General features: G+C 43.7%; 1 protein-coding gene and 1 long non-coding RNA gene across 2 annotated transcripts; both read right to left on the reverse strand.

Moving 5' to 3' along the window:
* Nucleotides 1–19596: 19596 nt before the first annotated feature.
* On the reverse strand, nucleotides 19597–29645 carry LOC125913098 (uncharacterized). Its single transcript, XR_007454925.1, has 3 exons — nucleotides 29402–29645; nucleotides 21467–21531; nucleotides 19597–19704 (listed from the first exon to the last, which is right to left on the reverse strand). It is a non-coding gene; the product is annotated as an uncharacterized LOC125913098 (long non-coding RNA).
* A 1988-nt stretch (nucleotides 29646–31633) lies between these two features.
* AADACL4 (arylacetamide deacetylase like 4) lies at nucleotides 31634–54316 on the reverse strand. The gene is given in 6 exon segments (XM_049618922.1): nucleotides 31634–32928; nucleotides 32931–33205; nucleotides 46460–46523; nucleotides 50418–50561; nucleotides 50564–50633; nucleotides 54158–54316. Coding segments are annotated over 6 exon segments (1209 nt in total). The 3' UTR covers nucleotides 31634–32431.
* Nucleotides 54317–72089: the final 17773 nt, after the last annotated feature.

Consider the following 72089-nt stretch of genomic DNA (forward strand, 5'->3'; position numbering starts at 1 on the left):
GGCACTGGGGGTTAGGCTCAACATATGAATTTAGGGGTGCCTGGCTGCCTCAGTCGAGTAGAGCATGTGACTCTTGATCTCAGGGTCGTGAGTTTGAGCCCCATGTTGGGTGTAAGGATTACTTAAAAAAAAATTTTTTTTTAATTTAAAAACTCACAACATATGAATTTAGAGGGACACAATTCAACCCACAACAGCACCCTTATCAACATCGAATGGTATTCTTTTACGATACGTTTCCTGCCTTGAATTCTGCTTGCCCAAAGGCAGAAGCTAAGAAGTATTTGAGTGTACTTCTCCCCTGGGCCAAGCAATCTCTAGAAAAATAACACTCTATGTTCCCTCTACTTCTGCACTCACTCTTCCCCTTGGAGGAGAAGTGGCTTTTGTGAAATGGAGAAGGAATTGGGCATGCTCAGCTCGCTGTGACATCTGTTTGCCCGCAGAGAAGGGGCATCCTGTTCTCTGTAGCCAGGTGCCTCCAGAGAGAGGTGTATGTATGTTCAATGCTGCCTGGGACCCTGTTCCTAATATCAGGCAGCACCCTTGCCCACACACCTAAGCCACATGCTCTGATAATCAGCTTTATCAGAAAGAAAGGTGACATATCAGGGTCCTAGCAGGAATTGGATGGCTTACTCATGCTATAGACTGAATGTTTGTGTCCCCCTGTAATTCATATGCTGACTCTAATCCCCAGTATGATGATATTTGGAGGTGGGCCCTTTGGGAGGTGATCAGGTCATGAGGGTGGGGCCCACATGAATGGGATTAGTGCCCTAGTAAGAGACCTCCAAGAGTTCCTTTGCCCCTTCTGCCATGTGAGGATACAGAGAAAAGACAGCTGTCAATGAACCAGGAAGTGGGTTCTCACACATGGAATCTGTTAGCACCTTGATCTTGGACTTCCCAGCCTTCTATTGTGTTTAAGCCACCCAGTTTATGGTAATTTTATTACAGCAGCCTGAATGGACTAAGACCCTCATATTAGGGTAATTTGCAAAGAGCCCACAGGATAGCACAGCCAGTAACAGCAGGGCTCCATTCTCCCTCCCAGAGGGGAGGGAATATAGCAGAACCAAGGCTGTGTGGAAAGGGCTCCCTGTGAGCTGAGCTGAGGCACACAGCTTACACATGGCAAACCCACGGGGATAGAGCTGGCCCCACTGTCACTCCCCTTCCTTCCTAGGCTCTCATGCTGTTGTGCTCCTCTGCCCAGGCCCTTCAGGAAAGCAGAGGGCAAAGGATGCTCTTGGCGGGGTCCATGCAGGTCAGTTTCCCAGGCTACAGAGTGGGTGGAGGAAGGTGGGGAGCCTACCTGGGGGACAAAGGGAAAATGTCCAGCACAGGGGTATTTTCGTCTCCAAATCCTTGACTCCTATTCTGTTTTCTGGTTAGTGTTGAGCTCATGGAGGAAGGGAGGAATAATGTATTCATTTTCCACTGCTGCTATAATAAATTACCACCAATTTAGAGCCTTGAAATGATACCGATTTATTCTCACACAGTTCTGGAAGCAGAAGTTCTAACATCAAGGTATCAGCTGGGCTGCATTCCTCTTAGAGGCTCACACCTGTTTCCTCCCTTTTCCCAGCTTCTAGAGGTGCCTGCATTCCTGAGCCAAGGAATCCCAGGATCCCCTCCCAGCACCACTCTGTTCTCTGTTTCTGTCATCCCACCTCCTTCTCTGATGCTGCCTCCTCCTATCTCTCCCTCTTATATGGGCCTTCGTGATTACATTAGGCCCACTTGGATGATCCAGGATAATCTCCCCACCTCAAAATCCTTAATTACAAGTTCAAAGTCCCTTTTGCCATGTAAGGTAACATATTTGCAAGTTCTGGGATTAAGATATGAACATCTCTGGGAGGGGGGTGGGGGGATGTGAAGGGACCAGTGAACCCCCACCACAGTGAAGGGACCAGTGAACCAACCCTTTTCAAACCCCCTTGGCTTTGGGAAATAGGCACATGCAATTTGCTTTTGCAAATGCACTCAGTGTGTATTTTGCTATAGCAGTTACTATCATCAATATAACTCCCACTTGAAACTCTTTTCGGTGCATCATCTAAAGACTTAGTAGAATTCTCTCCTTTCTCAAGATAAGAATTACCTGCCTGGTGTTTGCCAGAAGCAGGGAGTGGGGGCAGGCCAAATGAGTGAAGGTGGTCAAAAGGTACAAATTTCCATTTACAAGGTAAATAAGTCCAAGGGATGCCATGTGCCGTGAGGACTCCAGTTAACAATACTGTATGTTGAAATTGTTAAGAGTAATTGCTAGATTCTTATCACAAGAAAAAAAAATGTCACTCTGTGTGGTGATGAAATTAACTAAACTTTCTTTTAAGGTTGTATTTTTAAGCAATCTCTACACACAACGTGGGGCTCGGACTCATGACCCCAAGATCAAGAGTTGAGCCGCCACCAACTGAGCCAGCCAGGTGCCCCTAACTAAATTTTTTGTGGTGGTCATTTTGCAATGTATGTGCATACATCTATCGAATCATTATGTCACATACCTAAAACCAATACAATGCTGTATGCCAATGATGCTTCAATAAATTAATAATAATAATAATTACCTGCCTGGACTGTGGCATGTTGTTGGCTCCTTTGGGAAACATGCTGCTTTCTTATCTTCCTCCCTTTTATCTTCTATCTTCCGGTTGTGTGTCCACTTCTGTGCATCTTTTACTTTGACTTCATTGCACATGCTTTTGCTGTAAGTTGTCACAAATCCTCTGTGAAAAGAGCCATCAGGAATCTTTGACTTTCTTTTCTATCTTCCAAGTGAATAAAGACAGAAGGTATGAAAAAGTTACTAGACTAATCTTCCTTAGTATAGTTCCTGCCTTAAAAGTGGCTCCATAAATGGATACCAAGGACACCTTTGTCTCTTTCCCCACCTTTCACGTCATGGAGGGGCTCTTAATCCCTTAGGAAAATCCATATGTGCTTTGAAGTAGAGGGGAAGGAAGTGAGGGTGGAGGGGCTGAGGGACTCGGGGTGTGGTACACATTTTAAGGGAAAAATGAGCTAAAAGTAGTTTCCTGAAAACACATTCCTGGGTTTGGAGAAACAGAGGCTGAAACTCCCAGAGGGAAGTCCCTGGAGCCCAACTGAGTCCCTAGCAAAGGGTTTTGGAGAACAGTGTTGGTAGCAGGTGGACACGAGGGTCTGCAGGGCCAGAGAGGCTGTGAAAGCTACATCAGGCCACCTGACCCTTTGGGTCTCTATCTCAGATGCAGACAAATCAAAGGGGTGACAGTCAGGCATGATGGTGCAGAGAGCCAGGTGGAAGTGTTCCACAGAGGGCACGTGAATTTAAACTTGGACCAGATCCCAGCAGTGCCAGCTTCTCCTGCATGCGGCACCAATATGGCGTCAGCTTTGGAAAAACCTGTCTCTGTGTAATTGCCCTTGTTTGCAGCATCAGAGGGTGCCTTCATCCATTCATTCACTCACTCATTCATTTATTCATTCATAAACGTTTAGGATGCTCACTCTCCAAGCAACTCTCTGGGGAGAGCCTTCCAGGCAGAGATGTGATACTTCCTGAGGAAGCCCCTGGGGAGGAAAGGAGGGACCCACCTTGTGTTTCAGGAGCCCCTCCTGCCTCAAGAACAGGCAAACAAGCTTTGACCTAAAGGCTAGGTCAACTTTCCAAAATCTGAAGTAACTAATCCTGGCTGAATCTTCACAATGGCTTTGTTCATCCATGTTAATTTTATGATGGCTTGATGTTGGACATAATGGCAGACAGGTGGAGTGACCCTGCAGACACCCAGGAACCCTTTGGAATGTTCCACTCCTTCCTGATCATTCATTGTTGGGGGCTGATCCTTGAATCTTTTTGTGCTGCAGACTTTTTCTCAGAATATTTTTAGTACTTCTTTCATAAAAACAATGTTCTTAAATAACTGCAAAACAGACATAGACTTACTAAGAAAAATTAATTATATTAACATGGAGTTGTAGAGATTTTTTTTCAGTTTCTAATATAGAAATATAAGTGCTTTTGGGGCTCCTGGGTGGCTCAGTCGGTTAAGCGTCCGACTTCGGCTCAGGTCATGATCTCACGGTCCGTGAGTTCGAGCCCCGCGTCGGGCTCTGTGCTGACAGCTCAGAGCCTGGAGCCTGCTTCAGATTCTGTGTGTCCCTCTCTCTGACCCTCCCCCGTTCATGCTCTGTCTCTCTCTGTCTCAAAAATAAATAAAAGTTAAAAAAAATTTAAAAAAAAAGAAATATAAGTGCTTTAAAAAGACATTAAATAACACTACCTAGTGGCAGATCTAGAAATGCCACATTTTGAAATAATGATGAGCATAAAGGATGTTTTGTAATATTTGTCACAACTGAAATACATGAAAATATTTGTGATCTTATTGGTGATAAAGTCCCATGTACAAGCAATATTACTGTGGCCTGTGGCCCACATTTCTGCCAGAAAAAAAAAAATTAGGGATGCCCGGATGACTCAGTCAGTTAGGCGTTTGGCTCAGGTCATGATCTCATAGTTTATGAGATTGAGCCCTTTATCGAGCTCTGTGCTGATAGTGCAGAGTCTGCTTAGGATCCTCTCTCTCCTTTTCTCTCTGCCCCTCCTGCGTATTCTCTCTCTCTCTCTCTCTCAAAAATAAATATTTTTAAAAATTCTAAATTTCAATTAGAGGTTCATGAAAATAAGTGTGATTTCTTTCCCCATTCAAGTTCATGACTACTTGACTGCTAAGCACTGAGCCCCTGTTTGAAGGTACAGTAGTTTTGTTGAAAACATTTGAGCTGCAAAATAAACTTTTGGCGTTTCCCAAAGATGAGAAGCTATCTTGGTTTCAGGTACTCAGCAAAACGAAGTGTTCCCACTAGAAAATGATACCTGCCCTCTGTTCCCCAAGGGAAATACAATCCCACTCCCTTCTGTAGCCACAGCTGGTTAGTAGCTTGACAGGTCTGGATCCTAATAATTGATTCAGGATTTGAAAGACAATTAAGTGAGGGAGGAGTTAAGGTGGTGGAGAAGTAGGGGTGGGCTTTCCTCTCCTTCAGACACAGCTGTATTGAGGTCAGATCACTTGGAACATCCAAGAAATCAATCTGGGAGTAGCAGAAGGATCTCCACGGTTGGAGAGAGACGGCATGGCAGGTGAGAGGCACGTAGAAGTGAATTGATGGTAGAGGAAAATGGTGGTGCTGCGGAGGGGAGGGAACCCTTTCTGTGGAGAGAGAAAAGAAAGAGAAAGAGAGAGGGGTTGAAAGAGTGCGGCACTGGGTTCACGCAAGAGGACAGCCTCTCTGGACCAGGGGCTGGGGAGGGAGGGGTACTGAGTGTCATGTTTTATGCAAACAGTGTGTAGCTCAAACTCTGAGGTTTTGGAACTGCGTGACTTTCTCCTGAGCAAAGTTGTGGTGCACACTCCTGGGGAGAAGGAGGGTGCTGGCCCCAGGGTGCATAGCATGGTGTAGGGATCTGGGTCTCACTGGGAGAGAACATTCCCCTTACAGCCTTTCATCAGGAGGAGACAGAGGCATGCACAGAGGGCAGATAAGCTGGTTGCTGCTTTCCATGGTGCTACACCATAGGTTCCATGCACCACAAAGGTGTGGGACTGTTTTTCTGGGACAAAGGACATCAGCACAGTGTGAAGAGGCTCTATTCTGGAGGAATGGGTTGGATCAATGTGGTGCTGCACCCTTTAAGATTTCAAGTTTTAAATCCCAGCCCCATGCCAAAAAAAAAAAAAAAAAAAATTGCAGGAGACCTATGATGCAGGGCGCACTGACTGTGCTTGGTATTCTGTGAGGGCTGGCTAAACAGCAGGGGGTGTGAGATCCCTGGTCCAGGGAGGAGAGATTGGATTGGGGTGGCACCATTTCCCCACTAACAGCAACACTGTGGGACTTCGGAGAGCAACACTGCTGCCCCCAGTGGACGCGGGACCTGCTTACACCAAACCCCACCCCCTGTGCCTAGCAACTGCTTATTTACAGGGGCGGGACTCAGAGCCAACACAGAAGTCTTCTCCAGAAGCCCAGCACAGCCAGCACTCCGCATGCAACAAGTGTACTGAAAAACAGAGTGCTTCAAAGTGTCACCTACAATGCTGGTGGAAATAGGACCAGGCTTACTTTTTTTTTTCCCCATCTCTTTTTTTTCTTTGGAGTCAGGCTTATAGTTTTATGTTTGTTTTTTCATTTCCTTTTCTGGTTTTTTGTTTTGTTTTTTTGATCAGCCTTCTTTTTCTTTTCCTTTTGTTTGGAATCAGGCTTACAGTTGTTTGATTGTTTGGGGTTTTTTTTTTTTTCACTCCTTTTCCTTCTCTCTCTCTCTCTCTCTCTCTCTCTCTCTCTCTCTCTCTCTCAGTTTTGGACCAGGCTTTCCCCCACCCCTCACTTTTTTTCCAGGATTACTTTAACAAATCAAACCACATCTAGTTAAAGGTCCAAACACTCCCCAACGCAAGCAAAGAGGAGCTCTGCAGAGAACTGACAGTGGGAAAGAAAAGCCAAAATGCAACAGCAGAGTGCACACAGCAGACACCAGAAACACTTCCTGAAGTGCCAGGCCCTGGACCATGTATGACCCCTTTTGAATATAGTAGTACTCTCAGGTGCAGGAAGTATAACAAGCTTTCAAAATACACATAAGACAGAAACTTAGCCAACACGACAAGACAAAGAGGAATTCTACCCAAAAGAAAGTTCAAGAAGAACTCACAGCCAGGGACTTGCTCAAAACAGATATAAGCAATATATCTGAACAAGAATTTAAAACAATAGTCACAAGATTACTAGCTGGGCTTGAAGAAAGCATAGAAGACACCAGAGAAACCCTTGCTGAAGAGATCAAAGACCTAAAAACTAGCCTGGCTAAAATAAAAAATGCTACAACTGAGATCTAAATACACAGTCACAAGTTAAAATAGAAAAGAAGTTAAAATTATGGAAAATAAGCTGAAAAGAAGAGGGAAAGAAAACTATTAGATCATGAAGGCAGACTTAGGGGACTCAATAATTCCATCAAGTGAAACAATATCCTTACCCCAGGAGTCCCAGAAGAAGAAGAGTGGGAAAAAGGGGAAGAAGGTTTATTTGAACAAATTATAGCTGAGAACTTCCCAAATCTGGGGAAGGAAACAAGCATTCAAGTCCAGGAAGCACAGAGGACTCCCTTCAAAATCAACAAAAACAGGTCAACACTACAACATATCATAGTGAAACTTGCAAAATACAAAGATAAAGAGAGAATTCTGAATGCAGCTAGGGACAAATGGTCCTTAACCCACAGGGATAGCAATATAAGGTTAGCAGAAGACCCATCCACTGAAACATGGCAGGCCAAAAGAGAGTGGCAGGAAATATTCGATATACTGAATGGGAAAAGTATGCAGCCAAAAATTCTTTATCCAGCAAGGCTGTCATTCAGAATAGAAGGAGAGATAAAGAGTTTCCCAGACAAACAAAAACTAAATGACTTCGTGACCACTAAACCAACCCCACAAGAAATTTTAAGGGGGACTTTTTGAGTGGAAAAAAAAAAAAAAAAAAAAAAATACCAAAGCAACAAAGACTAGAAAAGACCAGAGAACATTTTCAAAAACACCAGCTCTGCAAGCAACACAATGGCACTAAATTCATATCTTTCAGTAATCACTCTAAATGTAAATGGACTAAACACTCTAAACAAAAGACATAGGGCATCAGGATGGATGAAAAGAAAATAATATCCATCTATGTTCTGCCTATAAGAGACTCATTTTAGACTAAAGACACCTGCAGATGGAAAGTAAGGGGATGGAGATACCTCTATCATGCTAATGGATTTCAAAATAAAGCCAGAGTAGCTATACTTATATCAGACAAACTAGATTTTAAAACAAAGACTGTAGGGGCACCTGGGTGGCTCAGTCGGTTAAGCAGCCGACTTCGGCTCAGGTCATGATCTCGCAGTTCGTGAGTTCGAGCCCCATGTCGGGCTCTGTGCTGACAGCTCAGAGCCTGAAGCCCGTTTCAGATTCTGTGTCTCCCTCTCTCTCTGACCCTCCCCCGTTCATGTTCTGTCTCTCCCTGTCTCAAAAATAAATAAACGTTAAAAAAATTTTTTTAATTAAAAAAAAAAAAAACAAAGACTGTAACGAGAGATGTAGAATGGCATTATAGCATAATTAAAGGGTCTATCCATCAAGATCTAACAATTGTAAACATTTATGTCCCCAACTTGGAAGAACCCAAATATATAAATCAACTAATAACAAACATAAAGAAACTCATCTATAATAATACAATAATAGTAGGGGACTTTAACACCCCACTTAGAGCAATGGACAGATCATCTAAGCAGAAAATCAACAAGGAAACAATGGTCTTGAGTAACACACCGTACCAGATGGACTTAACAGATATATTCAGAACATTTCATCCTAAAGCAGCAGAAAACACATTTTTCTTGAGTGCACATGGAACATTCTCCAGAATAGATCTCATACTGGGTCACAAATCAGCCCTAAACAGGTACAAAAAGATCAAGATCATACCATGCATATTTTCAGATCACAACACTATGAAACTTGAAGTCAACCACAAGAAAAAAATTGGGAAGTCTTCAAATACATGGAGGTTAAAGAACATCCTGCCAAAGAATGAATGGGTTAACCAGGAAATTTAAGAAGAAATTTAAAAAATACATAGAAGCAAATGAAAATGAAAACACAACAGTCCGAAACTTTTGGGACGCAGCAAAGGCAGTCCTAAGAGGGAAGGAAATACATTGCCATTTAGGCCTATCTCAAGAAGTAAGAAAGGTCCCAAATACACAACCTAACCTTACACCTAAAGGAGCTAGAAAAAGAACAGCAAATAAAGTCTAAAGCCAGCAGAAGAAGGGAAACAATAAAGATTAGAGCATAAATAAATGATATAGAAATTAAAAAAAAAAAACAGAACAGATCAATGAAACTAAATTCTGGTTATTTTTTTTAAGTTTTTATTTATTTATTTTTGAGAGAGAGAGCATGCACACGCAGGAGAGAGGCAGGGAAAAAGAGGGAAACAGAGGATCTGAAGCTTGCTTCATATGTATAGCAGAGAGCCCGATGGAGGGCTCAAACCCATGAACCATAAGATCATGACCTGAGCCAAAGGCAGATGCTTAACCGACTGATCCACCCAGGTGCCCCTAAACACTGGTTCTTTGAAAGAATAAACAAAATTGATAAACCCCCAGCCAGACTTATCAAAAAGAAAAGAGAAAGGACCCAAATAGATAAAATCACAAATGAGAGAGAAGAAATCACAACCAGCACCACAGAAATGCAAATAATTATAAAAGAATACTATGAAAAAATTATATGCCAACAAACTTGGCAATCTGGAAGAAATAGACAAATTTCTAGAAATTCACAAACTAACAAAACTGAAACAGGAAGAAATAGAAAATTTGAACAGACCCATAGCCAGCAAAGAAATTGAATCAGAAATCAAAAATCTCCCAACAAACAAGAGTCCTGGTCCAGATGGCTTCTCAGAGGAATTCTACCAGACATTTAAAGAAGGGTTAATACCTATTCTTCTCAAAGTGTTCCAAAAAATAGAAATGGAAGGAAAACTTCCAAACTCAATCTACGAAGCCAGCATTACCTTGATTCTAAAACCAGAAAAAGACTCCACCAGAAAGGATAATTATAGGTCAATATCCCTGATAAACATGGATGCAAACATTCTCAACAAGATACTAGCAAATCAAATTCAACCGTACATGAAAAGAATTATTCACCATGATCACATGGGATTTATTACTGGCCTGCAGGGCTTGTTCAGTTTTCACAAATCAATCCCTGTGATACACCACATTAATAAAAAAAAAAAAAGAATAAGAAACATATGATCCTGTCATTAGATGCAGGAAAAGCATTTGACAAAATACAGCATCCATACTTGATAAAAACCCTCAACAAAGTAGAGAAAGATGGAACATACCTCAACATCATAAAGGCCATATATGAAAGACCCACAGCTAATATCGTTCTCAATGGGGAAAAACTGAGAGCCTTTCTCCCGAAGGTTAGGAACAAGACAAGAATGTCCACTCTCACCATTACTATTTGACATAGTACTGGTGCATCAGCAATCAGACAACAAAAAGAAATAAAGTGCATACAAACCAGCAAGGAAGAAGTCAAACTTTCACTACTTGCAGATGACATGATAGTCTATGTCGAAAACCTGAAAGACTTCACCAAAAAAATTGCTAGAATACATGAATTCAGCAAAGTCATAGGATATAAAACCGACGTGCAGAAATCGGTTGCATCTCTACACACCATTAATGAGGCAGCAGACAAAGTAATCAACAAATCAGTCCCATTTGCAATTGCACCAAAAATAAGGTACCTAGGAATAAACCTAACTAAAGAGGTAAAAGATCTGTACTCTGAAAACTATAGAACATATATGAAAGAGATTTAAGAGGACACAAAGAAATGGAAAAGCATTCCATACTCATGGATTGGAAGAACAAACATTGTTAAAATGTATATACTACCCAAAGCAATCTACACATTTAATACAATCCCTGTCAAAATACCAACAGCATTTTTCACAGAGCTAGAACCAACAATCCTAAAATTTGTATGGAACTACAAAACACCCTGAATAGCCAAAGCAATCCTGAAAAGGAAAAACAAAACTGGAGGCATCATGATTATGAATTTCAAGCCATATTACAAAGCTGTAATCATCAAGACAATATGGTATTGGCACAAAACAGAGAGACAGATCAATGGAACAGAATAGAGAACCCAGAAATGGACCCACAAAGGTATGGCCAACTAATCTTCGACAAAGCAGGAAAGAATATCCAATGGAAAAAAGTCTCTTCAACAAATGGTGTTGGGAAAATTGGTCTGCAACATGTGGAAGAATGAAACTAGACCACTTGCTTACACCATACACAAAAATAAATTCAAAATTGATGAAAGACCTAAATGTGAGACAGGAAACCACTAAAATCCTAGAAGAGAACACAGGCAGCAACCTCTTTGACTTTGGCCGTAGCAACTTCTTACTAGACATATTTCTGGAGGCAAAGGAAACAAAAGCAAACATGAACTACTGGGACTTGATCAAGACAAAAATCTTCTGCACAGCAAAGGAAACAATCAACAAAACTAAAAGGGAGAATATATTTGCAAATAACCTCTCTGATAAAGGATTAGTACCCAAAATCTAAAAAGAACTTATATCAAACTCAACACCCAAAAAACAACAAACCAGTTAAGAAATGGGCAGAAGACATGAATAGATATTTTTCCAAAGAAGACATGCAGATGGCTAACAGACACATGAAAAAATGCTCAACATCGCTAATCATCAGGGAAATACAAATAAAAACCACAATGAGATACCACGTCACACCTGTCAGAATGGCTAAAATTAACAACACAAGAAACAAGAGGTGTTGGTGAGGATATGGAGAAAGGGGAACACTCTTGCACTGTTGGTGGGAATGCAAACAGGTGCAGCCATTCTGGAGAACAGTATGAAGGCTCCTCAAGAAAACTAAAAGTAGAAATACCCTATGTTCCAGCAGTTGCCCTATTAGGTATTTACCCAAAGGATACAAAAATACAGATTTGAATGCAACCTGATGTTTATAGCAGCATTATCAACAATAGCCAAACTATGGAGAGAACCCAAATGTCCATCAACTGATGAATGGATAAAGAAGATGTAGTATACATATACAATGGAATATGACTTGTCCATCAAAAAGAATGAATCGTACCATTTGCAATGACATGGATGGAGCTAGAGTGTATTATGCTAAGTGAAATAAGTCAATCAGAGAAAAACAAATACCATATGGTGTCACTCATATGTGTAATTTAAAAAATGAAACAGATAAACATATGGGGGGGAGGAGAGAAGGAAACAAACCACAAGAGACTCTTAATGATAGAGAACAAACTGAGGGTTGATAGAGCGGGTTGGGTGGGGGATGGGCTACATGGGTATTAAGGAGGGCACTTGTGATGAGCACTGGGTGTTGAATGTAAGTGATGAATCACTGAATTCCACTCTTGAAACCAAAAAAAAAAAAAAAAGGAATAAGAAAGAAAGAAAAGAAAAAAAGAAATACTTCTAACTTAAAGAAAGGCAATAAAATAAAAAGCCATATTGAAAAACACAATTACTGGATTCTCTGTTGCTATTTCATATCATAGAGTAGCTGTATACATCCAGAACGGATGAGACCTTTTCAACAGATCACTTCTAATACTCTCCAGTAGAACTGGATATCAAGAAGGGCGGGAAGCAATACAGAGCACCCCAAACTCTCATGCAACGCTGGTAACTTGGCACAGTTGTTCTGGAAAGCTGTTTGGAAGCATCTACTAATTCTGAACACATGTGTACCCTCTGATCCAACAATTCTACTCTGAGGTATGGAGCCAACAGAAGTTGGACATGTGTGCGAAAAGATATGGACAGAAATGTTTATGGCAGCACTATTCATGATAGCTAAAAACTGGAAACAACCCAGATGCCCATCAAGAGTCAAAGGGATGAATAAGTGGTCCTTTGTTCACATAACGAGGAGCTATAGCACAAGGACATAAAACAATGTAGATAAATCTCACCAATGTTGAGCAAGAGGCACCAGATATGAAAGTGTACAGTTATGATTCCATTTTATAAATTTCAACAGCAGGCAAAACATGGTAGCAGAAAGAGGGCAGGAAGGCGGCTTTCAGGACACTGAAATGCTGTTTTTTTAAATCTGGGTAGTGATTACCTGGGTTAGTTGGTGCGAAAATGCATTGAACAGTACACTTAGGATTTGTGCACTTTTCTCTAGATTTATTCTCCTCTGGTAACATTTTTTTTTCTTTTTAAAGACCAGGTTGAAAAAAGCCAGAAGTATAAGGCTATATATTGTATGATTCCATTTATATGAAATAACCAGAGCGAGCAAGTTCATAGGAACAGAAAGAAAATTAACAGAGGCTGGAGGGAGGACAGAATGGAAATGATAGCTTAATGTACAGGGTGTCCTTTTGGGGATGATGAAAGTGTTCTGGAATGAAACAGTGGTGAATGTTACCCAACGTGTGAATGCATGGAATGCCACCTAATTGCACAGTTTAGAGAGGTGGCTTTTTTAAATGTTTGTTTGTTTGTTTGTTTATTAGAGATTGGGGGTGGGGCACAGAGAGAAAGGGAGAGAGAATCCCAAGAAGGCTCCATACTGTCAGTGCAGAGCCCGACTCAGGGCTCAATTTCACAAGCCATGAGATCCTGACTGGAACCAAAATCAAGAGTCAAACGCCTAACTGACCGAGCCACCCAGGTGCCCCAGGTGGTGACTTTTTATGTTATGTATATTTTACCACAATAAAAAAGACTGATATTAAGGGTGGTTTTTTTTAATTTTAGTTAATAAACAGTGCAATATTGGTTTTAAAAGTAGAGTTCAGTGATTCATCATACAACCGCCAGTGCTCATCATAACAAGTGCCCTCCTTAATACCCACCACTCATCTAGCCCAACCCCCCACCCACCTCCCTCCACCAGCCCTCAGTTTGTTCTCTGTCTTTAAAAAAAAATATATTGATCTGAGAAAAGCATGTTATTTCCCCCTTTTAGAGATAAGCCGAGGCCAGGAGCAGATAAATAACTTGCTCAAAGTTGACCAATGAATCTACAGAGTCAGAGCTCACCAAGGCCTGTCTGATTTCAGTGCCTTTCTCTATCCCCAGGGGTAATGTGGCTCAAACTGTCATGAGTACATGAATCACCTGGGAATCTGGTTAAAAATGCAGATTCTGATTCAGTAGATCTGCAAGGGGCCTGAGATTTTGCATTTCTAACAAGCTCCCAGGCAATGATGGTGCTCCTGGCCCAGGGGCCACTATTTGAGAAGCAGGGCTCTAACCCAGCTGTTAACAGTGACAGTTTCTCCTTTATCTTTGCAATTGTTGTCCACAGAGGGTTAGAGAAGGTGGGACCCATTGGCATTGTGTTCTATCACCAGCAACTCTCTGTGTAGAGAGCACAGACATCTTCCAATCAGAGCAGGAGAAAAGGACCTGCCATCATAGATGGAGAGCTCCTATTCTTGGCTTTGGTGAAGGGGAGAAACATTCACAGATTTATTATGACACTGGCAGCAACATTCATAATCTCCTCAGCACAAGGGAAAGAAGCCCACTTAATGCCACAGTATTGATGGCTCCATGAAAGCCACCCTCAACGTGGCACCAAGCCACTGGTACCCCTTGGTCTCCCATCCTCTTCTTATACGTTAGAGTGTCATCTCAAAGGACATCATGCTCAGGGCTCACAAGACAAGTTCTGGGGGAGAGATGGATGATGTCATCACCAGCAACAAGAGGTGAATGTTTTAAGTTAAGGATCTCTGTGCTCACCAGATGGGCTTCCTCCCTAAACATTCCAGACTCCTTGAAGATAGCTTCTTTCCTTGAAGCTCTCAAGGTATGTCATTAGAGTCTGGCCACCTCCCTCATCTTGTCCTCATTTCCTCTTGTCCACAAATGAATGCCATTCAAAATACCATCTCTCCCAGACAGGAACTTTCAGGGACTTCCTGGAATCTGGGGTGGAATCAAAGACTAATGATCAACATCACCATCTCTCTTCTTACTAATACTTCCAACCACCAGGAGCCATCTTTTATCCTGCATTGGAAGAGGGAAAACTCATGTCCCTGTTGACCTCCATCAACAGGCCAGCCAAGCACTGTACCAGGTACTTTGCTGATTTGTTCTATCCTCATAGCATCATACATCGTGAGCATTGCTTGTTGAGAAACATAAAGAGGACTCATTAGGGAGCTAGCATTGGAATGCCTCGTGCTGGTTGCCTAGCTTGAAGAGGAAAGATTTGGAGGGAAGACCTAAATTCATTTCCTCCCCTAGTCACTGGGGTTGGATTTTTCTCTAGCCAAAAGTAAAAGAGTCTGAGTTTGCTCTTTGTCCTAGACCATTTGTTTTCAACTATCTTTGCCCAAATTTTGCACTTTATGGCTTTCTTAAGAGAAACTCATGTTATTTTCATATGGTATGTAGATCCTACCTATTTATTTATTTGTTTGTTTGTTTGTTTATTTATTTAATTTCTTCCTCTTTCTTTCTTTCTTTCTTTCTTTCTTCCTTCCTTTCTTCCTTTCTTCCTTTCTTCCTTTCCTTTGGGCTCACGGGTCTCAGGGCCTCAGGTGAGGTCTGCCAGTTTGGTGAGCTTCACAGTGTCAAGAAGGTTTTACTGACAGTGACCATCAGCTGGGCCTCCAGACACACTCAGACTATGGGTGGCCTACATGGCACCGGGCAGTGGGTCTCATTCGGCCAGTGGAGCTGGGGGTAGCAAAGCTCCATGCCTCCCTGGAGCAGAAAGCAGATAAAAAGCCTGTAGCTCAGCCTCCTGCTGCCTGTAGTCACTCTCACTGGTAACTCTATGCAGTCTTGGTTTCTACATATGGCTTGTACTGAGGATTCTAGCCAAGACTTACCTGTTGATCTTGTAAACCATGGACTGTGAAAGGGTAGGCTCCTTCTCTCCTCTCCCTCCTCCTCCACTTCCTTCCCAACATTGGGCTTAGGGATCAGTCCTAGAACTCCTTTTCTCTTCCTCAACAATCTGCACTCCCACGGCTGTAAGGACCACCGTGGACATTCATACCTTTAGCCCCTAACTCTCTCCAGAGTTTCTGCCCTCTTGACATGTGCTTCTCTGTTCCATTTCATTCCTGTCTCATTGCTTCTGCTAGAATCCCCAGAGTTCTCCATGGTGCTGTGCGTTCCTGCCACCCTCACACCCAAGCCATCCCTGGGCCATTAGATCCTAGATCTCAAACACGTCTATATCAATTTCTATTCAACATTTTCAATAATGGCTCCCTACACCTTCCCTTCCAGTCATGCTAGAATTTGGAATTACATGTGTTTGCTTTTCTGCTTATTTTCTGTCTCCACAAGGAAATTACAGTTCCAGCAAGCACCCATGCCTTTTTCACTCCCTGTGGTATCCCTAGTATCTAATGCACAGAGTAGATGCTCAATAAATAATCACTGAATGGATGAATGAATGATGATACGTGACAGGGATACCAGGGAAAATGCATCCTCTGGCTGCTTTGGTTGTTTATTGTAGGATAATATTGTCAAGTAGAAATTGCTGGTGGAAATGAAAGGTGATGAAATTGGGAAAAGTCTAGAGACAATACACAGGAGATCTGTGGGAATTTTATTTCTTTGAAACCATCTTGGACTCAAATCTCTTCAGATTCTGCAGCTTTTGTCTCCTTTATGTTGCCTCAGGCCCCAATGAGCTTTTGACCGCTGGGGGCGGGGTGGGGGTGGGGAGAGCTCCAGAACTAGAAACACTATTCATTCTTTTTTCATGGATGAGGAAAGAAAAGCTGCATTTAATTAAGCACTTGGTCCACATTCAGAGGCAGAAATAACTGGGATTCAAATCCAATTCAATATGAATCCAATTTGATCTAAATCCAATTCAATCCAAATCTAACTCCAAGGCCAAGTTCATCGCTTTCCAAAAAACCACTACAGCCCACATATCACAAAGCTTATAGCAGCCACTGAATGCCCTCCCTTCGCTTCTCTTGACCCACTCACATTTTAATGATTTCCCATCATATGATTTTTGAAAATACCTGAAAATGCATTCCTGCAGGACAGACTGGGCAAAAATTCTTACTTATTGTAAAGATTGGAAAGAGGAACTTGGGGTAATGGGTGTTTGCTTTATCATTTAGGAATATTCAATTCTGCACCAGAGAGAGAGAGAGAGAGAGAGAGAGAGAGAGAGAGAGAGAGAAACAGGATGTATGAAACCCATAAGAAGGGTGAAGCATAGATGGAAAGTAAGCTGGTAACTTTAGACATGGATAAAACACATCGGGACTGTTAAATAGAGATCACGAATAAAGGAGGAGGTTGGAGACGTAGGAAGAATTCGTATCACACATTCAAGATAGAAGTAAGACAGTAACTGTATAATATATTAACAATAGAGTGGATAAACAAAATATTTGATGGAACAAACAAAATTTCACTTATAAAAAGAAGGGGATGGAAAGATTAAATCATAAGTCATGAGCATGCTGTGTCTGGATTGACAGCCACATCATCCTATATTGGTCTCCCATTGGTAACACCAAACATGGCCCCATTCTGGCTGTACCTGTCCTCTCCCAAAGAATGCAGATAAAATTCACAGCTACTCAGCAAGCTAATGGATGAACTACTGCTGGGGCCAGGTTTAACTGTTCCCATTTCTCCCCCATGACATATGTATCTTGGTTCTAAGCACCCTCCATCTGCTGGAACCCCCCTGGTCTTTTTAACCACACCAGCAGAGGGGAAGACACATGTAGCATACAGATAGGATATATGGATATTGAATGACCCAGGGTAGAGTAGGTATAAAGTTTCTACCTTCTGGCACCTTATTCTATGTGGGTTAACTTTCCCCTTGCTTCTTGCTGTGTTTTAAATGGATTTAAACCATGTGACTACACCATCTTAATTTGGTCTGTGAGCCTTTCTGTTCAGTGACCTTCAGAATTCCCTGCCTGCTAGTATTTGGAGCTACATTGCATCAGGGTAATTTTCCACAGCACACATGGCTGACCTTGAACAAACCTGTGGGTTAGAAGTTTTCCTATGACCTTTTGCTTTCTTTGTTATGCCTGCATGCTGCCTCATAGTCACCTGGATTCTCTCCCTCAAAATCTGCTCCTTACTCAGGTGATGAAACTTTCTTACCTCCATACACTGTCTTACTTAACAAAATTTGTCATCTTGTGTATCATTCTGTCATCTTACTGCTATTATTTCTAATTTGAGGTTGCAGAATCAACCTTCAAAACATATTCTCCTTAGAAATTTAAACCTGTAGGGGCACCTCGGTAGCTCAGTCGGTTAAGTGTCTGACTTCGGTTCAGGTCATGATCTCATGGTTCCTGAGTTCGAGCCCTGTGTCAGGCTCTGTGCTGACATCCTGGAGCCTGGAACCTACTTCGGATTTTTTGTTTCCTTCTCTATCTGCCCCTCCCCCACTCACACTCTGTCTCTCTGTCTCTCTCTGTCTCTCTCAAAAATAAATAAACATTTTTAAAATTTTTTAAAGGAATTTAAACCTATAATTAGGTTTAATTTACAAATTAAATAAATTTATAAATTATTTTAGAGTACACTGCCACCAAGTGGTAGGGGAGCCCCAGGCACAGCTATTTCTATCCTTTGCATTCATGAAGGAGTAAAAAGAGGGAAATGACAAGGTTCCTAAGGGTACATACAGCACAGAAGCCCCTTGGCCAGTTAGTGACTGAGATGGTTGTGGAGAAAGCCATTGCAATGAAAAGCCAAAGGCAAGAACCTAAGACTTAGAAAAGAAACTTGATGTTCCATAAACAGAAATGGAGATGAGTTTTGCTAACTCTGTCTTGTCTCAGTCGGTCATTTTTGGTGATTATAAACCATGCTTCAAGGGGCTCTGGGGCTGGTCTGGGTTCAAGAGAGAGGCTGACTAGGCAGACCTCCTATCTAGACTTCAGCCAGACAACTCTGCTTTTCTCTGTTTTATACATCAGGGTGCCGTGTTCACTTTCATTTGATAAAAAGGTTCTATAACTAAAAAGGGGGCTGTTGCTATATTTCAAATCCCTCTTAGAAGTTGTCATTCCATATATGACATTATTATAATTTTTAACATTCTGAACACCAGCTTATTTCTATTGACCCAACTGTATGGAGGGTGGTCTGCTGGACAAGGAAGAGGGGAAGACAAGCATTTGGAGACAGAGAAGCCTTCCCAGTGAAGGAGGAGACATAGAAGACCCCCACCAACAATAGAAAATTGCTAGAACAAGGAGTTAAGTGCTGGGACCACAGGAGGTCCTGCCCACCTTCATTTGAACAAACAGAGAAAGAGAAAGAGACTCTTGCATGACTAAAACCTCCTTGGCACAGGTTTGGTTTCACTAGCATAACCATGATAAGGATCCTAGTAAACTCAAGGGCAAGTTCAAGTTTTATGAAGACATCATGATGACGATGATATTGGTAATGACTCTGAAGCTTAACTGAGCACATACGATGCGGTAAGTGCTATCATTACCTCCATTTTGAAGATGACAAAACTGAGCCCCAGAGAGGTTAAATAACTTGCCCAAGGTCACAAGGAAATAACAATGGAGCCAAGACTGCAAAACCAGGCAGTTTTTCTCCAGAGTTCCAGCTGGCCTCCTCAACTGATAGGGGCTTGCCTAAGACCACCACATGTAAACCAGCTCTCCACCTCACCCTGCCTCCCGCATCCCCACTTCTAGCCAATCAGTGCTCGCCCATCCTCCCAGTCATCTGCCTGGGGCCTGACCAGATGGAATAGTCTTTGACCAGAGTCAGGAAGGAAAGCCACCGCCCAGAAACACAGGCATGGGGTTGAGGTCCCTCCCTTGTTGCTGGAGCCATGTGTCTGTTCCTGTTCACCATCATTGTCCCCCCCTGAATCACTCTCCGAAGCCCTGGGGGAGGTTTGTGGTTTACCTGCACCCCAGATGCTCTCTCTGTTCTGCCTTCCAAAGGCTCAGTCCCTTTGGTTTCCTTTGGCGGACCCAGCTTCCAACCCCCAGCTTCTCTGTCCTTGGCACTTGCCTGCTTCCTTCCCTGTAGGGAGACAAGTGACAGAAGCTGACATCCTGCAGGTGGAAGTGACAGGTGGTGGATGGGTGGGTGCATGTGGCTGCCACATAAACACATCAGGAAGCAGCTTCCACCTCTGGATTCATGAACTCCCATATCAAGTGCCTGGTCCAACTGGGTCCCTGATCCCTGCCTCAACTGGGTTTTCTAGACTTGTCCACTTGTCTGCTCAGCCACATGTGCACACTTCCTACCCTTCGCTGACCCAGCTGACTTCCCAGAACTGATCCCTGTCCATGTGACTGGTCATCTACTCCCTGTCTGGTTTTGCCTTCATCTGTAACACCTTCCCTGGAAATCAGCCACCTGTTACCTCAGCTTGTTTTCTGTCTGGCTGAATTCTGAGTCCCAGCCTTCTCTGCCTTCATCTGGACCTGTGCTGGCTGGGTTCCCCTGTGAAATCCCATAGGTCATAATATAATGTTGGAGGGAAAGGAAACAGAGTCCTTGGTATTTGTTTTCTTATTTAATACTCACCATGGCCCTATAAGATGTTGACCCAAAAAAAGACCCAATGACAAAAAAAGTAAGTGAGACTCAGGGAGAGTCTCAGGGAGACCCAACATCACGTAGCAACAGGCTACTCTGACTTTACTCCCTTATAAATTTTCTCAGCCTAAATTAGATTCCCAGAACCAGCCATCCACTCCCATGAGGGAGGTCTAGTGACTAGTGTCAACAGATTGCACCTTTCTGGCTCAGATAACAATTTAACAAAGGAGTCTTTCTTCAAAGCTTGAGAAAATGTCCCCAACTTGTGATGGCTTCATCCACAACAACTATCCAGGAACCTTCTGGGAGGGGAGTCCCCACGGGCCAGGAAGTTTGTCTGCTTCATACCTCACCATCGGACAGTACCTGGCACGTATATATTCAACAATGTATATGGTTGAACCAAGTAGGTCATTGCCCAGGGCCACCTGTGTTTTAGAGCAGAACCAGGACTTGAACTCTTCCCTGCACAGGTGGTGTAGCCAGATGTTTTCCACTGCACCATGTCTCATTCAGGATTAGTCAGCAAAGATGGTCTACCTCTGTGTTATGTTATTTCAACGGCGATTATTGGTTACTTTGCATATTGTCCTTAGAGAACTAGCTCGTCTTACCACTACCAGCCACCCCTTTCAGCGGTCTTGTGGTTATCCATATGCTTATCAGTCTGGCTAGTCATCTATCATCCTTAAAAATACGGACACCCCATGGAAACACTTCGCATGGCAAAAGAGACAAAGCACAGAAGGAAAATCCCTCTGGATTCTAGGAATCAGGAAACATGGCTTCTAGTCTTGTCTTTGCCACTGGTGGCTCTGAGGACAAGACCCTTCACTCGCCCCCCAATCCCAGAAGCCTTCCTGGAAAACGAGGGAGTTGGACCCAAAGGTTTCTGAGGGCCCCTGATGAATCCCTCATCATCCTGACGCAATCCCGTTCATGGGGCCCAGTCTCCTGTCCTAGTCTGGTCGTCCTGCTCAGAGTCCTGTGCTGCTGACTGACTTCAGCTTCCTTCAGCCTCCTGTAGGGGAAATCCCTCCTCTTTACTCTTCCTTTTCTGAACTGACCTAACCATACCTTTCCCTGATGATTTGGTCTGCTGCTGTTGACTGCAGGGTGTAGGAAGCCAAATCAACCCTGCCTGGGGCCCAAACAAGAAGACCTGAGCTCCTTCCTCCCTCCCCAGCCCTCCTTGCCCATCAGCACCTCACCTGGTGCATGCTTTTTCACTCACCCAAGTGACAGAGGTGCGTAGTCTCATCCCTTTGGATAAATGAACACATGGCTCATGGTAAACATCTGAAAAACAAAGGATAACCAATAGACCCAGTTTGGTTTTACCTGGTCCTATATCCTGGAGACAGGACAGTGCCTGGCACAGGACATGCCACAGACACTTCATAAGTATTTGTTGTAAGGTTGAAAATGGGGCAAAAATCAATGGTTTCCTTGTCAGGCTAAAGCTTACATCTGTCTTCTGTCTATGAGCTCCTTGCATAAGCATCTGAATAGAACCTGGTCAAAGCTTTCTCTTATAGAGGATGCTTCCTAACTTCAATGGGCTCCGTTGTGTCCATTAATGAGGGAGGGGGATTTACATCAGATCCACGATGGTTATGACAAGGACTGATGGGGAACCAACAAATGGTAAAGGAAAAAGGTGCTACTCAAAAGACACAGCTCTTCCTTTGCTGGAGTTGCTTGGAACTTGGTTATTAAAATAAAGGTTAAAAAGCTCATGAGAATTTAAAAGAAACAATGTTCATTGCTGATGGAGACCAAAAAAGAAAGATGCAAAAGCCAAGATCATCAAATGCTGACTCTCTGTTCAGCAAGTTCAGGTTGTTACAGCTATACGTTTTGGCTTTGTATTTTTTTTAAGCCCTCTAATGCTGGGTATTCCAGAAAGGCTGTACCGTGCTACATTTCCACGAACAACGAAATGAGTGATCCAGTGTCTCTGCATCCTTGTCAACTTTTGAGGTTATCGCTATTTTTTATTTTAGCCAACCTGGTAGGAGCAGAGTGATGGCTCATTGTGATTTCTTATGTGTGTCTGATGATCTAATATTTATAACAAGATGACATAAACAGTGCATAAACTGTATAGTATATATCATCCCAGTGGAACACAGGAAAATAATTCCATTATTACACACATCAGTATTTCTGCAGCAAATCTATGAGCATTCACCTAAGTGGAATAAGTAAGGGCAACAAGTATCCTCATCCCAATTTAAATCTAAATAAGCCAACAAATGAGCTCAGGTCAAATTTGGCTACCAAGCATGTAATGAAAAAAATTCTGTTTTCCCAGCTGTCTTGATATTGGAATTGCAGATAAAAAAATTTGGAGCCTATTGATAAATTATTCTGAATGGCCTAATTCTATTAAGGCACTACTGGCATTGACTCAATGAATGGTAGAGAGGATAGGCTGGTAAAAGATACTCTTCATTCATTCACTTATTCATCCATCTGACAAATACTTGTTTCTTTTTTAAGTTTATTTATTTATTTTGAGAGAGAGGGAGAAAGAGAGAGAGAGTGAGCAGGGGAGGGGCAGAGAGAGAGAGATAGGGAGGCACAGAGAGAATCCCAAGCAGACTCCTCTCTGTCAGCTCAGAGCCTGATGCAAGTCTCGATGTCATGAATCATGAGATCATGACCTAAGCCAAAATCAAGAGTTAGACGCTTAACCAACTGAGCCACCCAGGCATCGCCAATACTTGTTGAGTAGCTACTATGTGCTAGCAAATGAGGACTTTTCTCTATGAAGCTGGGTGAGGAAGCACCTTACATGGGCTCCTGAATACCCTGCCCCCTCTAGGCTAGAAGATGGCGCTTTGGTGGGGCTGGGGGACACCACCTTGGGCTGGAACTGACTCATGGGTATGGTTTGGGGTCCTTTTTTGATTTTCATGTTATCATGTACAAAACAGACAAATATGGGCGTTGAGCAAATTCCCAGCTTCTCAAAAATATGCTCCTATATGAGAGGGGGAAGGAGAGAGATCTCTTGATTGGTTTCAGGATGAAGCTATTTTTTTCATTCAACTGGTACTGCCCAGACTGCTGCCCTGTTTCAGGTGAGTTTTCTTTCAAAGACAAAACCACTATTTTGGATGTACTCTGAGTTGTCTCTCCCCTCTGGAGGATGGATTAACAAATTTGCTTATATAGCTCTAAGAAGTGGGGTGGATGTGAACAAGAAAGAAGAGGGAATGGGGTGCCTAGGTGGCTCAGTCTCCCGGTTAAGCCTCCAACTCCTGGTTTCAGGTCAGATCATGATCTCACAGTTCATGGGTTTGGGCCCCACATTGGGCTTTGTGCTGACAGTAGAGGGCCTGCTTGAGATTCTCTCTCTCTCTCTCTCTCTCTCTCTCTCTCTCTTTCTCTCTCTCTCTGCCCTTCTCCCAGTTACGTGCTCTCTCTCTCTCTCTCTCTCAAAATAAATAAATAAATAAATAAATAAATAAATAAATAAATACTTTTTTTGAAAAAGAAGAGGGAGTGATTCCTTCTTATTGGACTCCCCTTGGCCTCTGTACAAAATTTCCCCTTGGCCTCTGTACAAAACCCCCTTGGTCCAGTTAGTCTTGATTCTGTGTGGGCTCTTAACTCATTTCTGATCACCCAACACCTCACTTCCAAAGCACTTTGGTGTCTTCATTTTTCCTTTTCCATTCAGTCAATAAACATTTGTGGAAGCTGCTATTTTCTAGGCCTGGGGACACCGTGATGACTTTCATGGACCATAAGCACGTTTGCCTTCATGGGCTGCTTCCTCCATTCATGGTCTATAGCAAAGCCAAAGGGCTGACCCAGAATTTGCCCTTGACTTACGCTCTTTGCAGCACAGACTTTGCAAGCTGGAAGATCTGTATTTAACTCCCACTTCTTCCCAACCTAAACCGACTGCATTTTCCTCTCAGTTATTCTACCAACAAAGGAAGTAATTAAATGTACCTCGAAGGGTGTCTGAGCAGATTAACTAAATTTATTTCTGTAACTTGCCATACAATGCACTCTGCAAAGGCTAGTTACCTTTCCTGTGATTTCTTGACCATCTCCCATGTGCCTGGAGGGAACTCAGCATGACACTTCTGAATGGGATAGAGGCAATGTTCAAGGGTACAAGGCCAAAGGTAAGCCCTCAGTAAGGTTAACTTTTGATTTGTGAAGATGGAAAAGGTGTGTTGGCCACTGATGTTCCACAAAAACTAGCTGATCAGCCATGGCTGGGACTGAATTAAGGAGCTGAATCAGTTATTCTGCAAACAGGGTCATGGCTCAAAGCTGATGCAAAGCACGGGGAGCTGACCGTCGTTGGTGTATATCTACCTGTGGCCCCTCCACGTGGTTTCCCATCTCACTCAAGAAAACACCAAAGACTTTTGAGCATCCTCAGACCCTACCCAATTCCCCACCCCAGCCCTCCCTGCCCCTTCCTCACTCTGTCTTAACCACGCTGGCCTTGCCATCCCCCAAATGAACATGTTCCTGGACCACTCTTCCTCTAAGAGACTCATGTGGGTGACTCCCTCACCTCCTTGGCCAATTGCTCAAAGTGCCCCCTCTAACCAAAGCCCTCCCAAGCCAGGTATTTCCATCCTCCTGTCGGTCTTTTCTTCTCCATTGTATCCTGCCCACCCAGCACTGTCTAGTTTAGTGGGCAGCTGAGTGCATTCATTGGTTACCCACATACCCACTAGCAAGTAAGCTCCATGTGAGATTTTTTTGTCCTTTTTTTCTCCACCATGTTCCCAGAACATCAAGCAGAGCCTGGCCCAGAGCATGGGCTCAATACATACTTGTTGAATGATATATAATTCTACTATTCTATACTCCCACAGTGGAATCCTTGCAAGGCCCTCGACTCAGGGACCTACACCTTTACATTTATTTAAGAATGCTGGAAGATGGCTCATTTTTTGTTTGTTTGTTTCCTTTCTCAGTTTGTCCTGGGAACAGAGGGTTTCCTGGGCCTTGTCCTGGGACTGGGCCGGCAAGGCCAGTGGCAAGGCCTTGGCACTTCTGCTACTCATTTCCAGATGACCCTTCCCATGCCCTTCATTCAGCATAATGCCCTGCATAGGGCAGGTGCCCGGTCAGTGTTCACTGAGTAGAAGACTGGTTAGCTGAGTCCAAACAAAAGAGAGGATAAATATGGATGTGCAACAGATCCCAAAAGGGACCCTTCCCCCAGCCAGAAAGTGAGCAGCAAAATGAAATCAGCTCCAGCTTTGGTTCTTCCATCAAAGGCAGAAAGTTCAAAATCAAAAAGGTGAGAACACCATGTTCCAGAGTGGTTAAGAAACTTGTTCTGAGTCACCCAGCTAGCAGCTAGCACATTTAGAGTTCAGCTGGCTAATTCAGCCATCTCTCCATTGTCCATAGATGCCTCAACTTTTAAGTCAGGCTTTGAGCATGAGAACTAACAAATATTAGAATGTGTCTTTACTTTCCATAGCTGGCCTGCCATCCCTCCTTCCTTCTTACTAAATTTTTTTGATGTTTATTTATTTTTGACAGAGAGAGAGACAGAGCATGAGTAGGGGAGGGGCAGAAAGAGAGGGAGACACAGAATCAGAATCAGGCTCCAGGCTCTGAGCTGTCAGCACAGAGCCCAACATGGGGCTCAAACTCACAGACCGTGAGATCATGACCTGAGCCGAAGTAGGACGCTCAACCAACTGAGCCACCCAGGTTGCCCCCCTCCTTCCATCTTATATGGAACATCTTTGCTCCTTTGTCCCTCACAACCTTCCTGAGTCACCTCACTGTCCAGGCCAGGAAGTAAGGCCATGTCACCCACCTGCACAGTGGCGGTGTGCAGGCCATTTACATTATTTCCTTTCCTTTCAACAATGAACTTTCCAGGTGGGCATTTTCTGTTGAGGAAGCTGTGACTCAGTAGAGCTCAAGGGTGTCCAGTAGAAAGGGATGTGAACCCAACTAGTCTCTCCAACCTCAAAACAAGATCCATATGACCTCTTTTTATTACTTAGGGTTTCTCAACCTGGGTGGTCTTGGCATTTGGGACAAAACAACTCTTGTGGGGGTCGTCCTGCACACTGTTGGGATGTTTAGCAACCTCCTGGCCTCTAGCCTCTACTTACCAGATGCCGGTAGGGTCTCTCAGGGGTGACAACCAAAACCATCACCAGATATTGCCAAATGTCCCCTGGGGGCTTAACACCCTTGCCCCTGTTGAGAATTGCCACTCTGACCCCATCACACAGGATGCTACTCAACACAGATCCACCTCGTGCACCCCCTTGAAGAACACAGAACCTACTTCGCCTTCAGGTTGGTATAAAAAGAACTGCTTAATGTTCCTCAGCTGGAACACCGGAGTTCAAGTCCTAGCTCTACGCCCAAATAGCTGTTGACTTTGGATGAGTTGCTTACTCTGACAAAGAAGAATGATAATACTATCAGACTCAGGAAATTAAGTCAAAATAAATATACAAAGACTACTGTAGGGGATCAGAAGATGCCACCCCAAAATGGGCCACTTTGGCATAAGGGCTTCTGTGAGCTGAAGACAACTGAAAGGCAGTGACCCCAAAACAGCTCTCTGCTCTTCCCCCATTTGCCTCAATGTAGGACACAAATTCTCCTTTGTGTAGATCTCTCTCCTCCTCTCTCTCACACCAGGAAGGAGAGCAGGAGATAACCATAGACCCTCATCAGCCCAGAGGCACTGCCAGATGATAACAAATCTCAGTAAAACACTGGACTCTCTTGTTCATTAGCTCCCCCCATACATTTGCTTTCCAATTGTCTGCTGCCCCTAAAAGCCTGACCCCCCTTCCTTTGTCTTGTCACTTCTCTGCAATGTATTGTTCCTTGTCAAACAATAGTACATAAGCTTTCTGGCCTAACCATTTCTTTAGGGTTTTCCCTTCTTTCTAAAAAGACCCCCCCATGCCATGTAAAAATATTAATATCAAACAAAACATGTATGCCTTTTCTCCTGGAACCTGTCTTTTGTTAGTTTAACTTCCAGGATCCAGGTGCAGAAGCTAAGGCGTACAGCAAGAATGTTTTTCCTCTCCTATGCCATGAAAAACAAACTCCACTGGCGGTAATGCTTGCCAGGGAGACACTAAAATCCAGCACCTAGTTTCATGACTGTGGCTCTAACCATCCAAAACTGAGGAACAGCCATGAACTCTGAGCTGTCCCAGCATCTTGGACTCTCATCTCCCACACCAAAGGCTCTTTCCTAACCAACGAACAATACATTTGCTCACATGAGCAATGCCTGGGTCTGGAATTGCAGACTCATTCTGCCCTACCCAGGCAGGACCACCATACACGCCCCCTTCTCAGTTTCTAGTATATACAAATTCCTAATTCTTTCCCATAGTTAAATTCTCCATGAATTTCTTCACTGTCGATGGCTCCCTTGCCTGACAAATAAGTGAATTCAGAGCTCATTTTGATGGTCACTGTATAGGCCATTGTCTTTCCTTTAACAAGCCCTCAGTACAGTGCCTGGCACATAATAAATGCTCAATAAACATTAGCCAGCACTGTTATCCTATGTAGCCCTATGCATTGCCCTCCCTAAGCCCCTCTTATCTGACCTCAGGTTCTCATCCCCTTAGCAGGATGTGGGCCTTAAGCAAAACTTTAACCATTTCATTGTCAATAGGAAAATGCAGGGCAGAAGCCAAAACTTCACCAGGTGGCTGATGGGAGGAGGGATGTGCCTACCAAGAACCCACACACACCGACTCTCAGGCCCAAGATCCACCAAGTGGTGAGAAGGGTCTGCAGCAAAGCAACCCCGATGCTCTTTTTCCTGGACTGTGAGCTGAGGAAAAACTCTCACCTGGAGAAGACCTAGTGAAACCCTCTCACCTGTAGACCTTGTAATTCATAGGGTGGCTCCAGGGCCTGTCTCTCCCTCACAGGAAGAGGCTTTGGCAAATTCAAGATGTCTCCATGTAAAGGGTCAGATTTCCACCTGGGAAGACTTTGTCCCTGAGGGAGTGGAGATCTGGCACCTTGTCCACAGGGGAAGGTGTGCTTAACCACAACCATCTGGTCGGGAGATGGGCTGCCAGAGTGGGGGGTAGGGGGAGCCTTCGGGGTGATGAGCCCAAACCCCGGCTTGGTTCCTAGGAGACTGGGAACCTTGCAAAAGTCACATCAGGTGCTCTGTGGCCCTCAGTTGTAAAATCAGAGATAAGAGAGCTGGCCGATGTGCCACATTCAGCCTGGGTGAGAAAGAACAAATCCCAGGCTGTGAGGTAGTCACCCACCCCATTCTCACCTCTCCTCTTATTCACTGGCCCGATCTTCTCAAGTTAAGGACTCAGCTTCATCACGATTCCTTTTATTAAACATGTTTTTTAACTTTCTGTATTCCGATGCTTTGGCATCTAGGGCCCAACTGACCTAGAAGCGACTGTCCCTCCCAAGGTTAGTCAAATCCTAAAGATAGTAAATAACCCACTTGGGACTGCAATTTTCAAATATAAACCAGCTGATTCAGAGCCACCACCCCCCAACTACCTTCTGTCCCCAGCTGTCACACTCTGGGCCACTCTTCCCCTCCCCCAGTCATGACCAAGGTCAGGTGCCAGACAACTAGGCGAGACATCAGATAACTAGGGACAGCCCTTGGGCCCCAGAACCCACTGAAGTTACTCGAAACAACCAATCTTTAACCTGCTTACCCTTTCTTTCCTGCTCCTCCCCATGGAAACCACAATAAAGGCTCTTGCTTGCTGTTCCCTATCTCCTTCTGTCTCCTGACTGACCATGGTGCCTCTCCATGTGGACCCACAACACTATTGCGACTCCCGGGTCAAAGTGGGGGCTTCCTGTACTCAGGAGATAGGCAAGGTCTTCCTCAAGTCCAACTCACAGTGCATCCGTTGGTCCACAGACTCACGTTTGTTATACCCCTACTTCCTGAATGCATAATTGGAGTAGATATCCTTGGAAACTGGCTGAGTCCCCACATTGGCTCTGTGATCAAAGTCTGGGGTAGGAAGGGCTAAATGGAAGGCAGTGGATCTTCACCATCGCCCCCCCCCCCCACCAAGATAGTAAACCAGAAGCAGTGCTGAATCTCACAGGGACCGCAAAGGCTGCTGTCATCCTAAAACACTTGAAAAAACACTTGTCACACCCCAGTGTAACTCACCAGCTTGGATTGTGCAGAAGTCAGGTGGATCTTGGAGGATGACTATGAATGATTCTAAACTTATTCATGCAGTGACTCCAACCGCAGCTGCTCCCCCCGCTGTCATTCTTTCTTGGAGCCCACAAACACAGCTCCTGGCACTTGGTATGGAGCCATGGCCCCAGCCAACGCCCTTTTGTCCATACCATCTTGTAAGGAATATAGGTTTCATTTGCCTCTATCTGACAGATCCAACAGTATACCTTTATGGTCTCTCATCAGGGCTTTGTCAATTCTCCTGCTTGCAAGAAAGTCTATAGTGTGATACCTATAGAGAACATTTGTGACAGCATACAGTGTGCAGAGGTCACAATCATGGCACCAAACATCACAGTGGTCCCCTGCATTGGTGACATTGTGCTGATTGGATCATCTGAACACAGAGTGGAAGGCACTTTAGATTCTGTATTAGTCAGGGTCCAGCCAAGAGACAGAAAAGGGGAGTCACAGATATAGTGAACAACCAATATCCCTAGGGCAAGATCCAGATTTTATTTTAGAGGACATGGCCATGGCTAACTGGAAAGGGTGTCAAGGAAGCCACGCATGGGTAAATGCCTTATTGGTGGCATTCTGCTGTACAAGTGCCCAGGAAAGCTGCTGACCACTTGAGTGTGATGGCCGTCATGTACTGTAGGAGCCAGGCACCAAAGAAACCATCCACCGCAGGACCCATATGCTGGAAAAAACTGAATACTGCAGGAGCCCAGTGCCAGAAAAGTCATTTTAAAAAAATTTAATGTTTATTTATTTTTGAGAGAGAGAGAGAGAGAGAGAGAGCGAGCATGAGCAGGGAAGGGGCAGAAAGAGAGGGAGACACAGAATCTAAAGTGAGCTCCAGGCTCTGAGCTGTTAGCACAGAGCCCGATGTGGGGCTTAAACCCATGAACCATGAGATCATGACCTGAGCTGGAGTCGGATGTTTAACCGAGCCACCCAGGTGTCCCTAGAGAAACCATTCTTTGGCAGCAGAAGTCTGGCCAAGGGAGTGCACCAGAACCAGGAAGAGTCTCCATCTATTTTCAGTATTCCTCCAGCATCCTCTACTGACAAAGCTGGTGGCAAAGGGGAAATATGTAAAGGGCATATCAAGAACTGTGAAATAGGTATGAGATTTTATTCTACTTGCAGACGACCCAGCTAGCCTGCCCCAGTGTCATGGACACTGTCAGGAAACATATGATACCTTGTGCAGATTCAAAGACTTGTATGACTTACGGCACAACAACCAAAACATACTGTATCTTAGCTTCTACTCACCTTGGCTCTGAAGTCCCAGAGCTTCTGACTTTTGATCTCAGGGTCATGAGTTCAAGCTCCCTATTGAGTGTGAAGCCTACTTTAAAAATAATAGTAATAAATTTTAAAAATTAGTAAAGCAAACTAGAGAAAAGAGAATGTGATTAAGAGAATCAAAAGAGAGAGAATACATTTACAGTACTGGGCTGTAAAAAGTCCACATATAAGCAGACTGGAGCAGTTCAAACCAATGTTGTTCAAGGATCAACTGCATAAGAAAGAATGCCTGACTCATCTTTTCCCATTAATTTTTAAATTTTTTTTAAACATTAAATTTGAGGGCGTCTGGGTGGCTCAGTTGGTTAAGTGTTCAACTTCAGCTCAGGTCATGATCCCACAGTTCATGAGTTTAAGCCCCCCGTCAGGCTCTGTGCTGTCAGCTCAGAGCCTGGAGCCTGCTTCAGATTCTGTGTGTATGTCTCTCTCTCTCTGCCACTCCCCTGCTCCCACTCTGTGTCTGCCTGTGTCCTGAGAATCCCAGTCCAAACTGCCTGTTTGGTAAAATGAAATACCTTTTGGAAAAAGATATTTGCCTTCTTTGCAAGGATCCAAGACACCTGTAAGACTCCCTCCTCCACTGACCATTGGCAGGGTCCTTGGTACCAAGGGAGGCTATGGTTGAACAGAAGGGAGCCTCCAACTCCAGTGCTTGGGTGGGTCTAGACAGCAGTGAGGCCCAGTGTTATTACAGATGTATCTAGCAAACATGAGCCCAGTGGAAAAAGTAATGTGGACTATACCAGCATGCAGTACCAAGATTCTCTTTCCTTACCCCATGAGCAGAGAAAGTGGTATGAACTAAGCAAGGCCAAGGTTCTTTTTTGTAAGATTTTATTTCTTTATTTTCAAGTAATTTCTACACCCAATGTGGGGCTTGAACTCACAACCTCAAGATCAAGGATTGTACTCTACTGATGGAGACGTCCAGGCGCCCCTAAGGCAAGGTTCTTTGTAAAAGTGGAAACAATACATAAGCTCACCAAAGAAAGAATGTATAGTAAGTTGTCTGTCTTGGAGAATGCAGTTTTCATATTCCAGATAGCATCTGGAGGTTCCCAGGACAGACTTAGCTCTGAGAACCTGCCTCTTGGTAGCCAGGAATCTGATTTTGGAATTCGGATTAAAGACTTGAGCCCAGACCACATTCACAGCCCCCCAGAGCCCACTCTTTCCCTCACTGCTTCTCCCTTCCCTCTTCCCCATCTCCTTTTCCCACCACCTCCCCTGAAACCTGCCTTTAGTCCTGTCCAAGGATGGCTAAAGTGAGGCAAGAGTTTCATTGCAACAGCATTTCTCCTGCTGGAGACTGATCTATAACTGGTGTGTTGGAATTTGGCTGGTGACCTATGATCCCAAGAACAATTAGGTGCCCCCTCGTCCAACAGGCACCATGGCCCCAAGCCCTGCGTTGGCATCATGAGCATAGATGCACCATGATTAGAGACACACGGACAGAATAACCAGTTGTTAGCATTTATTCTTCACAGACCTTGTGTGTTAGGGCTTTGAGAAGTTTTTAAAGGCATTTGTCTCTCCCTTTGATATTTATTTCACCTGAGTGAGAATGTTAGCAAGTGTTGCTCACAATTCGGATTTTCTGAAATACTAAGCAAAACCATTCTAAGCTAACTTATCCTTTTCATGTGACCAGAGCATTGACTCAGCATCTCCTTAATCAGCACCCCAGGGTTGCTATATGCTCTTTATATAATTGGCTATAGCATTCACAATTTTCAGGGAGCACAGGAACAAGAAAATTTCCTTGTCAAAAAGCAGTAGGGACCCATGAAAGCCATCCTCTACATGATACCACATCACAGGGACCCTCTGGTCCTCCAAGCGCTTCATATAGAGCAAGGTGTCATCACGGAGGATGTCATGCTCACAGCTCACCAGGAAGGCCTTGGGAAGCTGAGCAATGGTCTCATCATCTCTTATCAGAGGGGCATTGTCTACATCCAAAAGATGTTTGTTTTCCAGATAGGCAGCCCCATTAAAAGGGCTGGGAAACACAGGTTGGTGGCGCATCTTCCTGAATCTCCTGGGTATGTTGTCAGAGCTGAGCCACTGCTTGTACTTCCTCCAGAAGTCTGGGGGCATGAAGGCACCATCCAAGATGGCTTCCCACCAGTGAAAGCCGATAACCATATATTTAAGCATACATGTCATCATGAACTTCTGGGGCAGGATGGGACATTTCTGCTCTGCCAGTAAGATGGCAGCTGCAAAGTGATGATCTGAACAAGTGGATAAATCAGGACCTGGGCCCGGATCTGGGGAACATCTGATCTGCCCACCAGGGCCTGGGTGACACAGACCACATACACTCCCCCAGTGCTGTCTCCACAGATCACAACCCGGGAGGGGTCCAGGCTGTAGGTTTCCAGGGCCTTCAGGAAGTGAATGGAGGCATTCAGGCAATCTCAGAAAATGCTGGGGTAATGGTGATCGGGAAGCTTGCGGTACCTGAAGAGCAAGCAGGGAACAAAAGTGTCGCAGTGTGGACAGGTGTCACTGGGAACCATTTTAACCATGTCCTCAAGTCCCCCTTGCAAGACTGTCTCTGACTAAATCCCCAGAATGGCCCGGTGAGGTGGGGATTTTTTATCTTTTCTTTTCTTTTTTTCTTTTGCATATGAGGACATGAAGGACCTCCCCTTAGTCCTACAGGCAGGGGTTCCGGACTCCAACACTAGGCTCTGCCTGTTGTCCATAGGTGTAGACATTCCACACAAGATTATGCAACTTGAAAGCTATCTGAGCCATCTGAAGTGGGAGCAAAACAACTGGTGATGCTGGGAGATACAAAGGAACCTCCTGGCTGTCCCACTGGCTGCCCAAAGAGAACAGGCTAAGCAAAGTAAAGCTCAAATAAAGCAGAAGTTTCTTTCAGGATGAATTTTTGGTTTTTTTAATCAAAATCTAATGACCAAGGGGCTCCTGGAGGGCTCAGTCAGTTAAGCATCTGACTTCAGCTCACGTCATGATCTCCCATTTCACAAGTTCAAGCCCCACGTCAGGCTCTGTGCTGACAGCTCTGACCCTGGACCCTGCTTCAGATTCTGTGTCTTCCTCTCTCTCTGTCCCTCCCCTGCTCATGCTTTGTCTCTCTCAAAAATAAATAAACATTAAAAAAAAATTTTTTTAATCTAATGACCAAGATTTGTTCTTTCCCAGTGACTTAAAGAGTTGCCTTTGGCACAAGAACAGACACTCAGATCAATGGAATAGAATAGAGAACCCAGAAATGGACCCACAAACGTATGGGCAACTAATCTTTGACAAAGCAGGAAAGAATATCCAATGGAATAAAGACAGTCTCTTCAGCAAGTGGTGCTGGGAAAACTGGACAGCGACATGCAGAAGAATGAACCTGGACCGCTTTCTTACACCAGACACAAAAATAAACTCAAAATGGATGAAAGACCTCAATGTAAGACAGGAAGCCATCAAAATCCTCAAGGAGAAAGCAGGCAAAAACCTCTTTGATCTTGCCCACAGCAATTTCTTACTCAACACGTCTCCAGAGGCAAGAGAAACAAAAGCAAAATGAACTATGGGGACCTCATCAAATAAAAAGCTTCTGCACAGGGAAGGAAACAATCATCAAAACTAAAAGGCAATCGACAGAATGGGAGAAGATATTTGCAAATAACATATCAGATAAAGGGTTACTGTCCAAAATCTACAAAGAACTTATCAAACTCAACACCCAAAAAACAAATAATCCAGTGAAGAAATGGGCAAAAGACGTGAATAGACACTTCTCCAAAGAAGACATCCAGATGGCCAACCGACACATGAAAAAACGTTCAACATCACTCATCATCAGGGAAATACAAAGCAAAACCACAATGAGATACCACCTTACACCTGCCAGAATGGCTAACATGAACAACTCAGGCAACAACAGATGTTGGCGAGGATGTGGAGAAAGAGGATCTCTTTTGCATTGTTGGTGGAAATGCAAGCTGGTGCAGCCACTCTGGAAAACAGTATGGAGGTTCCTCAAAAAACTAAAAATAGAACTACCCTATGACACAGCAATGGCACTACTAGGCATTTATCCAAGGGATACAGGTGTGCTGTTTCGAAGGGACACGTGCACCCCCATGTTTATAGCAGCACTATCAGCAACAGCCAAAGTTGATGGAAAGGGCCCAAATGTCCATCGATGGATGACTGGATAAAGAAAATGTGCTATGTATATATAATGGAGTATTACTCAGCAATCGAAAAGAATGAAATCTTGGCATTTGAACTACATGAATGGAACTGGAGGGTATTATGCTAAGTGAAATTAGTCAGTCAGAGAAAGACAAAAATCCTATGACTTCACTCATATGAGGACTTTAAGAGACAAAACAGATGAACATAAGGGAAGGGAAACAAAAATAATATAAAAACAGGGAGGGGGACAAAACAAAAGAGACTCATAAATATGGAGAACAAACTGAGGGTTACTGGAGGGGTTGTGGGAGGGGGATGGGCTAAATGGGTAAGGGGCATTAAGGAACCTACTGAAATCACTGCTTCACTATATACTAATTTAGATGTAAATTTTAAAAAATAAAAAATAAATTAAATAAATAAATAAATGTCACTATCTTAAATTCTTAAAAAAAAGAGCTGTCTTCTTTCTGGGGGTTGGGGAAAGAGGGAGAGGTTTGGGAGATGCCCTGAGGGTGAAGGTGGAGGAAAGGTAAACAGGCAGGAAACAGATTCTGCTCTGGCTGTGAAAAGCATCCTGAAGGCTGCTCTAAGCCCTCAAAGTGTGTCTCCTCATAGGAATTCAAGGGCAAAGAGAAAGGACTTTAAAATGAACTTCTAGGGGCATCTGAGTGGCTCAGTCCGTTGAGTGGCCAGCACTTGATTTTGCCTCAGGTCATGATCTCATGGTTCACGAGTTCAAGCCCCTCACAGGGCTAGGCACTAACAGTGCAGTCTGCTTGGGATTCTCTCCTTCCCTCTCTCTCTAACCCTAAATATAAATATAAATATATAAATATATATATGTGCTATAAATATATATATGCGCTAAGGGAGTAGATCTTAAATGTTCTCACCACAAAAAAGAAACAATAATTACATGATAGAATGGAGATGTTTCCTAATGCTATCATGGTAATCATTTTGCAATATATAAGTGTTTCAAACTGACACGTTATACACCTTAAACTTATGCAATGTTATATGTCAATTATATTTCAATAAAGCTGGGGGTGGTGCTGAACTTACAGAAATAGTAAAACACAAGCTAACTAATGCACAAATCAAGATTGAGATAATAGAAAGAAATCAATTTAAAAAATAGAAACCCTTTGGCTAAACTGCTTTGATTAGAAATTTTATGAAAAACATGGCTGTTATCCCAAATTTTTGTTTGAAGTTGTTGCTAAATGTGTTTTCTCTTCTTACAACCTATCATTTAAAAGCATTGTAAAAGAAAGTGCATTCTACTTGTAAGATTAAATTTGGAAGGCACGCATAAAGAAAACTGACACTTTAGACTAGTGGCTTTCAAACTTCGTTAGAACAGCAACATTGCTTTTCTTCAAAAAAATTTTTTTTACATTGATTTATTTTTGAAAGACAGAGCGAGACAGAGCACAAGCAGGGGAGAGGCAGAGAAAGAAGGAGACACAGAATCCGAAGCAGGCTCCAGGCTCTGAGCTGTCAGCACAGAGTCCGACACAAAGCTTGCTTGAACCCACTAATTGTGAGATCATGACCTGAGCTGAAGTTGGACGCTCAACCGCTGAGCCACCCAGACCCTCTAATTTTTTCTTATTAAAATGATACAAGGACCCCCACTGTATAAAATAAGTGAGTAGTGGTCAGTCATTCTAGCTTTGCCCAGGGGCAGGGATCTGAACACCTCACTCATTCTTCTTCCTCTTTGACCTCCCTGGCCACCCCTAAAAAAACGAAGGGAATCCCAGTGTCCTAAGCAACCCAGTCTGGAAGCCACCACTTCCTATTAGATCTTGATTTTTGTTTCCATTAAAAGTTGCTCTAAGGCATCATCTTTAAGGATAGGGTTTGATTGACTGCAACCCTGCAACATTGCCTCAATGAGCAAATATGTTGATAAATAAATCAATGTTATCAACATAGCTTTCCATTTAAACTTAGCAAAACATATACTATTTAGTAGGGTCCTTGTATTGAGATGTGATCAGCACCTAGAAGCAGCAAACACAAACTTCAGCCTCCATTTTTCTATTTCTAGAAGGATACACATCCTACTAAATGTTAAATATACAAATATGGCAGTATAAAAGAAATAACAAATATTACATGCTTTCCATTAGCAGAATCCCGACCTGCTAGAAAGAGGCAGAAATGCCCACCCTTGCCCACTCAGGGTAGGGGTGAAAGTCAAAAGATTCTCCAGGAGCTTAGGTAGGGAGTCTCATTATGTCTTGATGAGAAACCAGGGAGCATTTCAGACACTGGACATCTTTTCCGACCTGCAGTCACCCTGGCAGATTGAAGAACCTTACCTGTCTTCCAACCTCCACCATCCTCTCTATCAAAACCCATGTCCTAAGTCTTTTCAACTATAACTATATCAAACAACAATATCCTAAGCAATCTCCTACAAATATTCATGCAGGTCTTTATTAACATTTCCGTGTGTTCAAGGGGCATTTTCATTATCATAAAGGGCTTCTCAGATGTAGAGTGTGACAGAGCCTCTATCAGTCAGACACTGTCTTCCTCAAATTTGAGAACACCAGAGATGCTAAGTAAGTTGCTTTAAGCTGCACAGATGCCTGGGGGCAGCCAGGGTTTGAGGGGCCTTGTGGTAGAGGTTGAATCTAAAAGGACAGCTTTTAGTTTCTCTAACTTCTTGAAACTGTTGCCCACTGTCTTCTTCTGTCTCGAGACACTCCCAGCATTGGACCCCAAAGTTAAGTAGGTAGGTAGTTGTTTTAACAAAATAAGCACCTGAAGAACCATCAGACCCAAACAACAGCCAGGACCTTGACCATAACCTTTGGCCAACCCTATCATACCCCCACCACCATCCCACCTCGCTGCCTTCGCCATCTGAGGGAACAGTGACCTTGACCTTCAATCCTGTATCCACCATTCCCTTTCTTTCCTTTTCATGTACTTTTATAATGTCTATGCATATTCCTTACAAATACTCTTCTGATTTTGTTTTTAACTTGATAAAAAGAGTACCAGGCTTACGTAATTATTTGAATGTTTTTCACTTAATTTTATACTGCCAAGACTCATTCACATTCTGGTGTGCCCTTCCAGTTCATTTATTTAAATGGCTATGTAATCATCCATAATACCTTAATGGCTGTGTAACATAATATTCACTGTGCCATGGTTTAGTTTAGTTTAGCTTAGTTTTTGTTTGTTTAGGAGAATTTTTACTCATGTTGAAAAGGGTTTAGAATATGATACATTAGTAATTACTCAAATTTCTGGTTTCAGAAAGAAGATGACATGGATTTATTTTTCCCTGTTCCTCTCCCAAAGGTCATTTAAAACACGGTAGGGGAGAGAGGCCAAGATGGCAGGCAGCATGGAAGCTCTCTGCTTCACTCGTCCCTGAAATGTAGCCAGATCAGCACCAAACCATTTTGCACACCTAGAAAATTGATCTGAGGACAAACACAACAATCTGCATAACTTGAGCCACAGAACTTGGCAGGCACATGGTGCAGAGAGGTGAGGTGGGGGAGAGAGAAGCTGCAGAGGGTAGGGAACTGTTTTTATTTGCAGAGAGAGAACAGAGATTTGGGGGGAGATTACAGGAAAAGCACTCCCTCCAAAAGCAGCTGGAGACAAAGAGAAAGAGTGGAAACACCTGCAAGGAAACATCTTCATAAGAAAGGGAGAAAGGAGAAAGGAGAGGGTTTCAATACCATTACGACTCTATAAATAGGGGAGCACAGAGCCAGAAACTTCGCAGCTCGATACCTGGTGCTGCTCTGGTGGGAAGGGCGAATCTTCAGGAGCAGAGAGCAAGGTCCAAGGGGTCATCAGGCCACATGGGAAGAGGCAGTTCCCCTGCAGAGAGGACATTTGGTAGAGGCCATGCAGTCTCCCCACAGGCAAAGGTCCCAGTGGACCCCAGATTACAGCCATGTTGCTGGTGTTGGAACAAGGACATTAGGGTGTGGTGAAGACTGGCGCCAGGTGTGTGTTGTGATTTACCATAGCCTCTGAACCACTGCTGCCACACAATCATGTGAACTTTTTCTAGGGAGGCTGGCACCTGGCCACAGTCTCTGGGCCTCTGCAGCAGCATGGGCCAGCACCTGGCCATTGCTCAGTAAGACCCTCCCTACGAGGGTCAGAGTGGGTTCAAGCCGCAGGGCCCTCAGAAGTGAGGGGTTTGGAAACACAGTCCCATCTGAGAAAAAATTTGGGAAGGAGGTGCTGCCTGGCAGGCTGATGGCTTGATTGTGGACAGTGTAGAAGCAGGAAGTGGATGGAAGTCCAAGACAAAGAAGAGGTGTTTGATTGCCAGTTGGGGAGAGCACAGAGTTCTGATGCTAGAGACTGGGAAGCAGGGTGATGCCATTTTCACATCTCCCGGGCATACATGCATGCCCACACGCCACAACAATCCACCCCAGTAAGCTAAGCAGTGCCACCTAGTGGAGAATGGAGCCATTACACCAAGCCTTGTCCATCTCCACCAACCAAGCACTAGAGGATGACCAAAAGTCTCTCTGCCTGCTTAGTTTACAGACTATAAAGTGCTCATAGTTTGACTTCTAGGGAAAACTGGATGTAATTTCACTCAGATTTCATTCTGTTTGCTGGTCCAGCTATTCATTTTTTTTTTCTTTTCTTATTCTTGGATACAGAAAGAGAAAAAAATTATTTTTTATTTTCTGTTTTTATAAAAAAAAGATTTCTCTTTAATTTTTTTCTACTATATTTTTTATTATTTTTTTGTAAATTTTTTAGTCTATTTTACTTTCTTAATTTCATTTTATTCTATTTTATTGTATACATTTTTTAAATTTTTAAACATTTTCTTAATTTTTCCCTCTTTTCTACATTTTTTCCTTTCCCTTTTTTCTCTATTCTATCAAGCTTCTTTCAACAACCAGACCAAAACACACCTAGCTTCCTTCATTTGATTTTTGTGTGTTGTTTTTAATTTTTTAATTTTATTTTTATTTTATTAAATTAATTCTTTTTCTTCCTCCAAAATGATGAAACAAAGTAATTCAGCCAAAAAGAAAGAACAGAAAGAAATGACAGCCAGGGACTTAATCTACACAGATGTAAGCAAGATGTCTGAACTAGAATTTAGAATCACAATAGTAAGAATACTAGCTGTAATTGAAAAAAGGATAGGGGTGCCTGGGTGGCTCAGTTGGTTAAGCGTCTGACTTCAGTTCAGGTCATGATCTCATGGTCTGTGAGTTCAAGCCCCGCATCGAGCTCTGTGCTAACAGCTTGGAGCCTGGAGCCTGCTTTGGATTCTGTGTGTGTGTGTGTGTGTGTGTGTGTGTGCGCGCGCGCGCACCTCTCTCTCTGCCCCTCCCCCACTCGTGCACTGTCTCTGTCTCAAAAATAAATGAACATTAAAAAAAAGAAAAAAGAAAAAAGCATACAATCCCTTTCTGCAGAGATAAAATAAGTAAAATCTAGTTAGGACTAAATTAAAATGCTATAACTCGAATGGATGCCATGGTGGCAAGGGTGGATGAAGCAGAGCAATGAATCAGTGATACAGAGGACAAACTTATGGAGAATAATGAAGCAGAAAAAAAAAGAGGGAAACTAAGGCAAAAGAATACGATATAAGAATTAGAGAAATCAGTGATTCATTAAAAAGGAACATCAGAATCATAGGGGTCCCAGAAGATGAAGAGAGAGAGAAATGAGTAGAAGGGTTATGTGAGCAAATCATAGCAGAAAACTTTCCTAACCTGGGGATAGACACAACATCAAAATCCAGGAATCACAGAGAACTTCTATTAGAGTCAACAAAAACCAACCATCAACAAAGCATATAACAGTCAAATTCACAAAATACACAGACAAGGAAAGAATTATGAACACAGCAAGGAAAAAAAGTCCTTAACCTTTAAGAGAAGACAGATCAGGTTCTCAGCAGACCTATCCACAGAAACTTGGCAGGACAGAAAGCAGTGGCAGGATATATTCTGCATGCTGAATCAGAAAAATATGCAGCTAAGAATTCTTTATCCAGCAAGGCTGTCATTCAAAACAGAGGGAGAGATAAAAAGTTTCCCAGACAAAGAAAAACTAGAGGAGTTCATGATCACTAAACCAGCCCTGAAAGAAAAAGTTAAGGGGACTCACTGAGAGGAGAAAAGACAAAAGGAAACAAAAAAGACCAAAACCAACAAAGACTAGAAAGGACCAGAGAATACCCCCAGAAACTCCAACTCTACAGGCAACACAATGGCAATAATTTCCTATCTTTCAGTACTCACTCTAAATGTCAATGGACTAAATTATCCCATGAAAAGACATAAGATAACAGAATGGATAAGAAAACAAGATCCATATATATGCTGTTTACAAAAGACACATTTTAGACCTAAAGACACCTTCAGATTGAAAGTAAGGGGATGGAGAACCATCTATTGTGCTAATGGTTGCCAAAAGAAAGCTGGAGTAGCCATACTTATATCAGACAATCTAGATTTTAAAATAAAGACCATAACAAGAGATGAAAGGGGGCATTATATCATAATTAAGGGGTCTGTCCACCAAGAAGAGCTAACGATTGTAAACATTTGTGCCCCCAACATGAGAGAACCCAAATATATAAATCAGTTAATCACATATATAAAGAAACTCATTGATAATCATACCATAATAGCAGGGGACTTCAACACCCCCACTTACAGCAATGGACAGATCATCTAAGTAGAAAATCAACAAGAAAACAATGGCTTTGAATGACACACTGTACCAGATGGACTTAACAGATGCATTCAGAACATTTCACCCTAAAGCAGTGGAATACACATTCTTCTTAAGTGCACATGGAACATTCTTCAGTATAGATCACGTACCAGGACACAAATCAGCCCTCAACAAATACAAAAAGATCGAGATCATACCATGCATATTTTCAGATCACAATGCTATGAAACTCAAAAGCAACCACAAGAAAAAATATGGAAAGACAACGAATACTTGGAGACTGAAGAACATCCTACTAAAGAATGAATGGGTTAACCAAGAAGTTAAAGAGGAAATTAAAAAGTACATGGAAGCCAATGAAAATGATAATACCACAACCCAAAACCTCTGGGATATAGCAAAGACAGTCATAAGAGGAAAGTATATAACAATCCAGGCTTTCCTAAAGAAGAGAAAAGGTCTCAGATACACAACTTAAGCTTACACCTTAAAGAGCTGGAAAAAGAACAGGAAAAAAAAAAACCCCAAAACCATCAGAATATGGGAAATGATAAAGATTAGAATGTAAATCAATGCTATCAGAATCAAAAAAACAATAGAACAGATCAATGAAACCAGAAGCTGGTTCTTTGAAAGAATTAACAAAACTGATAAACCCCTAGCCAGTTTGATCAAAAAGAAAGAGGAAAGGACTGAAATAAATAAAACCAAGAATGAAAGAGGAGAGATAACAACCCACACTGCAGAAATACAAACAATACTAAGAGAATATTATAAACAATTATATGCCAATAAATTGGGCAATCTAGAAGAAATGGACAAATTCCTAGAAAAATATAAACTACCAAAACTGAAACAAGAATAGAAAATTTTAAGAGACCCATTAATAGAAAATTTTAACAGGCCCATAACCAGTAAAGAAATTGAATCAGTAATCAAAAATCTCCCCCCAAAAACAATAGTCCAGGGGCGGATGGCTTTCCAGGGGAATTCCAGCAAACATTAAAGAAGAGTTAACACCTATTCTTTTGAAGCTGTCCCAAAAAATAGAAATGGAAGGAAAACTTCCAAACTCATTCTGTGAGGCCAGCATTACCCTAATTCAAAAACCAGACAAAGACCACACAAAAAAGGAGAACTAAAGACCAATTTCCCTGCTGAACATGGATGCAAAAATCCTCAACAAGATACTAGCCAACCAGATCAAACAATACATTAAAAGAATTATTCATCACAATCAAGTGGAATTTATACCTAGGATGCAGGGCTAGTTCAATATCCACAAATCAATGTGATGTGTCATTTTAATAAAAGAAAGGACAAGAACTACATGATCCTCTCAATAGATGCAGAGAAAGCATTTGACAAAATACAGCATCCTTTCTTGATAAAAACCCTCAAGAAAGTAGGGATAGAAGAATCATACCTCAAGATTAAAAACCATATACAAGATACACTCTGCTAATATTATCCTCAATGGGTAAAAACTGAGAACTTTCCCCCTAAGGTCAGGAACACGACAGGGATGTCCACTCTCACCACTGTTATTCAACATAGCATTGGAAGTCCTGGCCTCAGCAATTAGACAACACAAAGGAATAAAAGGCATCCAAATCAGCAAGGAGTAAGTCAAACTTTCACTCTTCGCAGATGACATGATGTGGAAAACCTGAAAGATTCCATGAAAAAACTGCTAGAATTGATCCATGAATTCAGCAAAGTCACAGGATATAAAATTATAGAAAGCATAGAAATTGGTTGCATTTCTATACACCAATAATGATGCAGCAGAAAGAAAAATCAAGGAATAAATCCTATTTACAATTGTACCAAAAACCATAAAATACTTAGGAATAAATCTAACCAAAAGATCTATACACTGAAAATTATAGAAAGCTTATGAAATAAAATTGAAGACACAAAACAATGGAAAAAGATTCCATGCTCCTTGATAGGAAGAACAAATATTTTTAAAATGTCAATACTACCCAAAGCAATCTACATATTCAATGCAATCCCTATCAAAATAACACCAGCATTCTTCACAGAGCTAGAACAAACAATCCTAAAATTTGTATGGAACCAAAAACAGACCATGAATAGCCAAAGCAATCCTGAAAAAGAAAACCAAACCTGGAGGTATTACAATCCTGGACTTCAAGATGTATTACAAAGCTGTAATCATCAAGACAGTACGGTACTGGCACAAAAACAGACACATAGATCAGTGGAACAGAATAGAGAACCCAGAAATGGACCCACAAACGTATGACCAACTAATCTTTGACAAAGCAGGAAAGAATATCCAATGGAATAAAGACAGCCTCTTCAGCAAATGGTGTTGGTAAGACTGGACAGCTACATGCAGAAGAATGAGCCTGGACCACTTTCTTACACCAGACACAAAAATAAATCCAAAATGGATGAAAGACCTCAATGTAAGACAGGAAGCCATCAAAATCCTCGAGGAGAAAGCAGGCAAAAACCTCTTTGACCTCAGCTGCAGTAACTTCTTACTCAACATGTCTCTGGGGGCAAGGGAAACAAAAATAAAAAGTAACTATTGGGACCTCATCAAGATAAAACCTTCTGCACATAGAAGGAAACAATCAGCAAAACTAAAAGGCAACCAACAGAATGGGAGAAGATATTTGCAAATGACATATCAGATAAAGGGTTAGTATCCAAAATCTACAAAGAACTTATCAAAACCCCCCAAAAAAACAAATAATCCAGTGAAAAAAATGGGCAAAAGATATGAATAGACACTTTTCCAAAGACATCCAGATGGCTAACAGACACATGAAAAAATGCTCAACACCACTCATCATCAGGGAAATAAAAATCAAAACCACAATGAGATACCAACTAACACCAGTCAGAATGGCTAAAATTAACAACTCAGGCAACAACAACTGTTGGCGAGGATACGGAGAAAGGGGAACCCTCCTGCACTGCTGGTGGGAATGCAATCTGGTGCAGTCACTCCGGACAGAAAACAGTATGGAGGTTCCTCAAGAAACTAAAAATAGAACTACCCTATGACCCAGCAATTGCACTACTAGGCATTTATCCAAGGGATACAGGTGTGCTGTTTCGAAGGGACACATGCACCCCAATGTATATAGCAGCACTATCAACAATAGCCAAAATATGGAAAGAGACCAAGTGTCCATTGACAGATGAATGGATAAAGAAGATATGGTGTGTGTGTGTGTGTGTGTGTGTGTATATATATATATATATATATATATATATATATATATATGGTGGAGTAGTGTATATATATATATATATATGTATACACATATATATATACTTGTATATACTTGTATATATATATACATATACTTGGCAATGAAACAGAATGAAATCTTGCCATTTGCAACAACATGGATGGAACTAGAGGATATTATGCTAAGCGAAATTAGTCAGAGAAAGACAAAAATCCTATGACTTCACTCACATGAGGACTTTAAGAGACAAAACAGATGAACATAAGGGAAGGGAAACAAAAATAATATAAAACAGGGAGGGGGACAAAACATAAGAGACTCTTACATATAGAGAACAAACTGAGGGTTGCTGAAGGGGTTTGGGGAGTGGGGTGGCTAAATGGGCAAGGGGAATTAAGGAAGACACTAAGTACTGGGTGTTATACGTGGGGGGTGAATCGCTGGGTTCTACTCTTGAAATCATATTGCACTATGTGCTAGCTAAGTTGGATGTAAATTTTTTAAAAAGTAGAAAAAAACATGGCAGATGCTTATACTAAAAAGCATTTGTTGCTTAGCAACAGTAGCTAAACTATGGGGAGAGTCCAAATGTCCATCAACTGATGAATGGATAAAGATGTGATGTGGATGTACAATGGACTATTACCCAGTGATCAAAAAGAACAAAAACTTGCCATTTGCAACGACATAGATGGAGCTGGAATGTATTATGCTAAACGAAATAAGTCAGTCAGAGAAAGACAAATATCATATGATTTCACTCATACGTGGAAGTTAAGAAACAAATTAGATGATCATAAGGGAAGGCAAAATAAAAAAGAGAGAGGCAGAGAAGCAAATCGTAAGAGGCTCAGAGAACAAACTGAGGGTTGATGGAGGGAGGTGGGTGGGGGATGGGCTAAATGGGTTATGGGTACTAAGGAGGGCACTTGTTCTGATGAGCATGAGGTGTTATATGTAAGTGCTGAATCACTTGTGTGTACATTTAATATAGTGTCACGTAGTGTTTTGCTTAGCATAATACCCTCTAGCTCCAACCACATCATTGCAAATGGCAAGATTTCATTCTTTTTTGTGGCTGGAAAACACTCCGTTGTATATACACCACATCTTTATCCATTCATCTGCCGGTGGACACTTGGGCTACTTCCATAATTTGACCATTGAAAAAAATGTTGCAGTAATCACAGGGGTGCATCTATCCTTTTTAATTGTAAGTATCCAGTGGTGCAATTATTAGATCATAGGGTAGTTCTATTTTTAACTTTTTGAGGAACCTCCATACTGTTTTCTACAGTGGCTGCACCACTTTGCATTCCCACCAACAGCGCGTGAGGGTTCCCCTTTCTCCACCTCCTCACCAGCACTCGCTGTCTCATGCCCCAGTTTGTTCGTGCACACCCCTGCTGTGGGCATTTGACCTCTTTCTGGGTTTTTGCTCTCTTGAACGGCGCTGTGCCTGTGTCTGTGCATGTACGTGCGAGAGTGCCTCTTGGGGGCTAGGGCCCCTCTCTCTCTTCTACAAATCATCCACGTGCTCCTCCCTACCTTCTTCCACCCAAGTGACACTCACTGACTTTCTCCAGCAGCTCACCCAATCGACAGCAGCACAGAATCAGTCTCCAGGGCCAGAAAATTGCACAGGTGGTGGTACAAGTCTGCAAGACAGAATCGGTCACAGCAGCCGCCCTGAGTGGCCTGCAGGGATGTCAACACCCCCATGCAGGGCCCAGCACTGTTCACCCTAGTCCCCGAGGAGAACCTGCCAGCAGTGTCCACTTTGGGTGTGATATTGTTTTTCTGTTCCTTTCCCTACTTCCTCTGCAGTGACTCCAGCTGGCTCTGCCTGGGCAAAACCAAAAAGCCAGGCCATGTAAGACACCTGACATCTGCCGTGGTCTCCTGAATGTCGGGACTCCAATGCGCCTCAGGGTTCACCAGCTGCAACATTTTCTTCCACAGTGGGAGGGAAACTGAGGACCAGGAAGGCTTGGCGATTTGAAACGGACAAAACCAAGGCCAGGGAGGGTAGGCATGCCTGCTCTAAACTATTGATGGTAATTACGTACGCATGCACACAAATGTATGTTATAAGAAATATGGGATGGTTGGATGGACCATTTTTATTATTTTTAATTTTTTTAACATTTTATTCATTTTTGAGAGACAGAGACAGATAGAGCATGAGCAGGGGAGGGGCAGAGAGAGAGACACACACACAAAGAATCCGAACCAGGCTCCAGGCTCTGAGCTGTCAGCACAGAGCCGGATGTGGGGCTCAAACCCACGAACTATGAGATCACGACCTAAGCTGAAGTCGGACGTTTAAGCAACTGAGCCACCCAGGAGCTCCATGGGCCATTTCTATTAGCCGAGGGGTACCTCTGAGGTTCTCAGACAAGTCCATTATCAACAGTCCATTGGCCATCCTGGTACAGCACCAGACACAGTATCTGTGCCAAATAAGCCTCTAATTCCGTGGTTTCTAACCTTGGCTGTGCTGTAGATAGAAGTACCAGGGAGGTTTTCCAAGTCCTGGTGCCCAGACTGAGCCCCAAATAATTGAACCAGTGTCTCTGGGGTGGGGAGCACGGGCAGCAGGAGTTCCCAAATTCCAGCCTCGGGGCCGGTGGTGAATGACTGAGCAGACCGGGAAAAGTGCCCCAGCTTCCTCATCACCCTTTGAGGGACATGACGGAGGAGGGGACAAAACTGAGTGGGACAGGCAGCTCCCAAGGAGGCCTTAGCTTGCAGATTAGCGCCATCTGGGAGCTTTTTTAAAATGCTGATGCCTGGGCCCCACCCCTGAGACTGACAGTGGCTGGGCAGGACCTTGGTGTGGGTATGACTCAAAGCCCCCCCAGGGGGGTTCAAAGCACAGCCAGGGTGGAGACTACTGCTGGCCTTTCCCACATCATCCCCCTGCCTCCCTGCTCTGCTGCCCTGACATTTTTTCTCTCCCTCGAGCCCCTGTTTTGGAGCTCTGCACTTGCTGTTTCTTCTGCTTAGACTTAACTGGGCTGGGACAGAGTGAGGCAGGCACTTGCCTTGGGCACAAAACTAAGGGGCCACCAAGACACTCTGCAGCTGAGAAATATAATACTTTGGTGCAATCTTTTAAGGAATCAAAGCAAATGCCACGAGTATCTGTGATGAAGGACGTATGAAAATCTTACATAGACAAGAGCCTACTTTGCATTTGTACAATTCGCCTGGCCCTGTTGGATCCCACCTTTAGATAAACGTTGTTATTTTGTTCACCATATATTTTTTGCATTAATATTGAATTTTTCAAAATAGTGCATAAAAAGGGGGCACCTGGGTGTCTCAGTCGGTTGGGCATCTGACTTTGGCTCAGGTCATGATCTCCCAACTTGGAGCCTGGAGCCTGCTTCGGATTTTGTGTCCCCCTCTCTCTCTGTCCTTCCCCCACTCGCTCTCGTTCTCTCTCTCAAAAAATAAATTAACGTTAAAAAGGTGAAAATAGTGCATAAAATTATCTTGAAGACTGAGTTTCTTGGTGCCCCTTTAAATATCGAGCCCCAGGCAGGGGCCCCATTTGCCTGCCCCTATCCCTATAGGCTTAGAATGCTGCTCCCCAGCCTCTATGGGGCTTATTCCTCCTCATCAGTTGCTTGGACCTGAGTTCAAATTCTACCTTTTTGGAGAAGCTTCCTCTGGAAAAACTAAAGATCCACATGAATCACTTTCTATTCCATCATCTTGTGCCATAACTCTGTGGAATTACCCTATTTATTGGCTTTCTCTTTCATTGCCCAGCCTCTTCGTTTGAGTAGGCTCCATGAGTTTTTCGTGTTCTCCACTCGGTCCCCTGTACCTGGAACAGGATATGACACAAGATAAATACCTGGTGAATATTTCCCAAATGAAGCCTCGCTTCACTTTTAAAATAGCATCATGCCCCACAGAGGAGGGCTAACAGTCCTAGCCAACTAATGGGGTGCTTCTGGGGGATCTCTGAAAGGGAAGCATGACCTCGGGGGCTGGTAGATGGGAGATATCCATTGTTAACTTCTGAAAAAAAGGAGAGCATCCCGGCAGCAAATGCGGCTATTGCTATTTCCACCACCAGGTGGCAGCACACCCTAATCTCAGGGAAGTTCTGGGCAACTTTGGGCAGCCATCCGTCCACCCATTTGTTCGTCCATGAACACATCCTTTCACCCAGTTATTCACCCATCCATTCATCCATCTTTGTGTTCATGAACTCATACAGTCATTCAAAAATTAAAATCCACAGGCAAGGAAGGCGCTGGAGATAAGGCAGCAAACAAAACACAAGTCTTCCTGGCACTCTGGGAGATTCCATTTTTAGTTGGGGAAGACAGACAGAAAATGAGGAAATACACGAAGGAACAAGATAAATTCAGACCATGACAAGTGTCATGAGGGAAATTTAAAGGGATGATGTCAGGGATGGAGACGGGCATGGAACTCTAAGGGACCGTGCCTTAGGTAAGATGTTCAGGGAGGCCGCTCTGGAGAGGATATTTGAGGTCAGCCTGAATGAACAAATAAGGGTCCACCAGTCATGCAAAGTCAGGAGGGGAGAGACATCGTCTGAAGCTGCCAGAACAGCAGGTGCCAAAGATTCAGAGAGAGAGGGGAGGAGCCTGGAGTGTCTGAGAGGCAGGCAGTGTGGCTAGAGCGCAGTGAACTGCTTTGGGAGGAGGGAGACACCATGCACCTGGTTGGAAAGGTGGGCAGGACCTCCAAAGCTGTCAGGGCTCGAGGGCTCGGTTCCATCTAAAGGCACCGGAGAGCCACAAGAAGGGTTTAGCCCAGGACCGACAAGCTCTGACTTGTAGTTTTACAAGCTCTTTCTGGCTGCCAGGGAAGGAATGGATTGAGGGGCGACAGAAGTGTGTGTGTGTGTGGGGGGGGGTGGTTGTGGGGTGTGAGGGTCAAGGGGGCCGAGGCAAGAGAGAACATGGGGTCTTGGATCATGGTAGTGTAGCAGAGCCAGGGAGAGATGCATGGGTTTGGGATGTACTGTGGGTGGAAAACGGATAAGACGGGCCAAAGCTGTGGGTGGCGAGGGAAGAGAGCAGTCAACACCCCAGCATCGTGAAAGCCCCACTGAGACACCGCACTAGCCTCACCTTGACCAAGACCATTACAGTACAGAAAAGAACGTTTCTCGCATAGATTGAGTGTCATCTGCTTACTTGAGCCCAAAGCACTCAGCCTGGGATTCCTATAAAAAATCTCCAACCGCTGGGGCACCTGGGTGGCTCAGTCAGTTAAGCGTCCTGACTCTTGATTTCGGCTCAGGTCATGACCTCACAGTTCATGTGTTCAAGCCCCGTGTCAGGCTCTGTGCTAACAGTGCGGAGCCTGCTTGGGACTCTGTCTCCCTCTCTCTCTCTGCCCCTCCCCTGCGCTCTCTCTCTCTAAATAATTTTTTTTTTTAAAGCCTCCAACCGCTGATTCCTCTGAGTTACTCTTAAAAAGGTTCTCAGTGAAGAGTGAGCCAAGTTGTACACACAGATGAAGCTCTTCCTTTACAAAGCTGCAGGGAAGCACCTCACCCAAGTTCCCCATGAACCCGCCTCCTCCATGGAAGAAGATGATGCCTCACCAGGGGCTGGAGGACTCTGCCTTGGATTGGAACAGCCTCACAGGTATGGTCCCAAAATACAGGTCAGTCACTACAAGTCTAGCATCCTTTTTGTTCTCACAAAACCATGCAATAACTGGGTAAATCTGGGCCTGGAGCAGATTCCCAGCCTCTCAAATATATTCCCCTGTCAGGCGTAAGAGAAAGAAAGGGAGACATTAGGAGAGGTCAGGACCCATCTGGATCGTAGAGGACTCCTGTCACCTGTAATTGCTAGGATGTTTTTGCAGTTTCTTATGTGTCTCATCTGGGTAAGGCTCATCAGGAAGGACAGGCTCTGGATTGTGTCCCCATAGAGGGTTTGGGTTTCAGAACTTCCTCCCAAACGATCTTGATTGAATAACGGTATGAATTGGCCAAAGATCTTGACCATGTTTAGGCTGACTGGTTGGGCACTGAATTGAACAAAGTCAATTGTTCAAGGCAACTAGCAGGCAACCTTCCTCTTTGGCTCTCCAGCCTCAGATGGCAAAAAGGGTCATCACTTGGGTCAACACCCAACATTGCCCGCCCGGAGCCTGCGCCATGACAGATTCTTAAGCCATGTTTGTGTTCAACAAAAGAAAGTGATGGGATTAGGGATGCCTGCTGTTGACTCAGAAGAAGGGTGCAATGGCACATGGCCATTTATTTGCCAAATGTGTATAAATTTCCATTGTTTTTAAACTAATATAGTCACTCTAGCTATAAACAAACAAATGTCTGAATAAATCATGAAATATAGTTACAAGTTATCATGTTGCATGTACTCACTGCCTTTCAACCACTGGAATCATCTCTTCCAAGGACCGCACATTAAGTGTGTCCGTGTCCCAAGGGAAGTGCATCATTTATGAGTCACCTATAGCATGCCAGTAGTGGTCCGAGTGGTTATAAACTGGATGAAACTTTTCAGTGATGCTTCTAAGTCAAGCAGAGTTATCAGCTCTATTTTGTAGATGGGGGAGCTGAGGCAAACCAAGGTCAAGTGCCCTGCCTGCCAAGGAGTAACATGCAGAACATGTGTTCTCAACCACTAAACCAGAAAGAGCTTGGATTCTGGAGTCAGGAAGATCTGAACTCAAGTTTTAGCTTATCGCCAAACTAACCATCTCTGAGCTCCGATCTCCCTCCTTTACAAAACAGAATGGTGTCCACAGCCCAAGGAGGAGGCTTGGGGATTAGACGTGACCGGTCACGATGAGTGTCTCACTGGTGGGTCCTGGCAAGCGTGATCCCCAGTCCTTCTCCTGCTCACACCCACTGGGTCTTGTCCCAGGTCCCCTGGGATGCCCCAGTGCCTTCCTTCCGTGGAGACATCCAAGGCTTTGATTTCTCCAAAGAGAACTCCAAACAAAACCTTCATTTCCCTGCTTGAGCTGGAGGAGAGTGAGGTGAGGAACTGGTTGGAGATGGCCTGCTTGGCCCACATCTGAGGACGCCAGGCCTCTGTACTCAGCCAGCTCGGACCTTCACTGGCCAGCTCAGCTCCGAGCACCCTGACGTCAAGATGCCTCCTGTCGGCTCAGATGGGCTCCAGCTCTCACCTCCTCCACTGCAGTTCCCCCATGCTCCATGTGCTCACCCTCGGCTCACCTTGTTTCCTGGAAGCCTTTCTACCTGCCTAGCAGGTGGAGAAACACCAAACGGACTTTGATATCCAAGCTCAAGTCCGTGTTCTCACTGACTGATGCCATCCCTGAGCTGTATCCTCCTGTTCACAGCAATGGCTGCTGCCTCCTTGGAGGCCCTAAGTACCCTGCCCAGATTTCTTCAGAACCCCTCAAGGCTTTAGTACGTGGATGTGGTCACCCGTGTGTCTCCCTCCACCGAACATCATTATCTTCATCATGGACACCCCGTGATGGGCAGTGCGTGCTGGGGGCACCCAGCCAGCGCTGGAGGGATCAGGATGAGACATCCCAAGCGAAGCTCCCGCTTCGGGGCCGTGAAGCTGGACAAGGAAACCCCCTGGGAAGAAGAGGGGGAGCCCTCGCGTGGTGCCGCTTATCGCGATTGGAGACCAGCGAGAAGGCTTGCATCACCTTGTGGGCGGAAGAAGCCTGCTTGCCTCCTCCAACAGGAGGAAGGAAGGAACTTCTTGCCCAGCAACAAGCTCAGCCAATAAGAAGATACCACAACTCAGCCAATGAGAAACTGCCCCTCCCTGACCTCACACTTTCCTCCAATGGACTTTCATTCAAAGCAGCCCCTCCCACCTCCCTCCACTTCTCTGTAAAGAAGCTTCTCTCCTTTGATCTCTGGACTCGCAGGTGGTTTGCCATAACTTGCAGGTCCCCAATTGCAATTCCTCTACTCTTCCTGAATAAGCCCACCTTGCTGGCAAAATAATGGGCTGTGTTGCTTCTAAGGTCCGTCTGCGAGCCTCCTGTGAGTGCCCCAGAGCCACGGTCATCAGCAGGTGCTTGCAGCTTGTGGGCTACTCTTTAGGAGAAAACAAGGTCGGAAAGGCCTTGGTTTTTTCTGGGTCTCAAACTGGCCCATAATTCCGTGCAATGGCAGCCACTGGTTTGAGACAGGCCGACTTCCAGTGAAGTGCTTGGCCAGGAAAAATAACAGAGATGAGAGTTTTGCCCGCAGCCTGTCTCCTTGAGTCAGTAACATTTCTGAAATTATAAACTAGAGGTGTTCATGTCTCTAAGAGTCATCCACATCCATGGTGGAACATTCCAGAAGCACATAGACATATTTTATTTCTTTACCGAACATAGGAAGCCCTTATCACGTGTCATTTAATTCTTTTGCCATCCTGATGAGATGGACACCATTGTTTCCTTTCGCAGATGGGAAAATAGACACAGAGAGGTCAAGTGCATTGCCCAAGATTGCACAGCCAGAGCTGGGATGCACATGCTGGCAGGCTGCCTACCATCTGGGCTCCTTACCTTTCACTCTGCTATCAGCTAAGTGAGGCCTTCTGTCTTCCTCCTTCTACAGTTGCCCTCCATCCCCACAAGTAAGCAGTGTGAACTGTTGGGCTGATAACACCCAGGGGTTGGAACACTGGGTTAAAACCAGTGGTCTGCCTCCTACGACATGCCAAGCCTTTGTTTCCAAACCTGTTGCAGCTCTAAATATGTGCCGTCCTATCCCCAACCCTAGTCCCTGCTCAGAGCCTGGCCAGCATGACCCCTCTGACATGCTGGATAGATTCACCTATGTCTTGATCAGCAAATGGAAAGCACCTACCAGGTGGCAGGTCTGTGCCTGTGGCCAATGTCACAAAGGTAGTTAAAGCAGTCCCTGCCTTCCATGTGCCTACACTGTATTCAGAGGAGACAGCCTACAGGCAGCTGAGTGCGCAGAGGGCAAAAGAGGCTGTGGTTTAAGGCGGTTCGGTTCCCTGTCAGGCTGAAAACCCTGTAGAAGAAGGGGCTGGGTCTGCAATCCTTTTAGAATCCTCAGAAAGCAGCCAGGTGACGGGTGCTCAGTAAGTGTTTGAAGGAAGAAAAGGAGGGAGGGGCAGAGAGAGGAAGGGAAGGGAGAGCTGGAAGGGAGAGAGGAAGGGAAGGAAGGGAAACAGAGCTGCAGACACAAAAGAGAGTGTAACAAAATATGTCTTGGGGAGAGTCTGAAGAGGAAAGGAGGGGCAAGTTATAGGGAGAGAGGAAAGGAGACCCAACCCACTACAGAGCCCGAGAGCAAACTCACCAAAGTTAAAGCATACAGGAACAGGCAATGCAGAAATCTGAACTTGGCAGGATGTTGCAAGGTAGAGGGGACATCTACGGTGAGGAAATGCTGGAGGACAGTCCAGACGAAGACTCCCACAAAAAAGGTGCACAGGAGCACCAGGCACAAGACGAGCATGCTCCCAAGGTTGCTAGCAGCTGCCTCTCCAGAGAAAGGAGCTTGGACACTTGTGTTAGGAGAATGTGGACCCGCTATACCAGCTCTCTCTCTGCTCCCACTGGTTTTGGACTTAGCCGTGATTCAGTGGGCTAACGTGGCATCTTACAGGGCCAATGGGAGCTGGAGGGACTATTTCTCTGAGCAATGAAAGCTCCAAGAAAACCAGTCTTGCCCAAGACCCCTAAGGGAAAGGCCTCACATAGTTGTGCAGGCCTCTGTGGCCTCACCTTCCCATGCAGAATCGGCCAGCTTTCCTCACCATGGCATGGTTGGGCTGGCCAAAGCACATCTCATGCCAGGTTGCCGCCCTGGCCGCATTCAAGTCCAGGCTGCGGGGAGAGGCAGCATGGCCGAGAGTCAAGAGGACTTACTCAGATGCCAGCCTGCCTGGGTTTGAATCCCGCCTTTTCAGCTTACTGGCTCGGTGGCCTTGGATAAGTTCTCTCTATTCTCTGCATCTCGGTGCCCTCCTCTGAAAGGAGATAGACTGCTGAGGAATTGGCAATAGCGCGGCAAAGAACAGGAGCATGCAAATATCCTTTTCAAGCAAATCTTACTTACCTATTATAAATAAACGTATGCACACAAATGCCTGTGGAAGACTGCATAAATCGTGCAATATACCGCTCGAAGAATTTTCACAGTGAACGCACCCAAACACCGGCACCCAAACCAGGATACGGTACATCTCTAGCAACTAGGGGTCCCTTCTCCCCATCACCACCGCCCCCTGCCCATGACTAAACCCACCAAAGGCAACCACTCTCCTTCCTTTAACAGCCCACACTCATGTGGCTGATTTCTGACTTTTATATAAATAGAATCACGCAGAGGGGACTCCTTTATGTCTGGGTTCTTTCACTCAGCGTTGTGCTGGATGTCTCTTCCACGTCGTGTATATGGGTTCGCCCATGCTCCTTCCTGGATAGCATGCCACTGTATGAATACACCACAACTTTTTATTCTTTCTGCTGCTGCTGGACATCTGAGTTTTTGCCAGGCATCAATTGATTGCCTCTCAGCTCCAAACTTGCCGTTTTAAAGCCATTCTTCCGCAGGGTGGTGTCTTGCTGGGAGCACTCTGAAATGAAACTACCCCGGGGGGCTGCAAAGGGAAAGCTACCGCAGGAGCCGGGGTTAGAGCAGCTGTCTACACCACGGGAGCTTAGAGCTACGCAACCACATGCACTACGGGATTAAAGGACTGGAAGAGCCACCCCCAGTACGGAAGCTGAGCCTGCAGAACCCTGTGAGGCAATTTGTGCCCCAGGGTGCTGTTGAGAGCAGTAGTCACTAGCCTGCAATTAACAGAGGCAGGTAGCTTAACAGAGAGATCTGCGAAGGTCAAAAAGAGCTCTAATGCAAACAGTGTCATCCCAGGCTGATGGTACACGGCCCGAGGCTGTACCCCCTGAGGAGTGACATCAGAAGCTGCACACTTGAGGGGCGCCTGGGTGGCTCAGGGGGTTAAGCGTCCGACTTCCGCTCAGGTCATGATCTCATGGTTTGTGAGTTTGAGGCCCGCATCCGGCTCCATGCTGATGGTGCAGAGCCTGCTTGGGATTCTCTCTCTCTCCCTCGCTCTCTGCCCTTCCCCCCCCCCAACACACACAAAAATAAATAAACTTAAAAAAGAAGAAGCTGGGGCACCTGGGTGGCTCAGTCAGTTGAGCATCCCGACTTCGGCTCAGGTTATGATCTCATGGTCCGTGAATCCAAGCCCTGCGTCGGGCTCTGTGCTGACAGCTCGGAGCCTGGAACCTGCTTCGGATTCTGTGTGTGTGTGTCTCATTCTCTTTCTCTCTCTCTCTGCCCCTCCCCAACTCATGTTCTGTCTCTCTCTCTGTGTCAAAAATAAATAAACATTAAAAAAATTAAAAAAAAAAAAAAGGAACTGCACACTGAGGGAAACACATGTAACTGAAATAGTCCATCCAAGTCACTAAACAAACAAGCAGACAATATGGGCAAAAAGCTCTGAGAAGGGGTAGGGGAATCTATCGTTGCTACATTGTAATATCTTAGTTTTCTTTTTTTATTTTTTAAAAAAATTTTTTTAACGTTTATTTATTTTTGAGACAGAGAGAGATAGAGCATGAACGGGGGGAGGGTCAGAGAGAGAGGGAGACACAGAATCTGAAACAGGCTCCAGGCTCTGAGCTGTCAGCACAGAGCCCGACGCGGGGCTCGAACCCACAAACTGTGAGATCGTGACCTGAGCTGAAGTTGGACGCTTAGCCGACTGAGCCACCCAGGCACCCCTATAATATCTTAGTTTTCAACATCACCAAAAAATGAGACATTTTAAGAAACAGGGAAATATGATCCATACAGAAGAAAAAGCAAAAACACAGGCAACAGAAACTTCCTTTGAGAGCACCCAGATGTCTTAACAAAGACTTCAAAGCAGCTATCATACGTACGTTCAAAGAGCTAAAGAATATCACACTTACAGAAATAAAAGAAGGTATGGTGGCAATATTTTCTATACCATATACCAACAAAGAGATACACATTACATTTTTTTAAAAGACCAAACTAAGATTATAGAATTGGAAAGAATAATAACCAAAATGAAATATTCACTAGAGGGGCTTAACAGTAGACCTGAGATGGAAGAAGAAATAATCTGCAAACTTGAAGGTAGATTGATAGAGATTACATAATCTGAAGAACAGACGGAAAACAAATAAAGAAAAATGAAAAGAGCCTTCGAGAAAAGTGGGACATCGTTAGGCACACCGATGTACATATCATGGGGGTACAAAGGAGAGAAGAGAGGACAAGGAACAGGAAAATATTCAAAGAAATAATGGCTGAAAACCTTCTAAAGTTGATGAGAAAGGTTATACACATCCAAGAAGCCCAGTGAACTCCAAGTGTGATCGATAGAAAGAGAGAACTTCACTGGGAAATTCTACCAAACACTTAAAGAAGAATTAATTCCCATTCTTTACAAACTCTTCTACTGGAAGAGGAGAGAACACTTCCCAAATCATTCTGTGAATCCAGTTTTACTCTGATGTCAAAGACAAAGACAACTAGAGAAAAGAAACCCACAGGCCGATATCCCCGATGAATATATGTACACAAATCCTCAACAAAATGCTACCACATCGAATCCAGCAACATAGAAAAAGGATGAATTACCAAGTGGGATTTATTCCAGTAAAGCAAAGTTGATTAACTCAATTGGTGAAACTCAACTAATATAATACACCATATCAAGAAAATACAGAACAAAAGCCACGTGATCATCTCAGTAGATGCTGAAAAAGCACTTAACAAAATCCAAAACCCTTTCAAGATAAAAACACTCAAAAAAAAAAAAAATCCAAGATAGAAAGGAACTTCCTGGTTAAGGACATTGATGAAAAAGCCATACCTAACCTTACACTTCATGGTGCGTATTCGTTTCCATTGAATCTGTAACAAATTATCACAAATTTAGTGGCTTAACCAATACAAGCTTATTATACAGTTCTGGAGGTCAAACGTCCAACATGGATCTCGTTGGGCTAAAATCAATGTGTCAGGAGGGCTATATTCCTTCTGGATGCTCTAGGGTAGTATCTGTTTTCTTGCCTTTTCCAGCTTCTAGAGACCACCCACATCCCTTGGCTCACAACCTTCTTCTTCCATCTTCAAAGCCAAAAAAACACTGGGCAAGGTCCATCTCACACTGCCTTCTCTCTGGTTCCCCCTCCTCTGCTTCTCCTTCTACTTTTAAGGACTTTGCAATTACATTTGACTCACCCAGATAATCTAGGATAATCTCCCTGTTCTATACTTATTAGCAATCTGTAACCTTAATTCTCCTTTGCCATGCAAGGTATACATTTGCAGGTTCTAGGATTAGGATATGAACATCTTTGGGGAGGGAAGGGGCTATTATTCTCCCTGCCATGATGAAAGACTTTTGCTTTAAGACCAGGCACAGGACAAGGAAGTCCATTTTCACCATTTCAATTCAATATCGTACTGGAGGTTCTAGCCAGGGCAATTAGGTAAAAACAAACAAAAACAAATAATTAGAGAGACAGAGACAGAGAAATAGAGATAAACAGATAGATACATGACATCCAGGTTGAAAAGGAAGAAGCAAAACTAATTCTATTTGCTGATGACATCATCTATCTATATCTATCTATATATCTATATCTATATCTTTATCTATATCTATATCTATATCTATATCTATTAAAAAAAAGACCCACAGCATCCACGACAAAGACTATCAGAGCTAATAAAGGAATTCAGCAAGCTGGCAATGAAATTAAGAAAACAATCCCATTCACAATAGCATCAAAAAGAATAAAATATTTAGGAAGAAATTTAACAAAAGGTTGCAAAACAGGTAGTCTAAAAACCCCAACACACTGTTGGAAGAAATTACAAAACACTTAAATGAATTTAACCCCTTGTTCATGATACTGAAGACAATATTGTCAACTTGGTCTGAAGACTCCATGCATCCCCCCAGCAAAATCCCAACTGTGTTGTTGGTTTTTTTACAGAAATTGACGAGCTGCTCCTAAACTTCCTGTAGAAAACAAGCAGATCCAGAATACCAAAAACAGTCTTGAAAAAAAGAACACAGTTGGAAAAAAGAATTCACATTTTCCTATTTCAAAACTTTGTAAAAAGCTATAGTAATCAGGACTGTGTGGTCCTGGCATAATAAGGGTAAATATATGAATCAATGGAATAGAACTGAAGAGTCCAGAGCTAAACCGTCTCATTTATGGTCAACTGATTTTTGGCAAGCATGCCAAAATAATTCAATGGGAGAAAAAATAACCAGTCTCCCAGAAATGGTGCCAGGACAATTGGATGTCCACATGCAAAAGAATGAATTTATATCCTTTCCTTACATCATACATGAATCTACAATAAGAACGTTAAAATACTACTTAGGAACAAAGAAGGCTACATAGTATGTTCTTGGGTGGGAAGACTCAATAGCATAAAGTTGCCAATTTCCTCTGGTATAATTGTAAAATTTAATGACATCCCAACAAAAATGCTAATAGATCTTACCCCCCACCCCACCCCCTGCCTGAAATTTACAAAAGCTACTTCAGAATCTCAAATGGAAAATAAGCAAATTCATCCAGGAAAATCTGAAGAACAATAGAAGGAAAATGGCCAGGCTAGATATTAAAACATATCTCAAAGCCTTAACAATTTGAGTAAATAAGGGCTTTTTAACAAACGATGTACGATCGTTGGGTAGCCAGATGAAAAATATAAATGAAATTGAACCCATGTCATAGGCTGTACCCCATGATAAACTCCAAATGGGGCAAATATAAACTTTTTTAAATGAAAACTGTAAAAGCACCAGAAAAAGACACAGAAGAACTCTTACAACTTTGGAGAGGAAAAGAACTTTCTAACTATGTTTAAAAATACATGGGGTGCCTGGGTGGCTCAGTCGGTTGAGCGTCCAACTTCGGCTCAAGTCATGATCTCACAGTTCATGAGTTCGAGCCCCACGTCGGGCTCTGTGCTGACAGCTCAGAGCCTGAAGCCTGCTTTGGATTCCGTGTCTCTCTCTCTCTCTCTCTCTCTCTCTCTCTCAAAAATAAAATAAACATTTAAAAAAATTTTAATATAGAAATCACAGAGGAAATGAATGATAATCTCAACTACATAACAGCGTTTATTTATATGGAAATAACCAATTATATCTTCCCGGTGACTCTCTGGGTGGAGTTATCAATACATCCTTAATGATGATGTACTATTTATGTGACTTAAGAGACAAAATTCTTCAGGGGAGCCTGGGTGGCTCAGTGGGTTAAGCGTCCAACTTCAGCTCATGTCATGATCTCACAGTTGTGAGTTTGAGTCCCACGTCAGGCTCTGCGCTCACAGCATGGAGTCTGCTTGGGACTCTCTCTCCCTCTCTTTCTGCCCCTCCCCCACTGGCACTCTGTCTCTCTCAAAAATAAATATTAAATAAATAAATGCTAAAAAAAAAGTTTTATTTATAAAAAAAGATAAGAGACCAAAATTCTTCAAAAGGTAGAAGCGGTTGCAATGGCAGCCCTTGCAGATCTTTCAACCCAAACTGTTCTGTTCCCTAAAAATCAACCGCGGAGCCAGAGTAGACTGAGAGGCCCCCTCAGCCCCTCCTTTGGAGGACCCATTCTTTCAGTGGCCCATTTATTCAACAAACCCTCACTAAACACCTCCTATGTCTCAGACACTACATTTTATAGGAACCAGGTTGGACCTTCATGAGAAACAATATGGTGTGTGATGAAGGACAGCGCCAGCCTTTCCCAGCTGCACGACCTAAGTTAGCTCACCTCTCTCTTCCCCAGGTTTCTTATCTGTAAAATGGGGACACTAATCATACTTACCACCACATGAACGCTCCATGTTAAATGCTTCAAATGGATTTAAGCACTTTGGAAAAACGTTTGGCAGAATCTTAAAGAAAAAAAAAAAAAAAAACGGGCTTAACTCTACTCCTAAGAATGTATCTGACAGAAAGTACCCATATGCTCACCAGAAGACGTATAAAAATGTTTCTAAAGGCACTACTTATGAGAAGCCATAACTGGAAACAAAATCCCAAATGTTCATCCCACAGGGAAATGGATGACTGATGGCATATGTATACCGTGGAATATTATGCAGCAATGTAAACGAACAAATTATAACAATAGAGATGAGCCTCATAAACACAGGGTTTACACAAAAGAATGCAAACTGTATGGTCTCACATATATAAAGTTCAAATAGGCAAGATTAGCCTGTGGTGTTGTAAGTCAGGACACAGGTTGCCCTTGAGGGTGGATATTGCTTTGGATGCTGGCCTTGCTTTACTTGTTCAGCTGGGTGTTTGCCATATGGGGTGTTCTCACACAGAGAAGACAAAACATGCTCTTTCAAATCCAGTAAGTGAAGGGCAATATGCCAACAGACAAGGCAAGTTGGTTACAAGACAAGGACGGTTTACGCAACTTGTGTACTTTACCCACAAGATGCTCATCAATTTTGCCAACGATTCACTTCTGTTTCTCTAGAAATGGATGACTCTCTCAGTCCTACTTTTATCTTTCCATTTTTGGTAGAGACATGGGTACAGAGTAATATTTCTTTAAGAAAAACCACGGTGCATGTATGATGAAATATAACAATCCCAGCATCAGGGGCGATAGGGAGTGGTGGGGACTGGGGCAGCTGGACAGCACATGTTCTACTTAATGCGTGCAAAGCACTGTGTAATTTACACCAGAAATACGAAATACCTAAATGTCCAACAATAGAAGGATGGTTAAATAAATTCCCTCACTTATTCATTCAACAAATTTTATTGACTGTCTACTCTGTGCCAAGTATCATTCGGGGATGTGCACACCCATGAGAAAACAAGATACTCTAGACACATGCTTAGCGAAAACTAAAATACCAAACTATACAGAGCACACACTTTAATGCTCATCATATGCCAGGCACCTTGTACATCTCTTTCCAGTGCACGTGGAAACCAGTCTTCTCCCGATTTCTGCAAGTGTCTATAACTCACTTCAGAGAAAGAAACAAGAAGCTCTTGACCTCCAGGAGCCAGTGACCCTGGAACTGTCACCCGGGCCTTGGTAGTTTCCTGAGGAACATAGACAAGTCACAGAACATTGACATCAGACAAGTCCACCCGGTGACCGTGATGGATTCATGCAAAACCAAAACCCCTCCGTAATCATGTCTGAACACAAACAAAATATGGAGATGGTCTGAGTCACCATATAATGACCCAAAATGGCTAATGTGAGTGACTGCTGCTTCTTTAGCCTCTGTCTAATCTCCTGCTTCTAAATAAGATGTGTTAAGAATTGCCCTCCTTCCTGAAAGCATCCAATCCAGAGCAAAGCCCTGCTTCACACATCCTTGATGTCTTCTTCTGCTTCTTTCCAGCCTTCCTGCCTTCGACTGTGTTGTCTAGACTTAACTCTGCCTCAGCCCTGTCGACCTCTGCCATATGAAACCCAATTACTTTCGGCTTCTTGCTAGTTCAGAAACCTCGCTGGGGTGCAAAGGAACAAGAGGGAGGGTCATGTGGCTCCTGGCTCCCAGCTTCCACCCCACCCCATTGCCTTCCACACCATGTATGCCCCACTACACACACACTTACACACACACACACACACACACACACACACTCCATGCCCAGCCTCCTAACCCCACTCCGGTGGCTTCTCCTGCCCAAATCTGAACAGCCAAGTAGGTCTGACCTCCCAGACCCTCCCCCAGAACCATGGTGCATAAACTGGCTCCATCTAATGGCATTGAGATCTACAATCATCGCGTGATTATAAACTTTCTCATCAAGAAAGCATTTTGTGATTTTCCTAAACTTAATGAAAATGTGCGTTTCTGGGGCCCCTGGGTGGTTCAGTTGGTTGAGCATCCGACTTCGGCTCAGGTCGTGGTCTCGCGATTCATGAGTTCGAGTCCCACAGCAGGTGCTCTGATGTCAGTGCAAAGCCTGCTTTGAATCCTCTGTCTCTCTGCCCCTTCCCTGCTCAAGGTCTCTCTCCCTGTCTCAAAAATAAATAAACATTAAAAAATTTAATATAAAAAATTTATCTTAAATCTGCATTTCTGCATTGCAGTCAGGCTTCCAGCACCTGACCATTTTCCAGGGGGGTTTACTATGTATGGACTCAACTGGATAGGGGAGGAGGATGGGGAATGTACAGCAGGCAGGTCCTGTGATCAAGGCTCCTACATGATCTCAGTGTAGGGGGGGTGGGAATGGCAGGAGTCGTAACACTAGAAGCTGTTGTTATCAGTGTCCCCATAGAGTTAAGTTCCAGTGAGCTCTTCCCGATATGACAAGAACTGAGTTAGCAGGAGGTGTGTATTCTCAGTTCATCTTCACAGCAGCCCGCAGTGCTGCTGCTGCTGGAGAATGGGGTCACTCAGTATGTTACCTGAGGCTCAAGAGCGTGAGCTCTGGCTTTTGTGGAGGGAGCCAAGATGGCGGAACAGCATGGAAGTTTCGTGTGTGTCTCGTGTCCATGAAATACAGCCAGACCAACACTAAACCATCCTGCACACCTAGAAAACTGAGCTGAGGGTTAACACAACAATCTGCACAACCTGAACCACAGAATTCAGCAGGTACGCGGCGCAGGTACTTGGGGGGAGGTAAGCTGCAGAGGGCAGGGGGGTGCCTTTGCGACGGAGATGGGGGCAGAATATGGGAAAAGCACCCCTCCCCAAAAGCAGCTGGAGAGAAAGTGGAAAATTGGAAACAGCCGCAGGGACTGAACTAAAAAGGGAGAAAGGAGAAAGAAGAGGGTTTAAATTCCATTAAGACTGTAAACGGGGAGCGCAAAGGCTGCAACTCCCCAGCTCGATACCTGGCGGTGGGTGCTCTGGCGGGAAGGGCGAATCCCCAGGAGCAGAGCGGGGTCCGGGAGGTTCTCGGGCCACACGGGGAGAAGCGGTTCCACGGCCGGAAGGACGTTCGGCAGAGACTGTGAGGCCACCTGGGCCCAGCAGACCCCAGAGAACGGCCCCGATCGCTGGTGCTGGAACAAGGTCGTTAAGGGTGAAGCCTGGTGCCAGATGCGTGTTGCGATTTTCCATAATCCCTGAAAGGCTGCTGCTGCGCTAGCTCGCGAACTTTTTCTGGGGCGGCTGGCACCCGGGCGCGGTCTCTGGGCTTCGGCAGCAGCAGGTTTGGCGAACTTTCCTGGGTGCGGCCGGCGTTCGGCCCTTGCCCGGGGAGACCCTCCGGCAGAGGGGCGGAAGGGGCCGAAGCCGCAGCCCTTCGGAAGTAAGGGGCCGGGGAAAACAGCCGCGTCTGAGACAAAACTCGGGGAGAGGTACTGCCTGGGGCCTGGTCACAGAGACGGAAGAAGCGGGGAGCGGACGAGAGCTGAAGACAGAGGACGGGTGCGTGACTGCTGATGGGGAGAACAGACCAGGTAGCTGGGTGGCGCCATTTCACCGCTCGCGCGCATGCGCATACGCACCTACGAGCGCCACAAGAACCCACCCCAGGAGGCTAGCAGCGCCATCTAGTGGAGAGCGGAGCCGTTACACTGAGCCCCGCCCAACCGGGTCAACCTCGCTCTTGAAGAACACACGTCTCACCGCCGGCTTAATTTATGGACTATAAAGCGCTTCCTAGTCTGACTTCTAGGGGAAAATGAAGCAATTTCAGTCCTACTTCAATCTGTTAGCAGGTTCATCTATTCAATTTTCTTTCTTTTTTTTTTTTCTCTTTTACACTTCTTTTTCTTGAATACAGAAAGAGAAAAGATTCATTTTTATTTTCAATTATTATTAAAAATATTTTTCTTTAATTTTTATTACTATATTTTTTACTTTTGTGTAAATTTTTTCAAGTTCTATTTTACTTCCATCATTTTATTTTAGTCTACTTCAGTGTATTCACCTTTTCAAATTTTCAAATGATCTCCTTTTTTTTCTTTTTTTTTCTTTTTCGTTTCACTTCCTTTTCTTGAATGCAGAAAGAGAAAAACTTCATTTTTACCTTCAATTTTTATTAAAATATTTTTCTTTAAATTTTTTACTATATTTTTTTACTTTTGTGTAAGCTTTTCAAACTCTTTCACTTCCATCATTTTATTTTAGTCTACTTCAGTGTATTCACCTTTTCAAATTTTCAAAAGATTTCCTTTTTTTTCTTTTTATATTTTTCATTTATTTTCTTTTTCTTGAATACAGAAAGAGAAAAAATTCTTTTTTATTTTTAACTTTTATTGAAAATATTTTTCTTTAACTTTTTTCTACTATATTCTTTCATTTTGTGTAAAATTTTCAAATTCTATTTTACTTCCATCATTTCAATTTAGTCTACTTCAGTGTATTGATTTTTTTCAAATTTTCAAATGATTTTCCTTTTTTTTTTTTCTTTTTTCCCCCTTTTTTCTCTAATCTATCAAGCCACTTGCAACACCCAGGCCAACACACATCTAGGATCTAGCATCATTTACTCAATTGGGGGGGATTAATTTTTTAATTTTAATATTTTTTTAATTTTAATATTTTTTAATTTTAATATTTTTTTATTTTAATTTTTCTACCTCATTAATTCCTTTTCTTCCTTCAAAATGATGAAACGAAGGAACTCACCCCAAAAGAAAGAGCAGGAAGAAACGATAGCCAGGGACTTAATCAACACAGATACAAGCAAGATGTCTGAATGAGAATTTGGAATCACAATAATAAGAGTACTAGCTGGAGTTGAAAATAGATTAGAATCCCTTTCTGCAGAGATAAAAGAAGTGAAAAATAGAATGAAATTAAAAATGCTATAAATGAGCTTCAATCACGAATGGATGCCACAGCAGCAAGGATGGATGAGGCAGAACAGAGAATCAGTGATATAGAGGACAAACTTATGGAGAATAATGAAGCAGAAAAAAAGAGGGAGATTAAGGCAAAACAGCACAACTTAAGAATTAAAGAAATCAGTGACTCATTAAAAAGGAACATCAGAATCACAGGGGCCCCAGAAGAGGAAGAAAGAGAAATAGGGGTATGTGAGCAAATTATAGCAGAAAACTTTCCCAACCTGGGGAAAGACACAGACGTCAAAATCCAGGAAGCACAGAGGACTCCCATTGGATTCAACAAAAACCAACCATTAACAAGGCATATCATAGTCAAATTCACAAAATACTCTGGCAAGGAGAGAATCATGAAAGCAACAAGGGAAAAAAAGTCCCTAACCTACAAGGGAAGACAGATCAGGTTGGCAGCAGACCTATCCACAGAAACATGGCAGGCCAGAAAGGAGTGGTAGGATATATTCAACGTGCTGAATCAGAAAAATATGCAGCCAAGAATTCTTTATCCAGCAAGGCTGTCATTCAAAATAGAAGGAGAGATAAAAAGTTTCCCAAACAAAAATTAAAGAGTTTGCGACCACTAAACCAGCCCTGCAAGGAATTTTAAGGGAGACTCTATGAGGAGAGAAAAGATGAAAAAATATATACAGAGAGAGAAATAAATAAATAAATAAATAACCAAAAACAACAAAGATTAGAAAGGACCAGAGAACACCACCAGAAACTCCAACTCTACAAGCAACATAATGGCAATAAATTAATATCTTTCAGTACTCGCTCTAAACGTCAATGGGCTCAATGCTCCAATCAAAAGACATAGGGTAACAGAATGGATAAGAAACAAGATCCATCTATATGCTGCTTACAAGAGACCCACTTTAGACCTAAAGACACCTTCAGATTGAAAGTAAGGGGATGGAGAACCATCTATCATGCTAATGGTCAACAAAAGAAAGCCGGAGTAGCCATACTTATATCAGACAATCTAGACTTTATTTATTTATTTATTTATTTATTTAATGTTTATTTATTTTTGAGACAGAGAGAGACAGAGCATGAACGGGGGAGGGTCAGAGAGAGAGGGAGACACAGAATCTGAAGCAGGCTCCAGGCTCTGAGCTGTCAGCAAAGAGCCTGATGCAAGGCTCAAACTCATGGACCACGAGATCATGACCTGAGCCAAAGTCAGACACTTAACCTCCTGAGCCACCCAGGTGCCCCAAGATTTTAAAATAAAGACTGTGTCAAAAGATGCAGAAGGGAATTATATCATAATTAAAGGGTCTATCCACCAAGAAGACCTAACAATTGTATGCATTTATGCACCAAATGTGGAAGAACCCAAATATATAAATTAATGAATCACAAACATAAATAAACTCATTGATAGTAATACCATAATAGTAGGAGACTTCAACACCCCACTCACAGCAATGGACAGATCATCTAATCAAAAAATCAACAAGGAAACAATGGCTTTGAATGACACACTGGACCAGATGGACTTAACAGATATATTCAGAACATTTCACCCTAAAGCAGCAGAATATACACTCTTCTCCAGTGCACATGGAACGTTTTCCAGAATATACCACATACTGGGACACAAATCAGCCCTCAGCAAGTACAAAAAACTCGAGATCATACCGTGCATATTTTCAGACCACAATGCTATGAAACTCGAAGCCAACCACAAGGAAAAATTTGGAAAGGTAAAAAATACTTGGACACTGAAGAACATCCTACTGAAGAATGAATGGACTAACCAAGAAGTTAAAGAGGAAATTAAAAAGTATATGGAAGCCAATGAAAATGATAATACCACAACCCAAAACCTCTGGGACTCAGCAAAGGCAGTCATAAGAGGAAAGTATATAGCAATCTAGGCTTTCCTAAAGAAGGAAGAAAGATCTCAGGTACACAACCTAACCTTATGCCTTAAAGAGCTGGAAAAAGAACAGCAAATAAAACCCAAAAACAGCAGAAGACAGGAAATAATAAAGATTGGAGCAGAAATTAATGCTATCGAAACCAAAAAAACAGTAGAACAGATCAATGAAACCAGAAGCTGGTTCTTTGAAAGAATTAACAAAATTGATAAACCCCTAGCCACTTTGATCAAAAAGAAAAAGGAAAGGACCCAAATAAATAAAATCAAGAATGAAAAGGAGAGATCACAACCAACACAGCAGAAATACAAACAATAATAAGAGAATATTATGAGCAATTGTATGCCAATAAAATGGGCAATCTGGAAGAAATGGACAAATTCCTAGAAACATATACACTACCAAAACTGAAACAGGAAGAAATAGAAAATTTGAACAGACCCATAACCAGTAAGGACATTGAATTAGTAATCAAAAATCTGCCAAAAAACAAGAGTCCAGGGTCAGATGGCTTTCCAGGGGAATTCTACCACACATTTAAGGAAGAGTTAACACCTATTCTCTTGAAACTGTTCCAAAAAAATAGAAATGGAAGGAAAACTTCCAAACTCTTTCTATGAAACCAGCATTACCTTGATTCCAAAACCAGATAGAGACCCCACTAAAAAGGAGAACTATAGACCAATCTCCCTGATCAACATGGATGCAAAAATCCTCCACAAGATATTAGCCAACTGGTTCCAACAGTACATTTAAAAAATGATTCACCACGACCAAGTGGGATTTTTATACCTGGGATGCAGGGCTGGTTCAATATCCACAAAACAATTAATGTGATTCATCACATCAGTAAAAGAAAGGACAGGAACCATATGATCCTCTCAATAGATGCAGAGAAAGCATTTGACAAAATACAGCATCCTTTCTTGATAAAAACCCTCAAGGAAGTAGGGATAGAAGGAGCATACCTCGAGATCATGAAAGCCATATATGAATGACCCAACGCTAATACCATCCTCAATGGGGAAAAACTGAGAGCTTTCCCCCTAGGCCAGAAACAAGACAGGGATGTCCACTCTCACCACTGTTATTCAACATAGTATCGAAGTCTTAGCCTTTGCAATCAGACAACACAAAGAAATAAAAGTCATCCAAATCGGCCAGGAGGAGGTCAAACTTTCACTCTTCACAGATGACATGATACTCTATATGGAAAACCTTAACGATTCCACCAAAAAACTGCTAGAACTGATTCATGAATTCAGCAAAGTTGCAGGATATAAAATCAACGCACAGAAATCGGTTGCATTCCTATACACCAACAGTGAAGTGACTGAAAGAGAAATCAAGGAATCGATCCCATTTACAGTTGCACCAAAACCCATAAAATACCTAGGAATAAATCTAACCAAAGAGGTGAAAAATCTATACACTGAAAACAATAGAAAGCTTATAAAAGAAATTGAAGAAGACATAAAAAATGGAAAAAGATTCCATGCTCCTGGATAGGAAGAACAAATATCGTTAAAATGTCGATTACTACCCGAAGCAATCTACATATTCAATGCAATCCCTATCAAAATAACACTAGCATTCTCCACGGAGCTAGAACAAATAATCCTAAAATTTGTATGGAATCAAGAACGTGAGCTCGTTTGTATCAGGCTCCACCTGTGACTATATTTGAGACCTTGAGCAAGGTACTTAACCCCCTGTGTCTGAGTTGCATCATCTGTAAGGTGGGAATAATAGTGCCTCATTGTATCAAATAAGACAACACACATTGGTCGAGGTAGTTACACCTCCTGCTCTTCCGTGTGAGCTCGGAGGTAAATAAGTAGCGGTGAAGGAATAACTTGCAGCCTAGAAGCAGAGGGGGTTAGTTAGCACATTATGGGTGGTGGGAGGCATGGGAGATGTGCGGAGTGGAGCCCTGTCTGGGAATACTAGCATGTGCTGTGGCTTCAGTCTGGCAAGCTCCCTCAGGGTTCCTGAGACACAGGGGGGGCTCCCTCCCAGGGAAGAGAAGCCCGGAAATGGAGGGGGAAGCCACTGGACCCAGAAAGGACAGCAGACAGGGCAGTAACCCTCTGCCATGTTGTGTTCCAGAGAAGAAAGGGCTGGGGTTGAACCTACTAGAGAACAGCATTCGCTGAGCACCTATGAAGCGCCAGGCACCGCACCACGTTCTTTCAGAATGTCATGTCATAGGGGCACCTGGGTGGCTCAGTTGGTTGAGCAGCCGACTTCAGCTCAGGTCATGATCTCATGGCTGAAAGGCTCATGAGTTTGAGCTCTGCATCGGGCTCTGTGCTGAGAGCTCAGAGCCTGGAGCCTACTTCAGATTCTGTGTCTCCCTCTCTCTCTTACCTTCCCCTGCTCGCTCTCCATCTCTCTCTCAAAAATAAACATTAAGCAAATTTTTAAAAGAATGTCGTGTCATTGACTCTTCAGTAGAAGCCCGGAGAATACATATTCTCTCATCCCCATTTGACAGATGAGAAAACTGAGGCAAAAAGAGGGGAAGCCCTGGACTAATAAGCATTAGAAGCAGGGGTTTTGATTTGAGCAGCTTGACCCTGAGTCCACAACCTTAACCAAGAGTCTTTCTTCCTCCCAATATAGAGTTTCTAAGGGACAAACAGGACAAGGAGAGTTCAGAGCTTTGGGGTTTTTAACTCCCAGACCATTCTCTTCCCACAACCTCCACCCCGTGTGGCTTCACTGAGACCCTAGCTCCAGCTTGGGTGAGGGACATGGGTCAGGGAGCCGAGGGGACAGCAGTGGGACTATGTGGTGTCGTCTTGAAATTTCCCAAGCCAGCGTTGCTGGAGAAGCGCAGGCTGTTTGAGGAGCACATCAGGGGGGCTGCTGAGGCTAGAACTTCGGGCGGTCAAGGCAGCAGTGCAACCGGTAAACCATTGACATTGACTGAGCACCTCCAAGCATGGGTCCTGCCAAGAGCCATTTGGGGTAAACAAACTGATAAGAAGCAGACTCTTATCATCGGCTTCCCAAGATTACAGCCAAAGTTGAAGAAGCTCCCACCAAGTGCGCGAGGCTGTGTGTTAACTTTATGCAGGTTCCCATAGCAACACAGTGCTAATATCAACGCTCACAACAGTAATGAAAATAAGGTCCGCCATTGGCTTAGTGCCTACGGTAAGCCAGGCACAGCTGTATGGAGTTTGTTTAATGCCCAGAAGCACCTCAAGAGGTAGGTACTGATGTAATCCTCACTGAACGGATGAGGACACCGATATTACAGACCCAGGAAGTAGAACGGCTCAGCCCATCCTTTCTCTGATGGATAGATGGATAGACAGATGGACAAACACATGGACAGAAGGAAGCTTACCTTCAAGGACTCTCTTGCCTCCGAGGCCAGTGCCCCACACAGAGATGCTCTCTGAAGCTGGCTCAACACGCCTGAACTCGTGAGTGGGTGGCTTTCTGGAACTCGAAACTGGGAGACACGTGGGGCGTCCCTGATCACAGCAGGGTTTGGAATCAAGGTCCCAAAACAAACTCCGGAGGGAGGAGAATACAGGGAGTTCTGGGTGGCAGATCAGAACGTCCCCACACACAGCCAGCCGAGGTCTTCATTGTGCTGTGAGGACAGGGCATCCTGGCTGGGCACAGGCCTCACCCTGACTTCCCCAGACAGCCCCAGAGTCCCCTGGGGACGCCAAGAACAGTGAGGTGGTGGCCCAGAATCCCACCCCGTGCTGAGGGGCGATGTCACGGACCTCATGCTACCGGTGAAAAGATGAAGTTCTGGGAGGCTGAAAGTTGCCCGGATCACAAGCAAAGCAGTGGGCAGTAGTCCAGGGCCTCGCTCCCTCTTTGAAGGGCCCGGGGTCCCTCCCTCAGGAGTGGTGCAGTGTCTTCTGGGGTGTGCCCGGGCTGCGTGGTGCCCACCACCCACCCTCTCTGCACAGGGTGAAATCCTGGAATGTCAACTTGCTGGCAAAGATGAGGCGGGGCCTGAGCCCAGCCCAGATGCCGGGGCCTCACGGGACAATGGGAATCCTTGTCCTACATGCCCCCTCCCCACTCCATCCTCCTCCCTAGACTGAAGCCTGAGCCCCCTGCAATGTAAGTCAGCCCAGCGGACCCAGCCCTGGAAGCAGACCCCTTGGGGACACTCCTGGATAGCCAAGAATTCTAAGAATTCAGGGGGCAGGTGCAACTCGCAACTCCAACTCGAAGCTGGGTGTTTCTTTCAGAGGGAGAGAGACCCAGGCACGCTGGGGCAAGGGCCAGAGCAATTATCCACTTCTCCCAGCCTTCAGAAGTGTTGGCTGGGAAAACCCTAAGCAAGAACCCAGCCAAGAACCCTCCGGGGGGGGGGGGGGGGCGGGGGTGACCACCCCTTTGGAGGCAAGGTGGGGCGAGCAGTGAAGAGGCAGTTTTGCCTCAAGTGGGAATGTGGTTAGATTTCAGATTCAAAGGAATGTCCTCTTTATTGAGTTGGGTATGTGTTTAACAACAACATAG

The sequence above is a fragment of the Panthera uncia genome (assembly GCF_023721935.1).
Source record: "Panthera uncia isolate 11264 chromosome C1 unlocalized genomic scaffold, Puncia_PCG_1.0 HiC_scaffold_4, whole genome shotgun sequence".
Classification (NCBI taxonomy): domain Eukaryota; kingdom Metazoa; phylum Chordata; class Mammalia; order Carnivora; family Felidae; genus Panthera; species Panthera uncia.